General features: G+C 36.3%; 2 protein-coding genes across 2 annotated transcripts; one reads left to right on the top strand and one right to left on the bottom strand.

Annotated features, from left to right (window-relative positions):
- The first annotated feature begins 4457 nt into the window (after positions 1 to 4457).
- On the top strand, positions 4458 to 9220 carry LOC133322411 (juvenile hormone esterase-like). Its single transcript, XM_061531408.1, is given in 11 exon segments — positions 4458 to 4472; positions 5276 to 5424; positions 5426 to 5628; positions 5794 to 5828; positions 5900 to 6125; positions 6230 to 6314; positions 6394 to 6489; positions 7179 to 8134; positions 8197 to 8529; positions 8805 to 8937; positions 8995 to 9220. Coding segments are annotated over 11 exon segments (2457 nt in total).
- A 32943-nt stretch (positions 9221 to 42163) lies between these two features.
- Positions 42164 to 70496, bottom strand: LOC133322410 (juvenile hormone esterase). The gene is made up of 6 exons (XM_061531406.1): positions 70448 to 70496; positions 43794 to 44617; positions 43520 to 43733; positions 42620 to 42943; positions 42432 to 42564; positions 42164 to 42372 (listed from the first exon to the last, which is right to left on the bottom strand). Exons 1-6 carry the CDS (start codon positions 70494 to 70496, stop codon positions 42165 to 42167), a joined length of 1752 nt encoding a protein of 583 aa, XP_061387390.1. The 3' UTR covers position 42164.
- Between the last annotated feature and the right edge of the window lie 1593 nt (positions 70497 to 72089).

Raw genomic sequence — 72089 nt, 5'->3', positions numbered from 1 at the left:
TAAAAAATATACCAACCATCGAGCTGGCAGCACTTACATGACAGCGGAGATCGAGTTATACATCACGCAAAACGCGTGTCAGCCTTAAGCTATTGAGACACCCGTCTCGATCGAATACACATTTTTTTATTGAGTACTTCAAATGCAATGCCTGACTGGCTGGGTGGCTGGTTTAATCTATCTTCTGGGCAATTGTTGTCACCGTCCGTCCTCATCATCCGCTATCTTTGGTTTGATAAGCGTTAAAAAGCCTTTTTGATTATTTATGATTGTTGTTGTTGTTGTTTTCTTTTCCTTCCTTTACAACAACGACAACAAAAAATTCCCGTCACTCCTTTTGTCACTTACTTTAAAATTGTGTGTTCGATCTCTCTCATTGCCTCCCTAATGTAATGATCCCTTGGACTTTCCTACGCAATCAAACTGATTACCGAACATGCGTAGAACATTAGTAATGGTTTCTGGTAGCGTTATCACACTTTTTGTTATTGTTTTAGCTGTCCCGTCTCGTCCTTTTCACAAAGACATTGCAACACAACAGCAATAATACGCTTTACACTTTAAAATGCCAATTACATTTTTTAATATTTCATTTTATTACAAAAACAACAAAAAAAGAAACAAAGAACAACAATCATTGTTTTTGTTGTTCACAAGAAATCTTTTGAAGTTTGCACATTATTTTCTAAATTGTCTAAGGTTTGATAAGGGGAGTTAATATTGTTTGGTTTTTTGCAAGGGGTGATATTGTAGTTTTTGTTGTTGTTGGACAAATGGGTGTGTGTGTCCTTTCACAAACATCAAACTTACATGCCTGTGAACATAAAAAAGTGTCCTTTAGGCACTCCCTTTTTAGCTGTTGTTCTTAATTAAGGTGTGTAATGATCTTTTACCGGTAATTCTTTTTTGTCGTTGTTGTAGTAGTAGATTTTTTTTAAATTCCGCTAATTGTCCTTTATTGCGTGTGTCGAATTTTTTCGAAGGGGAAAGATAAAAAATTGTCTTAGATATGTTTGCTGACAACTTTTTTAAATTTTATTGCTTATAGCGAATTGTTGAGTTATAGTTGTGTGAAATAGAATTTAAAAAATATAGATTTTTTTTAATTTAATTTTATGATTTTCTTTTAATTTAGAAATGAAAAAAGAATAGAAATTAAATTTGGCTATAAACTATAAAAATGTTAAATCTGAAAACCAAAATTATTTTCTTGCGAACAAATTTTGCACTGACAATAAAATGAAATATAAAATACCGACAATTTCACTTAATTCGCAAACATCGATAACTCATGAGAATGCGAATAAGAATTTTTGTGAATTTTAGGGTTTGAGGAAATACTGTTTTAAAGATTCTAAAAACCATCCAGATAGAACACTCAATATAAGAAGTCTAAAATCTTAATATTTCAAATTCTAAAACCATTATCCTCCGAGTTTCATATCCCTTTCACTTTTATACCTTAAAATTATTCCATATAAAAAAATTATGCCACGTTTCGAATTGTTTTGTTTTATACAGAAACCATGTTTCCTCATAAAATTATTCACCTCAAAGACCTACAAAAAGTGTTCTCGAAACCAGGAGTCCAATAAACATCCCCACTTTTAAAAAATTTCTGGGTACCGATTCAATCACACAACATTTTAAGGCTCTGCCTTTGAGGGGATAATAATTTATTCAAGTTCTCAAATTAGGAGTAGGAATTTGATACCTAACCACATATACAAACATGTCTTAGCATGAAGCGAACTGAGTTCGGTTGATTTAGTAATCAGAAATTCAGCTGTAATATGGATTTGTTAAAAAATATTTTTGTGGAGACATCAGTAGGCGTGTTTTTTTTTTAAAATATTTTTGTGCAGTTGTATAATTCGTTAATTCTGCCTTCCCGAAGTTTACCACAGAAGGACTTCCTTTCCCCCTTTGAATGTTCAAGATCGCTCGCTCCAAAAAGTTGATGTAAATTTTAAAGTGGATAACACTGATCATAATTTTATTCATTTAATTTAGGGGAGCATCCCCCCCCCTTCTCGGTTCCCAAACATTTAATTTTGTATTTCGGACCGACACTAATTCAAGAACGTCCTTGTAAAATTTCAAGTGAAAATCTCAAACATTTTTTAAAGATATAGCCGATTTATTGTGTTAGCACCAAGTGACAGCAAGAGGGCTTTTCAAACTTTAAACGCTTTTTTTCCAAACAGCGTTTTTGCGAATGGCGGGCACGATAACTCACAAATTAATAACCCAATCGATTTCAAATTTTGGGACGTTTCTCTGTGAGTGTAAAGCTAACGTATGAACTAGCCAATCGATGATGAACTTCCTTATTTTTTAACTTGGTTTTGGATCAAAAAACTTGCGATTTTCCAAAAATATGTTTTCAAAGGACCGCCATTTTATTAATTTTTGAACGAAGTCCTATATTTTTCCGAATTTTCCACTACATAACGTGTGGTCTTAGTACTGTGTCGACTCTGGAATTGGGCTAAAAAATATGGCTGAAGTCTAGGCAATAATAGCGTGATACCACAATCTTGGTATAATTTAAGGTGAAATGGGTTGACTTTCTTAAATGTATAAATATTTTTTCTTTCTAAAAATCAATAAAAGGAAAAAATATATTTTCCCCAATACATTTATGAAGCAAATGACAACTCATTCAATCAATGGAAAATTCAAGGTTTGTTTGACATTTACGAGTAATAAAATTAAATCATTTTAACTGAACAAGAAAAAATACTGTCAATTAAGTTCGTTCGATAAAACCTTACAATGGCAAAGTTCCAAAGAGGAACAAAAAAGGTTTTCGGAAAAGCCAAGTGTTTAGAACTCTCACACGCAATTTATACCACAAAAACCAGGGAGGAAAAACCCCACAAGCCAAAAGGCAAATGAACCTTAATGTCGGTTCAAAATATAAATAAAACTGAAAATTGTTGCATTCACGCAGATACATACAAAAAAAAATAGTTATGAATATTCTAAACACATTTTGAACATTAATACTTCAATTTATTTATTTTTTTTTTTGATGGAAGTAGAGATGCGTTTCGGGATGCGACAGTGGCCGTGTGTGTGTGCAGCTTAATTGAAATTAATTGAAAAACAACGCTCATCATCAACATCATCGTCGTCACTTTTCAGAAAACAAAACACCGAAGGAAATTATGTTTCATTTGCGGCCTTTCTTTTTTTCAATATTTTTTTGTTTTTGTTAAATTGAAGCTCTAAAACTCCAAAACAATGCCATTCACTTGAATATGAGTTATATTTTTTGTTAATAAGCAAACAAATGTTTATTAGAAATTATTGTGTTAAAAAATGTGAAGAAACGATAGAGTCGGAACCACGCACCCCAAAAAATAACCATAATCCGTAATCTTTAATTAAATTTAATAAAGTAAAAAAAAAATAATAATAAACCTATAAAACAAAGTCATAAACTCACTCACTCATACATACAAATATCTAACAACCACTTCCATGGAGTCTGTAAATTGGTGGCATAGAGAAGAGTTCCGGGGGAGGGATGCGAATGCATAGATCCCAAGTCATTTAATTCGATAAATATGCAGCATGAATTGTGTCTGCAGATGAATTAAGTCAATGATTTTTTTTTTGTTTTTGGGAATAATAGTTTACGCTTATTGTTGGAACAGACTGACGGAATAATGCTCTCCTCCGTCTGGGTGGTTGATGCATGCAAACCACGCACATTCCTATATACGAGTATACATACATAACTATTCATTGGTTTCGGGAGGTAGTTGAAGTTGGTGATGGAGGAAAAGGTCATTGCACTAGTTGTTAGAATTTTTGGTATAGTTTTTTTTCGGTATTTGTAATTGAGCATCGTTTATTTCAATTAGAATGCACCCAAACGAAATGACAATAGGCTCTCCATCCATATTTTGGGAGACTTTATTTTGTCAAATGGGGAAGTTCAAATGAAATGAAGAGATTTTATGATCCATCTAATAAGGTTAGTGTAATTAACACCAATGACATAGTCGGCGGTAAAAAATATATTTATTTAAATTAGTCTATTGTTGGAAAGATTTTGGGTTACTTTTTAGGTACAGTTTTAAAAATGTGGAATCTACAAAAGGCGTGGATTTATTTTAAATCCGATTTTCTTTAGAGCCTTCAATAGGATTTTTGGATTTTTTAGAAAATATTTTATAAAGTCTTCTATAGTCGTGGAGTTTTTAAGTTTTTAAAAATATTTTTGGAGTCCTCAGGAGGTTGGAGTTTTTAAAAAAATATTGTTGGATTCCTCAGTAGACTTGGAGTTTATAAAATATATTTTTGGAGTCCTCAGGAGGAATATTTTTGGAGTCCACAGGAGGAATATATTTAAAAAGTATTTTTATGGTGACCTCAATAGGGGTGGCTTTTTTAAAAATATATTTTTGGAGTCCTCAATAGGCGGGGATTTCTTAAAAATGTGTATGGAGTCCCAAATAGTTGTGGATTTTTCTAAAAGAAAATTTATAGAGGCGTGGATTTAATAAGAAAAATGTTTTTGTGGAGTCCACAACAGGTATGGATTAAAAAATATACATTTTTATGAAGTCCACAACAAGCGTGGATTAAAAAAAAATATTTTTATAAAGCCCATAACCGGCGTGATCTGTAGTAAAATCGAAAAGGTTCCATAGCATGTGTAATATACTTGGGCATAACTCAACTCCTATACTTTTTCGAATTGGAAGAACATTCTGAAGTTTACGAAAGGAAAGGGACTTCCTTTGCTCCTAAAGGATTTTTAAATTTCTCTTTGAATTTCCAGATTGTTCGACTTAACTTTCTTCTGCTTGCAGGATTCTTGGGAATCTTACCTAGGATGACCTTCACAAGGGCAACAGTTGGAGGTTGGAATTCTGTAGCCTTAAATTTGTCTTCTTCTTAGCGATGCTTATGTCCCCTTTCCGAAAACTTTTCGCTGAAGTCCTACCTTCGTGGCTAAATTTAAGAGGGTGAGCATTATCTTTATATTTCCGACCTTCCGAACATTTAACATATGTTGTTTCAGGTTATCTATCTTTAACGTTCATTCACTGTCAGTCAGTAACCGATAAAATTACTGTTCAGGAATGACAACATCGGAACAAAATCTTTACTTCACATGACTCAACCACCAACCACAGTACCCCATGCCATTTTTCAAAAATTTTCAAAAACTCGATTAATCAGACATTTGTATTGTAATCTAGATATTAGATCATGGGACTCTTACTTCTGAGAAACATTTTTTTTGCCTTTGGAGGGTAAGCCGATTTTTGCATATCGTGGTATATGCTATGCCAAAGCACCAGTCAACGAATTAAGATTTAAAGCTCCCGAGCCTGTGGAACCTTGGAACGGTACACTTAAAGCTACTGCAGATAGTTTGGTATGCCCCCATTCCAATTATAGTTGTTGAGAGTGAAGATTGCCTGAAGCTGAATGTGTTCACAATGAATGTAACCGCACGTTTGCCCGTCATGGTCTACATTCACGGTGGTGCCAACTATATGGGTAGTTGTCACAGTTCATATGAAGCGGGACCACAATAATTACTTGATCATGATGTGGTCTTGGTGGCATTTAATTATCGCTTGAGGGCTTTGGGTTTCCCAAGTACTCGGACCCCGGAATATCCTATTGGCTTTGCAATGGGTTCGGGATCATATTGCTACGGATAATATTGCTGAGGGTAACTTTAATAAGGTGCCAATGATTGTGGGTTTTGCTCGCAACGAATTGGACTTTTCCGTGATGATAAGATTTTTTTATTTTTCTTAGGTCAAGAGAACAATACACGCTTATTGTATGATTTGGTAGTCAGTTTTGATAAGCATGCTCCCGAAATATTCCTCTACAAACCAAAATTTCCAATGTAATCCCACAGCAATTGAAAAGTCGCAAAATTTGGAATTTATATATGGGTTCGGAAGCCATGGAACTTAATTCAACAAATCTTCCCAGTTTTGGCAAACTATTTTCTGATGCCATATTGGGGCATGGCATTCATCGTCTGGTAACTCTATCACATAACGATACCCCTGTTTATTATTATCGCAAAGATTATATTGACATTATAAGTTTATATCCGTACAATAATGGATGGTCACAAGGTAAGTACGACTAAAGAGAGCGGAGATATTTACAAATTTTAGTCATAGTTTTGGGTATGAAAAAGCATGAGAATTTTTTTGATTCCAGATGTTGGTCATGCCAGTGATTTACAATATGTCCAAAGATGCTGCTGATATTTTTATGGTAAAACGATTGACACAATTATGGACCACATTTGCCACTACTGGGTATGATTTCCTAATTTATTACACATTCCGAAAAGCCATCTAATTTATTTCTTAATATTTCTTTTTCTCAAATTCCCAGCAAACCCATTGCCGATGATGTCGAGGAATGGTCACCAGTTGGTGTCACAAATTCACCAATACTTTATAATGGCAAAACTGCCGAAATGGGTCCATGGTCATATACCGAATATTATCAACTATGGGATGATATGTTTCCAATTGAAATGAAAAATGTCACGGGTCCCTAACTACCTAATACATGGACAGAGAATAGAATAAATAATAAGTGAATGAGTCATCAATAGGCGTGAATTAAAAAAAAAAAAAAAAACATTTTTATGGAGTCCTCAATAGAATTTTTTTCAGAACGGACAACATCGAAGCGTATTTTTCCTAAGGCGGTGTACCATTCTCCACACAACTGTTACCGATAAATTTTAGTTTGTGGTCTTTATTGGATTTTATTTACTCCTAAGATGTCACTCTCTATGTTCGCTAACCCACCCACTACCCAATACAATTATTCGAAAATTGCAAAAACTCTACTATTCCCCCTATTAACTGTTATCTAAATATTCGAACATTGGACTCTTATTTATGAGATTAATTTTTAACATTAATAACTCTTCCAAAAAACAAAAAACAAAATTAAGAGCCCATTTGTCCGCTAAGAGTGGTTATCGCTCTAACAAACCACTCCGAACTTTGGATATTTTATCAGTCTCAACTCTCATAAAGGTATAGAACAATGCAGTTTGATTAGAAAATAAGTACTTTTAGTATAAATTTCACAATCAACATGAAAGCATTGGGATTGGCCATAATTTTTAATATTTTCTTATTACAAAATATCGTTGAGGTGAGGACAAATGAAGAACCAGATGCAGATGTTCCGATTGTCGAAACATCATTGGGTAAAATCCAAGGCAAACTACTGACAACTTTGGAGGGTAAGCCGATTTTTGCATATCGTGGTATACGCTATGCCAAAGCACCAGTCAACGAATTAAGATTTAAAGCTCCCGTGCCGGTGGAACCTTGGAATGAAACTTTGAAAGCTACCACAGATAGTTTGGTATGTCCCCAACCAGGCGCCTTGCAAATTGTTATGAGTGAAGATTGCCTAAAGGTGAATGTATTCACAAAGAATGTAACCGCACGTTTGCCCGTCATGGTTTACATTCATGGAGGTGCCAATGTTTTGGGTAGTGGTCATAGTTTATATGAAGCGGGACCACAATATTTACTTGATCATGATGTGGTCTTGGTGGCATTCAATTATCGTTTGGGTGCTTTGGGTTTCCTAAGTACTCGGACACCGGAATATCCTGGAAATTATGGTTATCTAGATCAGGTATTGGCCCTACAATGGGTCCACGATCACATTGCTAATTTTGGTGGTGATCCTCAATCGGTAACAATATTTGGTATGAGTGCTGGTTCCATGGCTGTGTCACTGCACATGGCATCACCTTTGTCGAAGGGCCTCTTTCACAAGGCCATACTTATGAGTGGTTCGGCAACAAATCACTATGATATCGATAATCTTTATTGGACAAGGAAATTGGCTAGAGAAGTGTCGTGTCCTCAATACGATCCTGTGGATATGGTGGAATGTCTAAGAGAAATTAGTTGGAAAACAATTGTAAATAAATGTGCCGAATGGGAACCCTACTCGTTTGTCAATATGAAATGGAATTATGAAGTGGATGGTCACTTTTTGCCACAGCATCCGAGTGAAATTTTTGCAGAGGGTAAATTTAATAAGGTGACAATGATTGTGGGTTTTGCTCGCAACGAATTGGATTTTTCGGTGCAGGGTAAGTTTTGCAGAGGTCAAATATTTAGATAATTGAAAAAAACAATCTAATTTTTTTCTTAGTTCATGAGAACAATACCCGCTTATTGCATGATTTGCTTGTCAGTTTTGATCTGTATGCTCCCGAAATATTCCTCTACAAACCGGAATCTTCAGATGTACCTCCGGAGCAATTGAAAAGTCGCCGAATATGGAATTTCTATATGAGCCCAGAAGCCACGGAAATTAATTCAACAAATCTTTTCATTTTTGGCCAAATATTTTCGGATGCCATACTGGGGCATGGCATTCATCGTCTGGTAACTCTCTCCCATAACGATACCCCTGTTTATTATTATCGTACAGATTATATTGGTGGTAGAAGTTTATATCCCGACCATCTTGGACTATCGCAGGGTAAGTACGAAAGAGGGCAGAAATAATTACAAACCATAGTTTATTTTTCTCTTTCGAGTCGAGCTTAATAATCGAAGTTTTGCTTTGAAGAGGAAAGGAAACATTGAATTTATAAGAGAGGATACAAATCTCAGTTAATTAACAATGGTTTTTTGCCCATCAAAAATCCTCACACTTTAACTTCGACGTTATTGTCATAGAAGTAAATTTTGAAATTAACGAATAATTAATCTGAAGATATTATTTTATTTAATAAAAATACTATTTTTTTCCAGGTGTTGGTCATGCCGATGATTTGCAATATGTTATGCCAGGCCTATGGTATGGTACACAAATGGCCACAGATGATGTCGATATTTTTATGGTAAAACGATTGACACAATTATGGACCACATTTGCCACCACTGGGTATGATTCCAAATTCATTACGTAAATTTTTAAAATTAATTCTTCTCAAATTCCCAGCATACCCATTGCCGATGATGTCGAGGAATGGTCACCAGTTGGTGCCACAAATTCACCAATACTTTATAATGGCAAAACTGCCAAAATGGGTCCATGGCCATACAGGGAATACTATCAACTATGGGATGATATGTTTCCAATTGAAATGAAAAATGCCAGTGGTCGGCAGTGGCCCATTATATGGATAATTAACACATTATTGTTAATCATTTGGAATTTAAGTTAATGTCGAGGAAGATAAGATGATTACCTGCGCATGGTGCGTGTATTGGTAAACATTAATTTGCCATTAGGATTAAATAAAATGTCCTTGTGTTGCTTTTCCTTTTTCATTCAATTAATCAACTGTGTTTGTTTTTGTGTGTCTTGTGCTCCCAGATTTTACTGAGTCGCTAAGTAAGCAAATATATATCACATATATAATTGTGCAGTGTGAAAACTGCTAAACTTTATTTGCTCTTTCACATACACCCTACTAAAAAGTGAAGGATATAGTTAGTTTGCTACACAGATATTTATGCCTTGCGTTGCACGCACTATATAATTTTGTGCACAAGTTCAACAATTTTCTTCAGAACTAGAGTTGGGCAATCTAGTTCACTTGGCGGATCGATATTTTTTGTCTTTTTTTTTTTAATTGAACTAGTTCCTCAATATAGTTCCTTTGTTCCATATAGTTCCAAATCGTAGATATTTCCTTTGGATCTCCCTTTCATCGTTCCTTTTTAATTAATTAAACAGCTGGAACTATTTCCGATCGTTCTTTTCTTGGAATAGTTGCAATGATCTAGTTCGGCCCGGAACTACCCAACTCTATACAGAACAGAATAAAGCATTTTTAGCTTCCTGGTTCTGAGTGGATTCCTGTAGAAATTATATGTGAATGAAGTTAGGCACAAGAACGATGTATATATTAAAAATTATTACTTACATGCTGATGAGCTATTTTAATTCTATCGTTCATTGGTACACATCAGTTCTTTCAGTCAATTGTGAAGTTCTTGTTTATTCTTGTTCATTAAAATAAGTAATGGGGAAATATTGAAGTAGTAACTTTTCTATTGCCTGATATTTTAATTCAATGGTGTAAAATCTTTAATTTTGATACTATGGCTGGTGGATGTAAATTAACAAGAGGAAGAACTAGCTGAGCAAAATATTTAAACATAGTACCTACAGCTCCTTTTACAGAATAATTTCTTTGAACTAGTTCCTTACCGGAAAGCCACAACTCCGGGCCGGGCCAAACTATTTATATCCCAAAGTTTTGGTGTGAATTAAAATTTTTCTTTACCATGGACTATATTTTTTCAGAGAACTAAATACAATTTTACCGACATTGTGATGTTCGAACGTATTCTTGTTCACTAAAGTAAACAATGGGAACAGGTTCCTTTTTTAGAATAGTTTTATTGAACTAGTTCGTTACGAAAAGACACAACTTTAACTAAATTAACAAGAGTAAAACTAATCGATTGTAGTAAAGGGTGAACAAAAGATTCACACCTAGTACCAATTATTCATTTTGCAGAGTAGTTTTATGGAACTAGTACGTTAAGGAAAGACACATGTTTAAAAAGTAAAAACACTATTAAGTTCGGACGGCAATTTGCGCATTGCAAATTCTTTCGATGGGACTATTAGTTATAGTACATTTTTTGCAAATTGATATCCAAATATGGACTTCCATTGAAAATGTTCTGGGAAAATGTGGCATCTTTATTTGGGGGGTATTTCAGAACATGGACTCATCTCGAAATGTGTATATAATATTATTGTTCAAATTACAACCGTTTCGATCCAATCGTTAACCGAACCAAACGAAGTGTATAAATGAACGATTGAACTAAAGGATCTATGATACTAAATGCATGGCCTAGTTTAAAAAGAGGTATCCCGCAAAAAAAAAAAAACGATCGATAGTAGGTGCGATTCTTTCCCTCAAATAGTTCCATTTGCTGTCGTTCACCTAATTCGTTTTGTTTTAATCGTTGACCGAATTAACTGAAGTGTACAAGTGAAACATTGAACTAAAAGGAACTACGGAACTAAATATATGACCTACATAGTTCCTGTTGAGGAGGGAACTAAATAAAAAGCAACCGCTTCAGGAAATCGATTATTCAACTCAATTCAAAATACCGAAAATGAGGTAAAATCGTTATACCAAAACGTGAACCCATTTTCAACAGTAATCCTAGTAGTTGAATGAGCTATCAAAAAATTGCGAGCCTAACCGACTTTGAATTTTAAAAACAACCACTTACAATGGGGGTTCTATAAACATAGACATGTAGTTCATGGGTCTTCCGCCGTATAAACCTGACTTGGCACCGAATGACTTATTTTTATTCCTCTACATCAAAAACAAATTCGTAATACTCGCTTTTGGTAGTAATATATATGCGGATAGACTCTAAAACCGATTTGGTTTACACTCATACAACCGATATCGTTTATAACGGCGGTCAAGAGATCGCTGACATTGGTTGATATTAGCGGTAATCATTAAAACGATGCCAAATAAAAGGACGATTTTAATCGGAACTTTTGAATACCATTTATACCGATATGTCGTTAAAAGTCATGCCTTTATAAACGAATTCGACATTATATCTGTCCTTTCCGAATGCAGTGCAGTCCCAAGAGTTTGTAACGCAGCGAAATATTGGTCCCAGACCCACCTTTATGTATACCTATCTGGATACATATCTCGACTAGCTGGGCCGATCTAGACATGTGTGTCCGTCCGTTTTGCAGGTAGGATGGATTCTGGCAAAAGAGGACACCTATTGTCTTTGGTAAAGATCCGTTAATATTTAAGAGATGAAATGGACCAAGAACTTTAGTTTTGTCTGTTTCTCAGGTCGGTCTAGAGTCCACAATTATGACCCGAACATCACGAAATTTTACACCAGGAAGTGAATCTGGCCAAAGAATAAGCATAACTGTTTTGATGAAGATCGGTCAATATTTAGCGGATCAAATGGACCCAGCCTTTTGTGTGAAAGATAACAAAATGTTTATTCTGGGGCGTACATAATGACTCCTGAAGAACCTAGACCCTAGAAATTTATTGCATATCCAAGAGGGGTGGTTTATCTTTAAATTGTATTGTTGCATATATTGTCGGGTGTAGGAGTTATACGTAAATATCTAATGGTGTCTATGTGCTCTGATATTGCTTAGTATTACTATTACACTGCTAGAGGGCGGAAATGAAGTGTTGATCGCTTTGAAATAATTATCGGTCAATATTTTGAGGGCCAAATCAATTAAAAACTAAAGTGATTACATTTTTTTTAACGCGTTATATTCACCTCGGGAAAACAAGATTTGAAAAATATACTAGAATTAGAAAGAGGAGCTGTTGACCTCTAATTGGACAAGAGGGTGCAAATATTACAAAAAATTGCCGAGGCTCGGCTCACTGGTTAGACTCTTGCCTTATCGAATTTTTAAATTAAAATGTTGCTTAGTTAGCTCCACATGCACTATCAATGAACTTAAGATATTTCATCACTCCAAATGAAGTGTGCTTCAAATTCGTTCATTCCTCATTGTCTCTTCTTTTGAGAACGTGTGTTTATTTACGGTAATTAGTCTTAAAGGACTTAGCCGAAATCTCAGTGCCTTCAAAAGAAAGTGAGCCTCTGCGTGTGTGAGACGGCGAGTGCTGTGTGTATGAGTGTTTAATTTTTCACTTCTAAGGATAATGCGAGCATGTTTGACATGTGACTATGTCCTTGCAAGGGGATTTTGTGTGTGAGGGATAATTCTCATTCTTATTTACAAAGCTATTTGTTTATGTGTAATTACTTCCTTAATTGCCTTTGTTTGTGTGCTCAATGGCTTTGTCTTTCGACGATTAAGTTTGACTCTGAGTGTGTATATATATATATATGTGTGCGAGTGCCAGTGGAGTGGCAACGGAGGGGAAATCTTCAATGGTTGTTTATTTGGTTGATGATGAAGTGGTTGGTATTGACATTTAAGATTACATCGTTGTATGTGTTCATTGCATAAACACTTTATAAAAGGATTATTTAGACATTGTGCTCACCCCCACGCACACACAACACCTTGTGACCTCTAATGTTTCCCCCAAGCCATACAATGAATCTCAGTTTATCAGCAATAAAGGTAATTTACAATGAATGGACGAATTTTAGAGGGTTTGAGATAAAGGTCCATTGCCCCCCTCCCCTCATATATAAGAGGCCAGGAGTGTAATCATAAAGTTTAGCATTCTGTTGAATGGAAGTTGTTCATTTGTCCTTTGACTTTCAATGATGCCCTGGCAGAAATTAATTCATTTTTTTGTCTCCTCTGTTGTGTGATATGTGAACAGCATATTTGGTCTAGAATCGAGTTGTTTGCCTCTCTGTGTCTGTGTGTGCGTTTGTGCCTATTTGTATTTGAATGTTTAATTTAACAAAACGATGATGATTATCCTTTGTTTTAGCTCCTCTCCTTCTTTATCTTCTGTTGGTGTGTGTTACGGCTGTGTTTGTTGTTATCCTCACAAAAATGTGTGTTGAAACAAAAGAGTTCCTTATCATTTGCTCAGACTCTCCTCTCAGTCTCTCCTTGTCACACACAGTCAGTCATCCAGTCGTTGCCTCATATGTTTGCTGTGAGCCTATCTCACAAGCAACACTTTGAAGTTAGTTGTTGATATTCTGGAATAATGGGCTTGCCATTGTTCCCAGAGAGATTTGTTTTTGTTGTGTGTTAATTTTTTTTGTAAAAAAAAAGCCTGAGATAAATTCCAAATGTTCATTAATATTTGTCGGTTTTTCGGAGATTAAATTTAAGCGATAAAATTCGAAGTACAGATAAATTTGTCAGTTGCAGGTTTTTCCTACGACGACTTTTTGATTGGTAACTAATTAATCATTTGGAAAGTGATTGTTCGTTATGGAAGTCAGCTTAGAATGTGGAAGGGATAATTCCGAATTTTATGTGATTATTTTCTTTTTCCATTCTAGGAAATTTGGAAATAGAAGTCTGAATTAAGTATTGATAATGGTTTTGGTAAAAGGAAACATTTAAAGTAGTCAGAGGTTGGCCGAACGATCAATTGGATCAATATAGGCTCATTGGGTGGTAAATATCCCTACCAATAATTATAAATATCAGTACCCATTATAAGCCATATCCCTTTAATAGTTATTTTGAAGATCCTAGGTACAATTTGATATATCGGGACCTTTGGACATCTTCGCGGAACATTTTGAATATTAACATGTACTTGGTCCTTTTCGTTCTAGGTACAAGGTCCTAGTCTAATTTTCCAAACTTAGTGTCATTTGGTATTTCGATTTCTCCTGACAGCAATTTACCCGATCCGGTCTTTAGGTATTTGAAATGTTCAATTTATGTTGGAGTGTATAACAATTTTGGTACGGTCGAGCATAACGACGTTATGTGTGGTATGATATTGCTTTGTAAATCAAAGTTTAACAATTAGTTACTAAAGTTCGCACAATGTTCTATTTTGTTACAAATCAAACAAATGTCAATAACATTCCAATACCCAACCCATTTCAAACGCTCTCTCTGACTTTCTCTCCCCATTCTCCTACCCTTGGGACGTTGTTCATCATTTCAATTTTACTTGTTTTATCTATTTGTCTGTTTGCTTTGAAAATTAACAAAAGCCTTAAAACCCATTTCACACAAAATGTATAAAGGGATTCCCAAACAGTTTTGTCCTTTGTTTTGTAAACTTTTTGTGACGTTTTGTCTCTTTGGCCTTCTATCTGCTGTGTTTCTGTAACGTTTTAAACAAACAAAAAACTCCAATGCATTGTATTTCATTTTATCATTTAACATCCCCTTTGCTGTGGCAGTTCAACTACTGTGGTAATAGATACTGTAATGATGATTGTTGATGACTTTGACTCACACCCCTTGCTACCAGCCCCCTTTTATTATCCTCTTGACATGAAGCATACGTTTTGTTCTGTTCCTACTTTTTTATTTTCGTTTCTGTTGTTGTTGTTTCCTGCACTTCAGTGTGACGTTATTAAAAGTCCATTATTAATCTAATGTGACAACTGCGGAAGCGGAGATTGTTGCGATTTTTTTTAATTTCCACCACCAACACAACCACCCAGAAAAAAATCAAAATCCCAACACCAACTACAACCACCATATCATGCTTTTATGAGAGCGTGTAGCATCCTGTAAAATTGTTGCGATTTATCGAATCCTGTTTTACTGGTTGATTGTCATTAATAGTGCAAAATATTTCCGATATGGGAGGAAAAAACAACAACAACGCTTGACTGACTGCTTTTTGTGTGAAAATCTCATGAAAAGTCATCAAGATTTTCAAGTGGCAGGACATGTTGCTCTATTGCTACTGCCTGTCTGTGTTATTGAATGTTTAGTGGTTTATTAGAGCAAAAAAAAAAACAAACATGAAGGACCCCATACTAGGAAGGAGGTTGTTTTGTGGGTTAGATCATAGGTCATTGGTAAGGCGGATTTAATATCGCCAGGTGACAATGGAAAATTTGTTTTCTGGATAAAACAAAGAGTGCGCAATTATTAAAAAATGGGTTTGGAAAAATAAAGGAAGAATTTTAGGATTCAATTTTCCATTTCTAACTGGTCCGAAAATACACATTTTTAGGTTCACACAATTCAGGGAAGATATTTTATTATAGAATCATATTTTTTAACGACTGTAAACAGAGGTAACTGCGGTTTGTATATGCATTCTAAATCCGCATAATCGACAAAAAGAAGAAGTTCAGAAGTAAATAGGGATTACGCACCCAAGGATAGTGCCTGACACTTCTAGGGTAGTAAGTAAATAACTTGGATTTAAGGCGAAAAATTTTTAGGAGGCTTCTGGGAATAAAAAAACAATGGGGATTTATTAAAAGTTCAAAGATAATTCAAAGATGAAAATTCGGAATAGAGAAGTATCTCAAGAAAGGCAATGATAGTTATTTTAAAAATAGCTCGAAAGAAAAATACGGTGGATTTTTCCCAATAATTTAAGGATTATTATAAGTAATTTTAACACAGATCCGAATAAGAGCTCACACGCGGAATTTTATAGAGTGGAATTTTTACAGAGATATATAAAATATTTTTGGTAAGACTCAAAATCGGGATATGACACCCTACACAACTACCACTGAACGCTTGACGATAGCCACCCACATCGTTCCTGAAGCCTGGACATTGGTAAGGGTGGTCCCGCTACTGAAACCAGGCAAGAATGCCAGCAAATGTGAATCTTACAGTAGCGAAGACTCTTAAGGCATTACTTCTTCCTAACATTAGGGAAAGGTATGCAGGTATGCGCGAGGAATATGAAAATATCCGCCAAGAAGTCGTCGGTCACATTATTCACGACATGAACTGCGGACAATGCCATTGAATGTGTAGGTCGAGGGGCCCACAATTCCGACCACCACAATTCTTGCGCGTTGATACAATGCAGGAATGCCGAACGCAGACATGGCTCAGAACGGATAAGGCTGTCGAATGCGGTTTTAAAGTCGACGAATAGGTGTAATGTGTCAATAAGTTATTCGTTGGTCTTTTCCATGATTTCGTGCAATGTGAAAATCTGGTCAATGGTGGATTTGCCAGGCCTGAAGCCACAATAATGCCATTGACCGTTGGCTTCAGTCGTTCACACAGTACGCTGGACAGCACTTTATATGCAAAGGGAAGGAGAGTTATTCCTCTCTTGTTTAATTTTTTGTGCACGGGACACAGGATGCTGAGATTTCAAACATTGGGCATGCATTCCTCTAGCCATCTGACCACCGGTCTTGAATAGTTCGGCTGGTAATCCATTGGTACCTGATGTTTTATTATTCTTCAGCCGATTAATTGATACTCTGACCTCATATTGGCTAGGTGGTATACAATTTATATCGTCATCTCTCATTGGTTATGGGGTATCTTTTTCACCGCTGGTATTTGGCACTATAAACCTTGCAAAATGCTCTAGACCTTCAACACGTTATCTGTTACCAGGTTTCCATCTTCATCTCTACAGAAGGGTGTGAAGGCTTTGGTTTAGCTTCAGTTTTGTGTTTTACTCGTTAGTAAAATTTCTGACTGCATTTTGACTATTGTGCATCTCGATTTGCCCCCGCTCCCGCTCACGTTTTTTCTGAAATTACGTGTTTCCACTGTCTGCAGGGTTGCCCTATACGCTGCGTTTTTCTTCATGGTGGTCTTTGGTACCCAAGTTTTGCTTTTGTTGCAGTTTGTAGGGAGTGGGTAATTCTTTGCCATAGTCCAATACTATTATTGTCGGGACAAGGGGTGCTTTGGTCTTGCAGGTGGGTAAGTTGAGCGGAGTAAGATGAGAGTGTTTGCAGCTATTCGACGTCGAGTTTCCCTGTTACATTAGATCGCACCTTTGCTGCTACATTAAGATGAGTGCGAAACTTGGCTGCTACAAGGTAGTGATCCGAATCGATATTTGCTCCTCTGATGGATCGATTGAAGGTCTAACACATTGGATGAATACCTTCCGTCGAACACAATCCGGGAGAAATCCATATGGCCTTGTGAATATCCAGATGCTTGAATCTGGTGCTAATTACCACGTTTTTGTCCTGCCCCGAAGTCAATCAACCTCATGCCGTTGTCGGATGTTTTTTCGAAATATTTTCCCTTCCGATTTTTACATTAAAATATCCTAGCAGAATTTTAATGTCAAGTCTTTGTCTTCCGTCGGAGCACGGGCACTTTTAAAACTGATGTAGAAGAATTTCGTTTTTATACGAGGTATTTTATTCACCTGTTAACCATAACTCCGCAGCCAATTTCATGTCTCGTTTCATGCAGCTGGGAGTCGTCAACATTAGGGGGGGTTTGGTTTTTTTTCTTTGCTTTTTCATAGTAGAAGGGGTTTGCCGAGTGTGGGTAATCAGCAGCAATCCGACGCCTTAACCCATTTTATATAGTTCTTATGGGTGAACTCGCGGCACATATAAGCTCAATATTTCAACGGGAAATGAAAGTAGCTACCCCAAGTGACATCGCGGGGAGGTCAGTGTCCACAATTGAGATAAAAGAGGGACCAAGATAAGCCTGGATTTTGTTATGTTAAAGCCAATCAAAGCCGTTGCTAGGAATCTGATAGTCCTCCAAAAATTCGCTTACATGTTCCCTGAAAACAATATTTGTAAAAAATCCACGCTCTGAAAATATTTTTAAAAAGTCCATGCTCCGAAAATATATTTAAAAATGCCAGACTTCGGATAGTCTGAAAGTCTTTAAACAAATTTAACAAAAAACTATATAAAAAGAAATGTTCAATTCTTTGTTCCATAAAAATAAATTAAAAACAAACTTTTTTATCTACAAGTCTCCCGAAAATTTGGCAGATGTACAAATAACCACAAAACACTTATGAATGTTGCAACACGTGTTGGGCATTACAACTAAATAAAAAACAAACTAGAAAAAAAAAAAAAACAGAACGGAACAAAACTTCCACACCAAGGAGTTAAATAAACACCTTTACAAATGAGCCTGAGAATTTCAGCCCTGCTACGTGCTTAGATCTTTTAATTAGCCTCCCTGTTTTTTGCTCCTTAGCCTTTTTTGTTTTGGTTTTTGTTGTCGATGAAAATAGTGGCGTTTCCTTTTACAAAGAAAATAAAGACGAACACATGTTTTCTTTTTTCAAGAAAGCGTAACAAAATGTGAGATCACCTTCCGGCTGAAAGCGGGAAATTTAGTTCATCTTCCGAGTAACAACAACAAAAAAAACGAACATAAATGGGTAAAATGGCAACAGCCAAGTAGAGTAGTATCACGAATAGAAATAATCAAATAAATAAAAAACTTAAATATTTACTTACCACAAACTATGAAATAATGTTGTAAACTCCATATAAGGGAGACATCAGCAACAACTTACTTTTGCTACACCATCAACCTCTGGCGGGATGGATGGATAGATGGAGGGCTCAATGGCTGACTGGTTGGCTGAGCGCTTAGCTGGATGTTTTTTTCTTTTGGTCTGTTGAGTACATTGTGTCGTGGGAATTTCTCTAGAGTGGCATGCGGGTGTGGAGTTGCTTGGTTTCAATCATTTTTCTCCTCTAACTTTTTGCTGTGCTCTGAAACAATTAATGAAAATGAGGTTGAGGTTAGTTTTTTTTTCTGTGAGAGTATGAGTGTGTGTCACAAGTTTTTTGAATAATTGTTACTTAAAAACAAATAATAAAACAATTTTCTTTAAACACAAATGGAAAAAACATCAGAAGTTCCTATAACCTGGGAATATTTTTGTTCCGCACCGTTTTCATAGGCATCTCCATAGAATCTCTGTTCACAACAAATTGATTGATTGATGAATTGTTGCCAGACCAAAACAGTAGTCAACATTTTCAATTAGTTACAGTTCAGCCCCCTCTAAACAACACCTTAGGGCCCCCAATTTTTGGGTCTGCACTTGTTTTGTGGCATGCTTGTGAAGAATGCCACAGTCAAATTAATGGAGTTTCAAACAGGTAATCAATTAATTTGGCGTCTAAGTCTTCCATTCCCCATCGCAGAGATAATGTGTTGAAGTAAGAATTAGAGACGCCAAATTAATAGAAATGGCGCCTTGTTAGGAACGCATTTAAAATTTCTGAATGAACGACAAGTTGAAAACATCATTTTTCAAAAGACATATTTTAATTGTTGTTGCCGCAGGCAATATTTTGAATTTTTCTAGACTACTGTTTTGGCGTTTTTTATCAATGAATTTTGAAACTAAGATCATCTAAAAATTTGGAATGAATGTTTTGAATGAGTCAGAAACTTGAATAATATCCTAAAGGCAAGAAATTTAAACACTGTAATTGTACAACTGGATATTAATTTACTTTGTTATATTTTAATTCAATTCTTAGAATTTATCAACGGAGTTTTAAGGTTTGTGTAGTACATTTTTAATACAAAAAAAAAACTTAATACAAAAATTATCTAAAATAGTCACCGAAAATATTTCTTAAAAATTCATGCTTCAAATAGTCTCTGAAAATTTAAAAAACTACGGCCTTTAAAAAAATATGTTTTTGTGAAAAAGCTCCTGAGATTCTCTAAAAAAAACATTTTTAAACCAGTGAGCGTAGCAGTATTGTCGGACGGGGCCGTCCATACGATGCCCTACACAACTACCACGGAACTGTAACTTTCTGCGGAGGTTTATTCCAACCCTGAGCAATATTTCATGATATCTACACCCTGTTGCCCGATTAGAGGTAAACAGCATCTCTTCCTTACACTGACATATTTTTCGAATATTACTCATATTCAGTACAGCCTTATAATTACTTGTTCAGATTCCCTTCACCGTGGGTTGTGTTGTGATGTTCGGCTTTCAATAGATCGACTCGAAAAAAAACACAAAAAATAAGTTTTCGGTGCACTTTATCCCAAAATTATTATCTGATCATCGCCGAAAATTACAGGTGTTGTCCTTGGCCATAACTGGAACCTCATGGAACATTTCGAAGCGATCATCGCTATATTTCCGTCTACAAGTGTGGTAATGGGTTATTAAATAATATATGAATACGTAAGCACCTGTAAATATTTAAGTGGCTATACTATCAACTGCTCGGGTCTATGTGTTTCAGGAGTAATTATATACGCCATAGAATACAAATTTTGTAACTTTTCACACAAAAGTCAAGGTCCATTTGACCCGCTACATATTGACCAATCTTTATCAAAACAGCCATGCGTATTCTTTGGTCCGATTCCTTCTCCATGTAAAAATTTGCGATGTTTGAGCCATAATTGTGACCAGAAAATCAGACAAAAATTAAGTATTTGGTCCATCTCATCCCCTAAAATTAACCGATCTTTACCAAAAACAATAGGGGTCTTCATTGGCCAGAACAAATCCTACATGCAAAATTTCGTGAAGATTGGTTCATAACTGTGGCCTGTATCGTGTTTACAAATAATAATGGACAGACGGACACACACATGTCTACACAATGCTATAATACCCTGACAACGTATGAAAAACAATATTTAAAAAAAAATCAAGCTACCGAGAGTTTCTAAATACAATATTTAAAAAAAAAATCCACGATTCTGATAGCCTCGGAAAAACATTTTTTTTTTTCAAAATTCAAGCTTTCGAAAACGTATTTTTATAAAATCCACGCTTCCGGTAGTCTCTGAAAACAAAAAAATATATATTTTCAACCTCTTCTATTTTTGGGAGTTCCACCTCATGTCCAACATGCCGGCAAATTAATATTAAAAAATTATGATGGCAATCCATTTTGTTTTCTAATGAAAACATAAAATTATAACTCCCTTTAACACAATTGGAGTTTCAAATCCATTCCATTAACAAATGTTCTTCTATTTTTATAATTATTATCCAACTAGAGTGGCTCTATTTGGTGATGACCTCTCCTTTTTGGGCTACTTTTTTTTATTTTTCCAATTAAATTTTCATTTTTCGGATGATATATAATGTGCGATAAAACAATTAACACCAATCAGCTATACAGATCGGACACCACACACACACGCATACATATGGTAATAAGATGCGTAGTGTGGTTGATGGCCACCACTTAAGGCCAACAATAGTATCGATGATAATACACCACAATGATAATGATAATTACCACAAGTTGACACCCCAACCCAACGTGGTTCCATGCAGCAGACATTACTCCACTTCAGACAACTTCCAAATTCAAATTTCATTCAAATGAAATTGTTTTTCTTTCTTTCAAGTCATTAACAATTTTTCCTAATAGGAATTGCCTTTGCGTGTGCAGTCAAATTGGATTTTTTTTTTTTTTGCTGGCTGACCTCTTCCTGCCGCTGCTGTCATAACTAACCCCCGCGACAAAATACAATAATAAATAACTTATGGTAATATGAGTAACACAAGGTATCATCTTCAGTCAGGGGATCCTCATGCGTGGCACGCGACATTCGTGTATCTCCATGCGTTTGCTTCAACGTTTCCATTCATCATCACAGCGTCACATTGCAACATCACTATCATCGTGATCATCCTCATCATCGTCATCGCCATCACTAATGTCATCCTCTAATCATTTGCACGTTTTTTGTTGTTTGCCTTTTGTTCTCCCGTTTGGTGTTAACGCTTTAAGTTTCATCTGTTTATACACAGAGTCAAATTTGTATCCATTTTCACTGTCAAGAGGAAGAGGAGAGGTGTGCCTTTAATGGACAGACGACTAGATAGATGGGATGCTATTGACACACAACATAACAGATCATATTACATGTCATAGTTTTGTATTTTAATATTTTGTTTTTGATAAAGATGACCATGTTTGTGTTGCTGTTATCGATGGTGATGAGGATTATGAATTAGTGTTTTTGGTGTTGCTGTTTCAGATATGAATCTATAGGTAAAAATATTAAATTTGAAGTCAGTTATAAATTGATAGATATGAACCAATTCATCCCTAAAATTAAGCAAAAAACTACAAATTGATCTTTGAAGTTAAAAAGTAAAATTTCGAATGCTATCAAGGACCGTTGGCTTAAATTTAGGATATTCCCTGATAATACTCCATCTGTTTAAACCGTCTCAAGTTGTAGAACTCCAATATAACTAAACGATTTTTGAATTTGAATTTTTCAACAGGTTTTGCTGTAATTTGCCACCAATGGGTAAAATACCTCCTCAAAATATTATAATTTTTTTCATAACTGTTTTTTTTAATTTTAATTTATTTTAACGAATATTTAAAAATATTGTCCGTGGATATATAAAGCGGGATTTTCTTACATTTTTTAAGGACTATAAAAGGTTTGCATTTTTTGTTTTTTTTAAGTGTATAGATTGAAAGATATTTATTTGGTCGCTCCGGAGGCCGCAATTATGGCCACACATCGCGATTTTTTTATATGGAGAAGGATGCAAGCTTACTTTTGTGTGAACATATACAAAATTTGTATTCTGTAGCGTATATATTTACCTCTTAAGGACATAGACTCAATATGTTTATAGTATATCCAAGAAGATTGGTTGGCCTTTAAATCGATACCATTTATATTGTCGTATGTGTTCGGATGTCAACGTATGGAGGGCGGAAATATAGCCTGTTTTTGGGTGTGTGAAAAATTACAATTAATTTTTGTTCTATGGTTCTTTTTTCTTTTCCTTTTTTCCTCCTTCTTTTTTTCTGCGTATATTATTTATGCCTATATGAAGGACCTGGACCCAAAGGTAGAAGTTGATAGTATATCCAAGAGGAAGAGAGAGATTTAAAGGAACTGTGTATTATTTACAAACCCATTATCACACTAGAGGGCGGAAATATCGCTTTGAAATTTTCCATGAGGATCCAGCTATGGTCAAGGACGATGCCTATAATTTTTTATGATTACCAGATAATAATTTTGGGATGAAATGGATCGACAATTTATTTTTGTGTGTGTTTTTTCCATTCCATCTATAGGCTACAATTGTAAGCCGAACATCACAACAGAACCCACGTTGAAGGGAATATGTACAAGTAATTAGAACAGCCCGAATATTGGTAATATTCGAAAAATATGTCAGTGTAAAGAAGAGGTGCTGTTGACCTCTAATCGGTCAAGAGGGTGCAACTATCACGAAATATTAACCAGGCTCGGAATAAAAATCCGCAGAAAGATAGAGTTCTGTGGTAGTTGTGTAGGGTATCGTGTGGTCGGCCGCGTCCGACTATACTGCTCCGCTCACTGGATTTTTTAAAAAAAATATTTTGAAGGTTACAAATTGAAGCGTGGAGTTTTTAAAGAAGGTTTTTAAGCGTACGGACAGGAGCGTGGAATTTTTAAAACATATTTATTTTAGAACCATAGATTTAAAAAGTAATATTTCAGAGCCCTAGATTTTTAAAAATATTTATTTTAGAGCCCTGTGATCTATTCTGTAAATTCTGAACAACATATGAATAGACTTTACCTTTCATTATTTTTTAAGGTTTTTCTTCTCCCCATATGCTTCCCCTCTCCTCCCGTAATGCCCAAGTCTCAAAAATCCATATTAATAGTAATTTCTCCATCCTTTCATAATAATAGTAATTTTTCGATGGTGATAATGGAAAATTGTCTTCCTCCAAAACAAAAAAAAAAGTTGGAACGTGCCATGTAGAAACAACAAATTGAGGGGTAAGGGGCTCGTGTGTTTATATTCACTTTTTGGTTCATCTATTTGTGTGCGTACTCTGTTATCTAGTATGCAAATTTGAAAAACTCCTTTTTTAACATTGTTGGTTTTATGGGCTAAAACCTACCTTTACTACTTACTGACAACAACGACGACGACGATGATGATAATATTCTAATTATAGGTTTTAACGCTCAAACATAGACGCCATAGACTTGTGGTTTTCGTATTTGTTGTTGATATGGACTACATTTTAAAAACTAAAAACGAACTAAATATGCAATGGATACGGGCAGAGCAAACGAACAGTTTGCCTATATAGCACGAGCTAAAAACTGATAAATTACTTCATATGTGTGTTCGAATGTTTGTTTTTTGCTGCTGCTCTTCATAACAGCTTAGCTTAAAAAAATAAACAACCAACCACACTGTTCTCTGCAATCAACGACAAAAACATTGATGATGATCACTAGTGGCGGGACCTGGCTCACAAATGTGTGATACGATGTTTTTCTAAGTTGGGTTAATTTGTTTGTGCATCGAGGTTTATCCCACACTTATGCTAGATATTTCACACTTTCAATAGCCACTTCACATAAACACAGGCACACACACAGACACAAATTCAAGACACCACACATTAATGTGTTTCGGTTTTTATTACCTGGTGAAATTTTGCGGTAAAATACTTCGCACCACGTTCGTGTTTTTCAGTTTTTGAAAATACCACAAATGTTAAATGAAAGAAAGCCGCAGAAAATTTCCCTACGCATAGATTAGGCTACTGTAACGAAGGCGAAGATGATGATGAAGAAGAAAAAAAAAACAAAACGGAAATGGGATTATCGATTTATTACCATAACAAAAGGATTACAATAAGGATGTGGCCTAATAAGTTTATGGTTTTATTTGTGTTATTCCTTATTTTTTTTTTTTTTTTGAAATCCAATAGGTATTTGGAAATATTTGGGAATTTCTTAACGCATGTGTGGGTGTGTTTCCATACATGATAGGGTTAAGAGTTTATTTTCTTATAGCAAAAATTAGAATATCATATATATACAGAAGTTGTTTGCATCTTGGAATATTGGTCTAAGAGGAAAATTTGTTCACTCTTTAACACATTTCTGCACAATTCTAAATAAATCAATTTAAAAAATTTAAGAATAAAATTGAAAATACGAAGAAAAGAATATTTTTTTAGAATTTTGATGGGTGAAGAACATTGATTGAAGATGTGAGATTGAATCGTGTATGGCGAGATTCAAGCAATAAATCTCCTAAACTCATGGAACTCTAGTAAGGTATCTGAGCTTTTTAAAGGACCCAATTTGATTGAATGACCGATTAGCTGATTTAGTGATTCTTCAACACCCAGACGAAACGGCTGAAGCTTGAAATTTGAAATGTTAGTTCACTCTTGGCCCGAAGATGTCAGATAAGGCTGGCTTTTGGAAATTCGTACTAGAACGGCACGAAAAGTATTTGGCGCACCGATGGATCAATACATTTAAATTTGAACTGAAAGTTGGAAAAATGTACCAAAGAAACTCGAACTATACGTATCCGAAAAGCACTGAAATGAAATTTTGAATGCGAATTAAGGTTGAGCGGTAGGGTTTATATAAGGATGTGGTTTTTGGAAGCATATACTCGTGTATACGAAAAGTACTAAACAGTACTAAATTTGATACCATTTTAATTTGGAGAAACGGATAGAGCTGGAAGCCTGAGATTTGATATTAGCATTACCGTCGGAGTGTTGGGTTCGGATATGTAGTTAGTTTTGGAAATTTGTAGTTATGTGTACGAAAAAGTACTAAAGTGTACTATATTTGATACAATGTGAGTTTTGGATGAACCAATAGAGCTGAACACGGAAATTTGGAAATAAATGTACTAGTGTGTATTTACTTGTGGTAGGGTTAGTTTTAGGAATTCGTACCTATGTGTACAAAATGGTACTAAATTTGGATTAATCGACGGAGTTGAAATCCTGAAATTTGGAGTTAGGTTCACTGTTGGGGTGTAGAATTGGGGCATCCGATAGAGCCGAAATTCGGATTTAAGATGACTATTGGAGTGTAGGATTGAGGTATGGAAGTAGGATTGAAAATTTAGAGAAGAATGGGGGTCTGTAGGAAGTTTTGTATATTTGTACCCCTGAGTACAAAATGTGATGCAATTTGGATTTGGGTGACCGATCGAATTGGAATTTTGAAATTGGAAAATATGATTTCTGCGGAATTGTTGAGGTATGTAGTTATGGAAATTTATATTATTAATGCGTACTAAATGGTATTAGATTCGATACAATTAGGATTTAGGTGAACCGATAAAGCTGAAATCCTGAAATTTGGAATTAAGATAACTGTTGGAATGTGGAACTGTAGGTAGTTTTGGAAATCTCGGGTGAAGCAGCAATAGAGCTGGAATCCTGAAATTTGGAGTTGGGGTGTAGGATTGGGGCATGTAGTATGTTTTGAATATTCGTACTAATGTGTAAAAAATGCTACTTAATTTCAGATTTAGATTATCCGATAGAGCTGAAATTTAGAATTAAGATTACTGTTGGATTATAGTATTGTGATATGGATGTAGGTTTGGAAATTTGTACTTATGGGTACTAAAATGAACCAATAGATCTGGAATTCTAAAATTTGGAATTAAGATTACTGTAGGAGTGCAGGATTGGGGTATGTAGAAAATTGTGAAAATTTGTACTTATGTGTACTAAATGGTACTAAATATGGTAAAAATTGGATTTGTGTAAACCGATAAAGCTGAAATCTTGAAATTTGGAATTAAATTACTCTTGGTATGGTTGTAAGTAGTTATGCAAATTTATACTTATGTGTATGATACAGAATTTGATACAATTTGGATTGTTCGGGCTGGAATCCAGAAATTGGGAAATATATGAGTTCCCACCCCAACAATTAAAATGTACAAAATTTATTAAAATTTGAATTTCGGTGAACCTATAGAGCTAAAATTATGAAATTTTCCCTTGGCCGGCTTAACCTAAGGTTGGTATTTTTATGGGAATATATTTTTTTCATGGGGGACTTACCCGGTTATTTGAGCCGGAAGTCCGGGTACCGATACCTGCTTATACCCGGTTCTACTTAAACGTGTGTGTTAATATGAGGGAGTATCTCAAACCGCTTTGGAGATACAGTAAAAAACTGGGTTTTGGAGCACGTTTTTTTTAAGAACTCCCTAAAAGTCGAACTTGGGTCCATTATGTCCATCCTGACTCAAATGATAGACCACAATTTGCCCTTTCCAAAATGGTGCAATATGTGGCTGTGTCTGTTGTAGATCAAAAGATAAGGGCCTTTTATAAGCTTTAAAATGATACCCATTTTATATTAACCAGATTGGTAGAACCGCAAAACGTATTTGTTATAAGATTAATTACAGACGTATGTTTGGGAATTATAAATATATGGGATCTAAACAAGAAATCGATTTCATCCTTAGACTAATGATTATAATACAATTTTTTTATGCTTAAAAAATTCCATACTTACAATATTTTATTTAGTTTTATTATTGGTTACAGCCCTAATGTTGCCTCTTTTATAATATTTTAATGTAAATAAAATTTATGAAATTTTAAAATTTTATATTATTTATAATATTATTAAATTTTATATTAGTTATTTTTTTATATTTCATATATTTACACTTTTAAAATATACACTCTTTCTTATTGAATTTAAAAAATGCTCACATTATAACGCTAAAAAAGGCCTCTCAAACTCTCCAATCTCCGAGACAACCTCTCTCACGCATTACACTCTCAAACAAAAACAACACACAGTGGAGAACAGTAAAAAAACGTAAACAAACAAAACAAACTCGCCATCAACACGAAGAAGAAGAAGAAGTGGGAGACCAAAAATGCAATTTCTTAACCAGGCAAACAAATGCCAATTTACAATTGAATATTTTCACAAAAATTAATAATTTTTTGCACAAATTTTAATATATTTTATATCACTACTTTGAATAACACTAGCGCAAACAATAAAACAACACGAAAATAGTTAATTAAATCGGAAAATGTTTTTTTTTACTTTGGGGACCGACACAATGCACAACTGAATGCAAGAAATAAATGCGCGAACTGATAATTGACAAATAAATGTCAATTGAGAAAAATGACAAGTGTCATACACCAATCAATAGTGTTGCCATTGGCAAATGAAGATGGAAGTGGGGAAGTGATGATAGCAAAAATCATGTAGCCTAACCTAAAATGACTTTTCGGTTTTTATCAACCGTTTAAACTTGAAACTTAAAACTATTGTTTGTTTCACGAAATTGAAAAGCCTAAACTATGGCAATTTTTCCTTCTGGATTCTTAATATACTCGCCAAAGGCTTTCATCACAGAGTGTAATGAGCGTATTTATAAATTTCCATCCAGCTATGATCGAATATAATCTGAAATTTTCCAGTGGTCTTCATAACATACGATTTTTTTCACATATACACATTTTTGTCGATTTTTATTTGAATCAAAAAGATTAGAATTTTACGGCTTAGGGGTATCAAATCCCTTTCACCTAGTACCTTATATATATCCAAGATTGATAACGGAAAATGTGTTTGGGAATATTTGAATATTAAATATATTTTTCAAATAACCAAATTGATGTCGATTTTTATATGTATCAGAGAGATTAGTTTTGACGGCTTATATATCCAAAAGTGGCACCGGAAAATGTGTTTTGGGAATTATGTAAAATAAATCAAAACATACGAAATAAACCATGATTTTGGCAAAAGTCCGAGGCTTAGGACTATCAAACCTCCGTTTCATATGGTACTTAATAAGAATATTAAATTTACCTGAACCACACACATATATAGATTATGCAGGATCATTGTAACCCTTTCAATTGGAATTTTCAATCCTTTCCCACAGATTACAGCGAAGTCAAGCCACATTAAAGGAAAAGTCAATCCCCCTAGAGGATTAAATACATATTTTCATATACATATACAAACATATGTTTCCTATAAGAATGTCTATCGCAATGCTCATGCCCACACTCATACAAAACGACTAATCTTATCTAAGTTACAACCCACAAGAATGCAAAATTCTTATCGCAAAAATTTGTTGTTTGTTGGTTTTTCTTGGGCTGACAACAAACAAATGGGTGAGGACAAAGGATATTTAAACCCTTTCACCTTTGACTAACATATGTGAGAGCATGATATTAATTTTCTGACCTTTTGTTTATAAGTTTTGTATATTATTTTTTTTTCTGGCAAAGTCATGTCAACAGCGCGTAACGCGTCACAACCACAAAGCCTCCATTCATATCTCGCCACACATAACACAAATGTCGTAATGTCATCCACATCCACATCCACATCGTCCTCATCATCATCATCCGAAATGTCAAAAACAAAGAAAATCAAATTAACTTGTTGTTAAACAACAAAAGGAAGTCCTTCTGTTCTGCGCCATTCACATTCGGGACAGTAGCCTAATGTCAGATGGAAGTGAGGGAATTTTGCCATTAAAATAAAATTAGGAAGTAAGAAAAAGGTGTGTCCTGGTGAAACTGAAGAACAGAAAAAAATCTGCGGAAAACTAACTCGTACCACGCATTCATGTATGTGTTTGTTTTTGCGTATTGGGGGTTCCATCACATTCAAGAGTTGTATGATATTACCATCGGATTTTCTGAGTGGCTTAGTGACATGCTAGGCCATGCATAAGAAAGGGGTTAACAGCAACAAACCCACAAATGTTTATCATCATTCGGAAACAAGGGATTATGGTTTAGTGGTTGCGACCGAAATGAATCCTTTTTTCTTGCGAAAATGTGGGAATTTTCATAAATTTGATACTTTAATTTTCGGAGACTGGTAGGCTGTGCAGATTTTTGACACACGTACCCTATAAGATTGATGGGCTTAAGCCTTTGCACCTTTTCCCCTTTCCCTTTTGGCATTTGTAATGCATTGGGTGCATTCAATTGATTGGATTGTCGGATCCATTGTCTTCTAAAGTATTTTATTGAATACTCATCATCCGGCATTGGTGTGTTCAAATGAAGTGGTTACTCAATTATTTTGCTATTATTCTCCTCCTCCCTCTCCCTGTAAGTCTATTAACACTTCATTCATTTGCTTAAATGGATAAATGATGGGTTTACTTGGATCGATGTTTGATTGGTACGAGTACCCCTTGCTTCCTCAAAAGACGGAAGAAACCCAAGCCAGGGCAACACCACCACAACAAAAACCCAAAACAAAACGAAAATGTGAAAAGAACATCAGGAATCCAAGCACGAGCCTTTTGACTTTGAATCATCATCAGCGTCGTTGTTGTCTGTCTGTCCTTCTATCTGTTTGTGGAGGCCTTTTCAGTCGTATGTATGTCTGTCTGTCCGTCTTGTATTTGCAAGGTGTTGTTGTACGAGACCTGAATACGTATGTACGGACGAATGGATGGCATGAGCAGCAAACAACATTTCTAGGATTGTGCAGGAGTGAGTTGAACATTGCTTTGACAGTTACAGCTGCTTCTTGACATAGAACACAATTGCCGGGCTTATTGTTTATCCTGTTTTAGTTTTTTTTTGTACTCTTGTCTTGCTTTTATTGTGTTCATTTCATGGCTAAACGTTTGTTCGTTCGTTCCACCATCATCATCGTCGTCATCATAATATCAGCGGCAGCATCAACCAACCTCATCATCGATATCAATACTTTTCTCATTATACAACCTTGCCCTAATCGCCACAGCCAACCACTTTGATTCCATTCGCCTGCTCCGGTGAATTCGATTCGATTTGCTTTGGTTTTGATTACTATTTGGGTTCCCGTTTGGCCTTTCTTAGGAAAAATAAATCTGCTCGGGTTTATGACGAATCGATGTTGATGACGACGATGATATTACACAACGCAGATGAAATTTTCAAGAGGCCCACAAAGAAAAAAAACAGAGAGAAAAAAGGAGTAAAAATCCAAGAATCCTATTTAACGAAACTCCTTGTTGGAATTTTTGTGTGTTTTGTTTTATTGGATTATTAAAGGATACATAAACACACTTAGGCACACACACACACATTCTTTACAAAATAGTACAAACAAGAACAACAACAACATTGAAGATCGATTTTCATACCAAAAATGATCTGATGGACGTTATGTTTCCCAGCTTGTATTTGGTGGCTGGTTATTGAGTTAGGACCTTAATGGAATGGATGGCTCGATGGAAGGCTGTTTCATCAATATTTCGTAAACATATCAAATTTCAATGGCACACCACCACACACTCCAAAAACAAAAATTTATGCGTCGTCTGGATTTCCAGGCATTTGGTCGCAATGCCCGGCCACTCGTTCACCCGCTCCCTGGCAGATACTAATGACAATACAAATTGATGCATTTTGTTGTCCTTTTGTGTTCTACATATTTAACTGAGACACACAAACACACAGTTTTGATTTCATTTTCTTGGGAAACGCATACAGAAAATATTCTCCCTCTTCATTTTCAATATTTGTTTAATAACTTAAAAGATTTGACATAACTTAAATTCGAACATCGACAAAATACAAACAATCGATATACAAATAAGTGTAGGATAATATGAGTGAATAAGGGATAAACCTATTAATATTTGGAATAGGAATTCCACACGGAATTCTGTGGAAATTAATGTATTTATTACTAAAAAATCGATGGAAAATATCTACGAAGTTCTTTGGGACCACATATAAAATTTGAGGTCTAAGACATAGAAAGAAAATGCGTGAAGAAAAATTTAAGCTATAAGAGCTGTTTTGGTACTTTCAAAACCAATCGATATTGCAGTTCTTACTTAGCTGACTTGTGAAAAAATTTCTCTTAAAAATTTTTCTCTTAAACACCCCAAGAGCTGCCACATCTGCTTGCGTAAGTATCCATGCTTCAGATTCATATAACAGCACGGGTAGTATCAGCGTCTTATAGAGTGTGAGTTTTGTCTGGCGGTAGGTGGACTTGTTTCTAAACTACTTACTGAAACCATAGTAGCATCTGTTGGCCAACACTATTTTTTCCGAAATTCAAAACTGATGTATTTTTATGGCGGTACCAAGATATATAAAATATTTGACTAACTTGAAGCTGTAGTTCTTAAGTTCTACAGTTGGTCCGAGCCTACTGAACGTCTTACGCCTTAATACCTTCAGCTTGGGCTTCTCGTCGTTTACTGCCAGACCCACTTTGGCAGGCTGTATCTCAATTTGATGGCTGTTACGGCTTTCAATGTTTGACCCATTATGTCGATGTCATCGGCGCAGGCGAGTAACATTTGCTGTTTGGTCTACAGAGTGCCATTTCTCTTCACCTTGCCTCTCGTATGACCTTTTCCAGCAGGATGTTAAAAAGGTCACACGACAAACTGTCATCTTATCAGAATCCTCTGAGAAGTCCTTTCCAACTTTCACTGCTGACCTTTTGCCACACAAAGTTATTCTGCGAAGTCGTATTAATTTTGCAGGAATGCCAAGCCCAGACAGTCGACGAATAGGTGGAATGTGTCAAAGTGTTTTTCGTGGGTCTTTTCCAAGCCCAGACAGTCGACGAATCGTGGGTCTTTTCCAGGATTAGGCGCAGAGTGAAAATCTGGTTAATGGTGGATTTGCCAGGTCTGAAGCCGCATTTGTATGCTACAACAATGTCATTGGCCATTGGTTTCAGTCGTTCACACAGAACGCTGGGTAGCACTTGATATGCGATGGGAAGGAGACTTATTCCTCTATAGATGACACACATCGTCTTGTCTCCTTTTTTGTGCACGGGACACAGGATGCTGAGGTTCCAATCATTGGGCATGCAATCCTCTAGCCAAATTGTACTAATCAGCTGGTGCATGCTTCTGACCATCAGTGTTGATTAGTTCGGCTGGTAACCCATCGGCATCTGCTGCATTATTATTCCTCAGCCGATTGACCTGACCTCATCTTGGCTAGGTGGTATGCATTCTATACCGTCATCTCTTATTGGTTCTGGGGTATTTTCTTCACCGCCACTATTTGAAGCTTTTCAAATGATCCTTCGGATCCTCAACACGCTGCCTGTATCTGTGGATGTGCCTGCACCAAAGACTTCGGGTTGGTGTTTTACCCGTTGGTAAAATGTCTGGACTTCGTTCTGAAAATACGTTTCTCGTCTCTCCTTTTCTCCCGATAATTCTCCATCATATTACGTGTTGCTACTGTCTACAGGGTTGCTTTATACGCTGCGTTGCTGATGTGCAACATTAGCATTACGACACTCCTGATCGTACCACGGGTTTCTTGATGGTGGTCTTTGGTACCCAAGTGTTACTTTTGCTGTAGTTTGTAGGGAGTGGGCGATTCTTTAGCATTGTGATTCTATACAATTATCGGGACAAGAGGTACTTTCGTCAAGCAGGTGGGTAAGTTGAGTGTTGCTTTTTCATAGTATAATTTTTGTTCAGAGTGTGGGCAACTAACCCGACGCCCTAACCCATTTCTTTATAGTTCTTATGGGTGAACTCGGCACATAACAGCTCACAAGTTCAACGGGTGATGAAAGTAGTTACCCTAGGTTGCACCGTGGGAGGTCAGGGTCCACAATTGATTAGTCAGGATCCACAATTGTGATTAGATGAAAGAGGGACTAAGATAAGCCTGGGCTTCGTCATGTTAAAGCCACCCATATTTTTTATCCACTTTAATATCTGTTTTTTCAAAATTAGCCATATATTCTCAAAAATTTGTTTATTTAAAAATTTGTTGATTAGCAACCACTTTATCGCTGTAACTCACCCTCCCTCCCCCACCCACAAGTCCTTCCATTAAAATGTCATCAATTATGAAATAAATTATTTGTTAATCGTATGTTTTTGTATTTTTTGTGGCGTTTTTTATTATTGCGGTGGTGGAAAATTGCCTCTTTCACTATCATCATCACTGCTATTTGTTTCGGTTATGCTCTGAATTTTATTGCTTTCGTTTTGTAGGTTGTTTATGACGAACCCAACCGGCCAAAACAATGAATAAATTAACAAATAAATAGAAAACAAAACGTGGAATGAAAACGAGAAAATGCAATTGGAAATTGCCGCGTCACCAAAAACAAAAAATAAAACGCTTAGTGTCATCACGAACCAGACCAATTGGCATAGGCACTCAACCAGCTAAAGTTAGACCGACAGTCAGTCAAGTCAGATATTGCGCACGCATAGGCATATGGATGGTTCAAAACACTTTAGAGAAGAACACATGTTGGAAGTGGGATTAAAAATACACTGGAAAAAATTAATGATTGTTAATAGGGTATAATATGAAATGGTTTTTAATTAGGGTTTACACCCATACCATAAGAAACACGATTTTGTCTTGAAAAAATATTTTAAAAAATTACACTTATTAGTCCTGAAAAATTCTAGACTTTCGGTTTTTAAATTCGATTATAGGTCTTGAAATTTCAAATTCACGCTTATGGATCTTGAAAAAGCTTTTTAATTCAAAACACTTTAGAGAAGAACACATGTTGGAAGTGGGATTAAAAATACACTGGAAAAATTAATGAGTGCTAATAGGGTATAATATGAAATGTTTTTCAATTAGGGTCTACACCCATACCATAAGAAACACGATTTTGTCTTGAAAAAATATTTTAAAAAATTACACTTATTAGTCCTGAAAAATTCTAGACTTTGGGTTTTTAATTTTTTTAAATTCGATTATAGGTCTTGAAATTACAAATTCACGCTTATAGATCATGAAAAAGCTTATTAATTAATTTTGAATTTTTTTTTTTTTAATAAATTGGCTTTTGAAAAAAATTTCAAAACACGTTTCTGAGCATTGGGAAAATCGTAAAAAAACATACATAAAAAATTTTAAAAATTTTATGGATCAAAAAATTAAAGCCTATTAAAAAACCTCTCCTTTTAAAGCCTTTGAATCCACGCCTTATATAGGCCTTAGAAAAATTATTTAAAAAATCCACGCCTTATATAGGCCTTAGAAAAAAATTATTTAAAAAATCTACGCCTTAGCTAGGCCTTAGAAAAAAATTATTTAAAAAATCTACGCCTTAGCTAGGCCTTAGAAAAAAATTATTTAAAAAATCCACGCCTTAGAAAAAAATTATTTAAAAAATTCACGCCTTATATAGGCCTTAGAAAAAAATTATTTAAAAAATCCACGCATTATATAGGCCTTAGAAAAAAATTATTTAAAAAATCCACGCCTTATATAGGCCTTAGAAAAAAATTATTTAAAAGATCCACGCCTTATATAGGTCTTAGAAAAAAATTATTTAAAAAATCCACGCCTTATGTAGGCCTTAGGAAAAAATTATTTAAAAAATCCACGTCTTATATAGGCCTTAGAAAAAAATTATTTAAAAAATCCACGCCTTATATAGGCCTTAGAAAAAATTATTTAAAAAATCCACGCCTTATATAGGCCTTTTCTAAGGCCTTATATAGGCCTTAGAAAAAAATTATTTAAAAAATCCACTCCTTATATAGGCCTTAGAAAAAAATGATTTAAAAAGTCCACGCCTATTTGTAGTCCCAGAAAAAAATTATTTAAAAAGTCCACGGCTTATATAGGCCTTAGACAATTTATTTTTAAAAATCCACATCTTTTATAGGCCATAGAAAGAAATAATTTATTTAAAAAATTTATTTCTAGCCTTATATAGGCCTTTTAGAAAAAATTATTAAAAAATCTAGGCCTTAGAAAAAATTATTTAAAAAATCCACGCCTTATATAGGCCTACTTTATAGGCCTTAGAAAAAAATTCTCTCAGTGTATGTAGTAACCCATCCTTTTACGATCACAGATGTTCTCTACAAATTATGAACTTCAAAGTAGAATCTATTAACGCTACTGTTTTCGACAGTCCTAAATGGGTGGCTGGCTTCCTGGCTATCTTTATGGCCAAGGGTTGTTGTAATGTAAATTGGAATTCATTCCATCACCCATTCATTCCATAACACATTTGTTGTTGTTGAAATAACTACAACAATTGTTTGTAATTTTCTTATCGGACTAAAGTCACGCATCACCGGCCATGCCATCATCATTGATGACGATGATGATAGTTTTATTTCAGTGGAGGTGGTAACAGTAGCTTACAGCAAAGGAGGAGGAATAAAATTCCTGTATACCACTTATTACCAACACTTTTGATGGTCGCCCTAGCACACTGATGCTATTCCACCCAATTCCAATTGGCATGTGTTACTGTTTTCGTTTCGAAAACAAAAAATGCAATTTTGGAATAAATTAATTTTTTTTGAGTTGCATCCATCCACATAAAGGATAGCCAGTCAGTGAGTGACTCATCCACCATAGCAAGGACATGTCGATTTGTGTGAGGGTGGCTAGTTGTTTTTGGGTGATGATGGTCTGTGGGTGGGGGTATAATTTACATTGTTTTCGGGGGTTTTCTAATTTATGCAAATAAATGTAAATGTTTTTTGAGTGCATGTGGTTTAGTTTTGTTCATTTTTATCGTTTCCACTTAATTTTAATTGTTTGGTGTCACATGCCATGGCAGGCAACCAACCAGCCAGACGAGGTAAACTAATTTGTTTAGCTCGTGCGATAAGTGTTGTGGCATAATTGCAGAGTTTTTTTCTTCAATGCTTTGCATTCCATTTAATGATCTGTTGTTGACCATATGGTGGCAGCCAATGTCAATGCAAATAATAAAAATGGACCAGACCATGATCAGCAGCAGCCACACCAAAGCGAAAAAAATTTAACAAAAAATTATCCTGACATGCAAACAGCGAAAAATATTTCTGTTTTTTGTTAGCAATTCAAAGTATTTGTCGAAAAGATGTGTTATGACGATTGCCCACAAACGCTCAACGACAACCAAAAAACACACATTTGGCAATTGAAAGCAGAAAAAAAAACATTGCCAGAATGCCATAAAATGAGAACATTATTTTTTGCGGTTTCAAATGTTTGGATTTGGTGGTCATTGTCTTTCTTGGTTGTTGGTTTGATGGCTCAATTTTCCAATGAATTTCCCATTTCATTGATTTCCCAAGAAAACTTCTATCAAAAGTGGCAATAGTTTGGGGCACCAAAAAAGACAACAAAAGCAACAATTTTTTTTTATATCGAATATCCGCCTATTGAATATTAGGATGGGCCTCAGATTGGTCTGATAAACAATAAATATAATTTATACCCTTGGTATACAGGTCGACCAAATTCTGTTCAGTTAAAAAAAAAAAAAACTCTCTCAGCACGACTACCAACAACGCTGAGTCTTTAATAATTGGACCCTTGAAAGGAATGAAATTGATTCCATCGAAAATGCGTAATTTCATCGAAACCTCTGTGCCTACATAAACAAACCCAATTTTTGCATTAGTCCTTAAATCTTCGAAAACGAGGTTATGGTGAATGGATTGAGATATTGGAAGATGATTAATGATTATTTATTGTGGTCGGATTTGGATGTTATTGACGTTTAATTTCCACAAGATAGTTATTCCACGGAAAAAAATTTCCAGACCATTTCGAAGAGTTGATCACAATAGCCCAGTGTCGATTCAAGTCTCCAAAATACATACACAGGAAAAATGAATAAATATCTCCATAAGTTCGATCATTGTTTACTTTTTCCTACCACGTACCACGCTTAGAATACAGGCTGAAATTTTTATAATCATTAAAAATGTAAACATTTCATTAGTAACAAAATTATTTTCCTATTTTGCTCTACTTTTGCGCTCATTCGTTCCTCTCTCCCTCTCTCTTGAAAAAAAAACAAATGTATTCCTCCCAAGAAAAAACATCAACAACACCACTCATTGTTGGGTTGTGTGTTTGGTATCGATCTCCCTTCTCTTGTTGGTTGTTAATTTTGCACCCGTTTGACTGTATTAGTGTTACAAAATTCGCATATGCATTTTCCAAATTATTTTGATATAAATGCTAAATACAATATCCGCTTATTGATAATTTTTAAGATTTAGTATCCCCACATTTTCAAATATTTCATCATGAACTACAAATTTAAGCTTCAGCTAAATGAGTTTCTTGACCATCCCGATGGAAGATATACGGCTCTTTTTATTTTCAAAATAATTTCCAAAGTGCAGATTCTAGCTCCATCGGCTGAAGAATAATAAAGCAGCAGGTGCCGTTGTGTTACCAGACGAACTATTCAAGACCATTTGTCAGATGCTGCTCAGGAGCTGATTGGAATAATTTGTCTAGAGGGATGCATGTCCAATGATTAGAACCTCAGCATGCTATGTTTCGTGCACAAAAAAGGAGACTAGGCGACATGTACCAACTATAGAGGCACATATCGCATATAAAGTGCTATCCACCGTACTACGTAAACGATTGAAGCCAATGATCAATGACATAATTGGAACATACCAATGCGGCAAATCAACCATATGCCAGATTTCCACACTCCGCCAAATCCTGGAAAAGATCCACGAAAACCACATCAACACATTCCACCTATTCGTCGACTATAAAGCCGCATTTGACATCCCTATTTGTTCAGAGGTGTTTAAAGACATATCTGCGTTCGGCATTCCTGCAAAATTAATACGGCTATGCATGATAACTTTAAGTGGCACAAGGTCAGCATTTAAAGTCGGAAAGGACCTATCGGAGCGAGGATTCAGATAAGGTGGGAGCCACTCGTTGTCCTTTATAACATACTGCTGGAAAAGACGAGAGGCAAATGTGAACACAAATGACACTCTGTAAACCAAACTGCATATGTTACTCATCTATGTCGATAACATCGACATAATGGGTCGAACATTGCGAACTATAACATCCACCATTGACCAATGAAATAGAGCGTGTCAGAGTGGGTCCGGCAGTAAATGGCGAGAAGGCCAAACAGATGACATCAACGCACAAGACGTCCAGTAGACTCGGACCAAATGTGGAACTTGAAAATATTCTATATACCTCGGTACCGCCATAAATAAAATTAAGGACATCAGTATTGAAATTCGGAGAAGAATAAGGTTGGCCAACAGTTGCAAATATGGTCTAAGTAAGCAGTTAAGAAACAAGGCCACCTCTCGCCAGACCAAACTTACACTATACAAGACGCTGTTACTACTCGTGTTTGTGTATGGATCAGAAGCATTGGTACTTGCGCAAGCAGATGATACAGTTCTTGGAGAGTTTGAGAGAAAAATTCTTTACAGAGTGTCATTTGTGTTTTCACATTTGCCTCTCGTATTTTCCAGCTGAATGTTATAAAGGTCACAGGAGTGACTGCCACCTTATCTGAATCCTCGCACGGTATTGAAGAGCTCCGATAGGTCCTTTCCGACTTTAACTGCTGACCTTGTGCCACTTTAAGTTATCCTGCATAGCCGCAGGAATGCCGAACGCAGACATGACTGTAAACACCTCTGAAGGAATAGGACTGTCGAATGCGACTTTATAGTCAAGGAATAGGTAAACATGTCGATGTGTTTTTTTTTTTTTTTTTGTTTTGGGTCTTTACCAGTATTTGGCGCAGAGTGGAAATCTTCTTGCGCAAGCGGATGATACAGTTCTTGGAGAGTTTGAATTCTTCTTCGAGAGTTTGAATTCTTCGAAAGATCTGCGTTGACGGTGAATATCGGCGTCAAATGGACCATGAGTTATAGCATATATTCTCGGAAATACACAGTCTGTCGTATTGAGCTGTAGCGACTATGGTGCTGTGCAAATGGATGACGATGTGCCAACTCAAAGGCATATCAAAACTAGCCTACGGATGGATGGTTCACGAAGAAGGGGAAGTACACGAATTCGATGGAAAGATCAAATGGATGATGGTACATCAGAGCATGGTATATCAAATTGGAAAAATTGTGCACAAGATCGACGAACCTGGATATTTTTTAAGTTCGGTTTATGGAGCAAATGTTCTGTTTCGAGCCAGCTAAATAAGTAAGACTATAATGGGATTAGGTATTCCAAGGAGTCAGGTAAACTTATAGTTATGTTGTCACCAACAAAGTAGTTCCACAATTGTCATGATATACTCGAAGCTCTGCGATTACTTTGGTTGGTGCGACATTTCATAAAAAAAACATTCTCCCAGGACACCCCAATACTAAATACAATACACTAAATGTATGCGTATAAGTTCACATGTGCGCAAACCAACCAGGGAATATATGTGGCAAATTGACATGTGGCACCTATTGGGTCATCATGGGTTTGGACTAAGTCAAACAAGAACAACAACAGCAACAATAACTAACGCAGTAACGTAACAATGATATTAAATAGAGTTGTTGCTGTGTTTTTCCGTTTGTCTATTCAACAGCTCACAGTGCACTGAGAGAGTTACAGCATCCAACCAAGTAAAAATCAGCGATAGATCCAAAACAAAAAAAATGAAGTTGTGAACTGTTGTGGTGTTGACTTTTTTGCATTTTTGATATTGGGCAACGTGTTTGGCATTTTTCACAAAATTTATTTGAGAGTCGTGCTTAAAACTGAAAATTTCACGCTGTTCCTGGTGCGCGATGGTTTTTTGTTTTTGTTGTTATTGTGCGATTGAAATCACCAATTCAGATGAACATTTGTACTGTAAACACTGGTCATCGTAGTCGTAGAGACATTGTCTTCGATGTTCTTCAAATCAATTGCCTCAATAGGCGAACAAGAGAAACAACCGAAACTACAACGAAAACAACAACAGCAACACCTCACATTTGAAGAAGCTACAACAAACTAAAATCCAATAAATTCAATTTGTTTGTGGGATATTTGAAAGCAGAAGGAAATTGAAGAAAGAGAAGAGCTTGTCAAATGGTTCAGAAGAAGAAAAAAATCCAAAATAAAACAAAAAACTTTGGAAAAACTGACTCCATACGGTCTGGCAAAGTTTGCCACAAAACTGTTCGCCTTTTCTTTCTGCAGCATAATGGACTTCAATCTTGATACACTTGTGACATGCGGAAGGCTATGATTGAATTTCTGCTGCATGGGTCCCATGCAACCAAGAGGGCAATATAGGAAAGGAGCGGGGAGTATCCAAATTGCTCTTTTGTTTTTATTGAGAAATAAGATATTCGGTGGTCGTTTTAAGTCTATACATCTGACGACTATCAGACATCTTGTTCTGCTGTTGCAGTATGGCATGTGTTTGAGGTTCTCTCGTTGGATTTTGACGAAGATTTTTATTTTTTACTTCATTCACCATTGAGTCGTGGTTTCTTTTAATTTTTTCGGTTGTTATTGTTGTTGTTTATTTTCCGAACAATTGAATTGCAAGTTGTATAGCTCTTGGTGTCATTGCAAATGTCAACAGAGATGATCGTTGAGACAATGTTACAACAACTCAATTGATTACTCTTTGGCGTAAGTCATTCGCCAGGGCTTGTGGTATCGTGTAAAAAGGATTGTGTGTGAATATTTGGAAATTGAAGAAGAGTGTTTTGAAATTTAAATTAAAATATTTCAAAATATCGTATATTGAAGCCCGATCAGGATGTCATATTCCAAAGTTGACCTATCTACGAGGGCAGTTCGGCAAAAAAAGCGCGACAGAAAAAGTTAAGTGTTTTGGAAACTTCCATCTCTGTTATGAACACATGTTAAATTTTGTTTCGTTCTGGCAACTCCTTCATATAGAAACAGGTGTTTAAAAAAGACGCATCCGCAATTTTTTACAATGGGAAAATTAGCAATGAGTGCTTTCATTGTAAAAAATTGCGGATGCATCTTTTTTGAACACCTGTTTCTATATGAAGGAGTTGCCAGATCGAAACAAAATTTAACATATGCTCGTAACAGAGATGGAAGTTTCCAAAACACTTAATTTTTTTCTGTTTATACCGGGCTTTTTGTGCTAGGCTAAGAACTTTCCGAACTGCCCTCGTAATATTTATGAAATTTGGAGAAAATTATTTGGAGAATATTGAATACGAAAGGTTTATCGGATATTCAATCATTATTTTATTGAATTTTCTTGAGTTTCTTATAAGTAAAATTTATCATTTTCCCCCTTCACTCATAGTCGACATCATTGACTCCATGTTTGCTTTGGCGTCTCCAGTTCAAAGGAAACAAACGTTTCCACAATTCATAACGTTGGGTATTCAGGCCACCACGCATAACTAACTCGTCACCAATATCCAAATAGTATTGTTTTTTATAGCTGAATGGACGCCAGCGGATGTCCCGTAAATATTTGTCACTAGGCTTATTGGGATCTCTAATAGAAAAATTTAAAATAATAAAGATTTAAAATTTTATTTTTATTTCAATCCTTACCCCTTATAGGCAAAAGCACTCAGCATCCGGGTAAATATATTCACCATACCCGACTCGTCATCATCTTCGTTGAACATACGGCTTACCGAGGGTTCCACAAATAAATACATCAAATCGTCATGATGAACCACACCTAAAAAATATTTCCTATAATTCCTATTCCAAAAAAATTATATACCCTATCTTACCATATGGCCCATTTTCCGGATAATATATGTGACTTCGCTGGCCCTGATAACTAAATTTGTAATAATAGACCTTTGTCGATCTGGCAGCCAAGTGGACAAAACGATGTACGGAAAATCCAGTCAAGGCATCCGAATACAGTTGAGTCAAATTCTCCAAGGAGTCAGGTAAACTCAAAGTTATATTATCACCAAAATAGTAGTTCCACAATTCTCGTGATATACTCGAAGCTCTGGGATTACTTTGATTGTACATAAAGCAGATGGGGGCAACCAGTTCAAAATTCTCCACGAAGTAGTTTAGCCAGCGGTCATTCTCCAAGAGGGCTAAAAAATTATTCGAATGAAAGAAAATATTAAAATATAAAGGGATCTCTTCATAAGAGATGGAATGAACTTAGGGTCATAATCACAAAAGAGGGAGATGAAGGGCGATTTTTAGGCGCAAGAACCTGAAGATAAAAGTTGGGGATTATTTTCAAACGAGAAAGTCTCTATATTAGAGCTGAACACAAGGAATCTCTGTAGATGAGATATATTCTTCAAACGAATAGAAGCCAGAACCTTTGTATAAGAATTGAAGGCAGGGAATCTCTAAAGGCAATTTGAGGGCAGCAAATATCTCTAGATGATCGGAAGGCAGGAATTCTTCATATACCTGCTGAATTGTCTGTTGTAAACTAGGTGAAGGGAGTCCCTATAGAGCGGAAGGGAGGCTCTATAGACTATGGAAGAACTAAAGGGAGTTTTTGTAGACCAGCTGAAGCTAAAGGGAGTTTTGTAGACCGATGGACTGATAGAAATCTAGAACATAATGAGTGGAAAGGTAATCCTTATAGACGGGAGGATCTGTAAGGACATTTTTTTACTAAAATCGGAAATACTGAAGGAGTTTCCACTTACACAAAGCAGGTCCGACAAATTCATCCTTGGTCATGCCAGTGATGATCGGTATTTTCATGTAATCACCATTTTGATAGGAACGCACCGGATCCTCTGTGAGAAAACGTTCTTGGCCAAAATCACGTTCCACAACGGGTTTCCATAAAATTAAAGGATTCTGGCGGCCAAATTCGAACATATTTCTCAAGGTGTTGGCATACTCCAAATAGTGTTTCTATATGAGGAACATATTAAATTTTAAACAGAGCATTTTCCAAAAAGCGTACTCACTTACCCTCTTTAGGCAATCCATCATTTCCGTAATATTCTGTAGTGGACACTTTAGCAGTAACGCCTGGCGTTGAGCCACATACAACTGTTCCTCGGGTAATTCCCATTGGCCCGTTGCCGAACCACTCATAATAATCGCTTTGTGGAACAAATTCTTCGACATTGGCGAAACCATGTGGAGAGTTACACTCATAGCTCCGGCACCATATCCCAGTAATGTTATAGAATTCGGATCACCACCAAATCTTGCAATAAGCAACTTGACCCAACGCAATAGGGCAACCTGATCCTTCAAACCCAAATTGCCAGGGGCTTCCTTCGTCCCGGTACTCAAAAAACCCAACGACCCCAAACGATAATTAAATGTCACCAACACAACACTACGATCCATAAAATATTGAGGACCGGCGAAATTTTTACTCTGTCCCGAGAGGGAATAAAATCCACCAGGATGTATGAAGACAATAACAGGTTTCTTAATATTCGGATTTTTCTCTGAAGGCAATTCTCTTGTGTAGATATTTAAACGTAGACAATCCTCGGAGACATCTTTACTACTGAGGCCAGGTTGAGGACACATGGGACCATCAAAGGTGGCATCGAATATATCAAACCATTGATCCACTGGCTCGGGAGGTTTGAAGCGCAACTCACCCACCGGTGGCTTAGCATAGCGTATACCACGAAAAGCATAGAAATTCCGTCCTCTTTGTGATGTCAATAGGGTTCCACGTATTTTCCCCAGTGCTGTGGTGATTACCATATCGGAAAGTTCTTTGTCATTGCCCTTTGGCGAAGAATCATCATCATCTTCTTCATCATGATCTTCTATGGCATTTACACACAAAATTATCGAAAGGAAAAGAAGAACAACCACGAACGACGCGCGCTTGAACATTATCGACGGTGTTAAAAATGCAACTGATTTTGTGGCCAAGTCTTGGAGGAGCTTTTATACCCGGTCGCCTTTTTGGAAACAACATCAATGTTATGGTCAAGCGTCAGTAAGGAATGCATATTAAAATGCAATATTAATGAATTTCGCCCTGACATCTAGACATCTTGATGTGCCTTATAAATGAGCCTATTGTTAAGCAAGCAATGGCATTCCTTGATTCCCTCTAATGCAACTCCCACATTGCTTCTTATCCCAATACTGTTCTTTTGCCTTTTTACACCCTACACCATGGATATGTGGAAAATTTGTTTGTCAGACATAAATGATCTGAAGGGTGTCTAAAAATAATGCAGGAATTCTCTATAGTCAAACTTAAAACGACCTGAAGGCAGTCGATAAAGACAATCTGAAAGTCTGTAAACGATCTCAAGGAAGTCTACTTAGACGACCTAATGGATTCTCTATAGAAGACCTGAATGGAGCCTCTATTGGCGACCTGAAGAGAGTCGAGCTGCATGAATTCTCTGTAGACAACCTGATGGGAGACATTCTAGACGCAGTAATGAGTTCCCTATAGAAAAGCCTTTACAGACGAACTGAATGGAGTTCTTAAAGACGAACTGAAGGGAGTATTTATAGAAGACCTAAATGGAATCTTTATAAACGAACTGAAGGGAGTCTCTATAGACAGCTGAAGGCAGTCTCTATGGACGAGCTGAAGGGAGTCTATATAAATATATAGACGATCTGAAAGGAGTATCTGTAGACGATATGAAGGTAGTCTCTGTAGCCGACCTAATAAACACTGTTCAGAAGACTTGAATAGAGTTTCTATAGATGAGCTGCAGGGATTCGATATAAACGATATGATGGGTGTCTATGTAGATGATCTGAAGGTAGTCTCTGCAGACGACCTAATGAAGTCTCTATAGGCGATATGCAGGGATTTCTCTTTAGACGACCTGAAGCTCTATAGACGACCTGATGGGGGACTCTATATACGACCTGAATTATAGAAGAGATGAGCTGTGTACCTACAGTCGAAAAGAAGGGAAGTATTATCTAAAGACTAGTCTCTACAGACGACCTCATTCTCAGTTTTTTTTTTTTATTAGCGACTTAAAAAATAATATTTTTGAGCAAATTGAAGCAGGGAACCTCTAAAAATAAATTCAATGTAGAAGTCGAATAGAGCATTCTACTCCCAAAGATTGCAACGACTTTCTTCTTAATAGTGTAGGCTCCTACATTGTCTACCCCGCCATATATTCACTTTTTTCCCAGGAAGAATTGAAATTGCATCATAAATTCTAAAGCCAAAACACGTTGGGATAAAGCGTAACTAACCTTTCAGAATGGCATGGCATTCAACTGCAAAAACAAACTTCAAATCTTCCCACACACACCCATACCAGGCCAAGGCGCAAAAGGTGTTAAAGCCATACACCTCCTTCACCTCTACCCCCACCGCCACGAAGAACCACAACTTAAAGATAAATTAATTACTCTACATTTCCCACGTGATCAGGCTTTGCGTGTTCGATGCCAATAAGAAAGGAAATATGTTATTGTTAAATAAGCATAAAAAAGGAAACCTAAATACCCTCTAATAGCTGTGAATGAAAGGCCGAATAAAAACAACAACAACACCAGAAACATAACACAATTTAAGGCAGCCAGTTAAAAGGTACATACACTCCTTAAGAAGATAACCAACCATGAATGGCTGGCTGGCTAACCCTGGCAAAGTTTTGTATTTTGGGAATTCCTCAGACAATAACAACAACAATTCACTGAATTATAACCAATTGGTTTTGGGAACAAAACTGTTAACACTTCACTCACCCTTAAAACGAAACCGAACTTCACTTCTTGTTATACGCGTGAGCTGGCAAGCTTCTGGTCGAGTGGTTGATTGTCTAGATATATTTGCCTTTTCTTGTGGGTCATTAATTGACACTGTCCATTCCACAATTCTGGCCTGCCAAATGATGATGACCATATAGAAGAACAAGAATTTGGTTTAATTTTTTTCTGGTTTTTTTATGGCACCATTAAAAGGCGCTTAATATGGGTAATTTGTAAGTTGTTGTTGTTTCACTGTTCACTGGGGAAGACTTCGTTTAGTCGCGATCTGTTGATGATTTAAGGATCAGCAAACAAAATGCTTTAATATACACCCTTAATATGTTGAGAGTTACGTAAATGGTCGTAATCACACTTATCACCTTCGAAATGGAAGATTACATGAATTTAACACGTTTTCGAACGAATTAAAGGTTGACCAGACCATAAGGATATGAGAGCCATAAGTCAGGAAAGGATGTCCGTTTTTTAGCGTGAGAATTTTCTGACCATAACTTTGTCTATTATGTGCTAATTATAAAATTACTGAAAGGATGATGAGAATCTGTGTAGGAAAGACGAAGAGGGTCTCGAAGAAAGTCTTCGGAATAATCCAGACCTTATAGGTGAGGAGCTTTATAAACGAACTGAAGAAAGTCTTTTAGAGACGAGCTGAATGAAGTCTTTCATAGATGAGCTGAAGGGAGTCTTTATAGCCGAGCTGGAGGGAGTCTTTATAGCCGAGCTGGAGGGAGTCTTTATAGCCGAGCTGAAGGGAGTCTTTATAGACGAACTGAAGGGGGTCTTTATAACCAAACTGAGGGGAGTTTTTATAGACAAACTGGAGGTGATCTTTATAGACGAGCTGAATGTAGTCTTTTCTCAAGCTGAAGGGAGTCTTTCATAGACGAGCTGAAGGGAAGCTTTTTGGCGACGGACTGAAGGGGGTCTCTATAGACTGGTTGAAGGTAGTCTCTATAGACGAGCGGAGGGGAGTATTTCATATACGAACTGAAGGACATCCCTAAAGACGAGCTTAAGGAGTCTCTACATACGAGTTGAAGAGAGTCTCTATAGACGAGCTGATTGGAGTCTTTATAGACGAACTGGAGGAAGTTTCTCTATCTGAAAGGGGTCTTAATAGACAGACAGAAGGCAGTCTTTATAGACGAGTTGAATGAAGTTTTTGGCGACGGGCTGAAGGGAGTCTCTATAAACTGGCTGAAGGCGGTCTCTATAGACGGACTGGATGAAGTCTCGATAGTCGACCTGAAGCTAGTTTTTATAGGTGGCCTAAAGGGAGTCTCTATAGATGGTCTGAAGAGAATCTCTGTAGAAGATCTGAAGGGAGTCTCTATTGACGACCTGACGGCAGTCGACCTGCAAGGATTCTCAGTAGATGACATGAAAGGAGATTCTGTAGACGGCCTAATGGGTTATCTATATGTGATCTGAAGGGGGTCTTTATATATGTGTTGAAGGGGATCTGGAGGGAGTCTTTATAGAAGAAGTGAAGGGAGTCTCTATAGATGACCTGATAGGTGTCTGAAGGAGTATTTATAGACGAGCTGAAAGGAGTCTTAATAGAGGAGCTGAAGGGAGACTCTATAGACGAGCTGATTTGAGTCTTTATAGGCGAGATGAAGGGAGTCCTAAAAACGAGCTGAAGGCAGACTTTTTAGATGAGCTAAAAGGAATTATTTGTATAGGAGCTGAAAAATTGAGTTTTTATATATGAACAGAAGAAATAAGTCCTTATAAATGCGCTGAAGGTATGTAGGTGTACGACCGGAATGGATTCATTATGGAATGGGAGGGATTCTTTGTTGCCGAGCTGGTCAACTTTTATAGAGCGAGAGGAAGTGTTTTTGACAAGCTGAGCAGACCTTTATATACGAGATGGAAGAAGTCTTAATAAAAGGGATCTGAATGGACATTCATTGCCGATATGGGCCTTTCATGTCAAGAGAAGTGGGTAGACGACATGGAGTGAATATTTATAAATGGTCTGGAGGGATTCTTTATATACGAACGAAAGTCAGCCTTTATACACGAGATGAATGGAGCCTTATAGATGATGTGAATTTTCATAGAAATTATAAAAAAGGGGTCTGGTTTATGTGGGTGATATGGATTTCTTTATCAGACCATCTAAATAATTTGAAGATTTTTGACTCAATATCCTTTTAATTAAAAACCCGGAATATCCCCTACTTCTCATTGATCTACCAACATTTAACTGACCCCTTGAATTTATGCAAAATTCGAAAAACAAAAACTCCCACGGAATGACATTTCTCACTCCGTTTTTGCAAATTGACAGGACCTTGAGCATGCCCACTCATCTTTCAATTAAGTGATGGATTAGTGTCCAAAAACAAAAAAGATGTTTACAGGGATTTAAACAATTTAAAGAAGGATATGACACACAGGGATGAACGCTGCAGCCGTCAATTGGGCACTCAACGAGGAAGGCGAACAGGGAATTGTCTCTTGACATTGTCACTGCTGATGATGGATTGAGGCAGAGAATGGTTGTTGATAAGCAGATTGTCTCTTTGTTGAAATCATCTTCAGGATGTTTGTATGATTATGTGAGTGTGTGCGTGTGTGTGTGAATATTTAGCATAGCATAATCAAATCCATTGACGATCTGCAAATGTGATTATTATTACAGTTATGCTCGAGAGTTATGGTAATTAATATTCGATTGTCGAATGTAGGCGAGGTAAGTATGGAAGTCAACGTGCACTGCAAAAGGACCATAGCGGAACTGGCAGCTGGCCTGGTCGTCGTTGTCCACCGGGCCAGCCATCCAGGCCAATAAGTGTACGTACGTGCCTACGTTACTATTTAGAAATTCATTAAAGGTATTTGCCTCTGCCGGTGGCTACTTCCACCTTTATTGCCACGTTCGTTGACAATTCTTGGTTAAATGCTGTTTTGTTGTAAATTTTTTTCTGTAGCTTAGAGCCATCATCGTCATCATCATAAACGTCAACTTAATATGCCACAGACTGTACACGGCAATACAGAAATCGATGGTGACGTTGATGTCTTGGTTTTTGGCCACAAAACTATTTTATGATGGTAGCGATGAGGCTGAGTGCACCGAAAAATAACAAAAAATAATATTGACGACATCAACAACGACGTTAGTCTTGCGGTTGGTTGCCAAGGGCCCCATCAAGCAGCAGACGCCAAGAACACTCTGTCAGAGAGTTAACACTCTTGAAGACGTTTGGCAGCGTTTTACAACATTAGCTCTGCTCTGACTTCACGCCTTCTTGGTATCCAGCATTTCAACGCACTTTGCTTAACAGTTTGTTTTTGTTTTTTGTATGGAACAAATGGCACGAGTTTAAAGGAGCCTATAACGGCAGGTGGCATACGTCTTTGTTTTGCGTAAGACAAACAATCTTACGTGAGAGGGATCGTGAAGGATTGAAAAAAATAGGTAGTAGAATACCAAGGATGGGAGATACGATTTTTGGGAAGATTACATAAAAAATCTGCTAAAATGAGTCTCGCAAGACGAGGCGAAGAGGGTCTTTATCGATTAACTTAAAGGAGTCTCCGAAGGCGAACTGAAGGTAGCTTTTTTCGATGTACTGAAGAAAGTTTGCAGAGAGTCGACTTGAGTCGACCTTCAGCTCGTCTATGAAAGATTCCCTGAAGTCTAAAGTCTTTCATAGACGAGCTGAAGTGAGTCTTTCATAGACGAGCTGAAGTGAGTCTTTCATGAAGTGAGTCTTTCATAGACGAGCTGAAGGGAGTCTTTCATAGACGAGCTGAAGGGATCTGAAGGGAGTCTTTCATAGACGAGCTGAAGGAAGTCTTTCATAGACGTGTCAAAGAAAGTCTTCCATAGACGAGCTGAAGGTAGTCTTTCATAGACGACCTAGAGGGAGTCTTTTCATAGACGAGCTAAAGGAGTCTTTCATAGACGAGCTAAAGGGAGTCTTTTATAAAGGAGCTGAAGGGAGTCTTTCATAGACGAGCTGAAGGAGTCTTTCATAAATGAGCTGAAGGGAGTCTTTCACAGACGAACTGAAGGGAGTCTTTCATAGACGTGCTGAAGGTTTGATAAAGATAAGAGCTGAAGGGAGTCTTTCATAGACGAGCTGATATTGAATTTAAAAAATATTTGAAATTTTGACGAGCTGAAGGGGGAGGTCCATAGCACGAGCTGAAGGGAGTCTTTCATAGATATAGCTGAAGGTAATAAAATTGTGCAAAGTTTCGAGCTGAAGGATATTCCATTCGAGCTGAAGGATTTTAAAAGACGAGCTGAAGGGAGTATTTCGTAGGCGAGCTGAGGGGTCTTTCATAGGCGAGCTGAAGGGAGTTTCATAGTCAAGCTGAAGGGAGTCTTTCACAGACGAGCTGAAGGGAGTATTTCAAAGACGAGCTGAATGGAGTCTTTCACAGGCGAGCTTAGGGGTCTTTCATAGATGATAGCTTCAAAAATTGATTCAAATCGCCAGTTATTGGATTTAAAACAAATATTGGAAATTTTGACCAGATGAGGGGAGTCTCTAGAGGCGAGCTGAAGGGAGTCTCTAGAGGCGAGCTGAAGGGTGTCTCTAGAGGCGAGCTGACTTCAGCTCTTCTGTCTCTATAGACGAGATACTCCCTTCATCACAAGGTGTCCTAGGGGTGAGATCAAGGAAGTCTCTAGAGACTAGTTGAAGGGAGTCTCAAGGGTGTCCTAGGGATAAGATGAAGGGAGTCTCTAGAGGCTAGCTGAAGGGAATATTTCATAGACATGCTGAAGGGGTTTTTATAGACGAATTGAAGGGAGTCCTTAGAGGTGCGTAGAAGGGTGTCTTCCATATACGAGCTGACGGAGCCTTTATAGGCGAGTTGAAGGCAGTCTTATAGACGAACAGAAGGTAGTTTTTCATAGACGAGCTGATGGGAGTCTTTATAGAAGAAACTTTATGAAAGAAAAATTTCTGAATTACAAATCAATAGTTCTGTATGATCCATCCCTGGCCAACATCAAGTAGAAGTAATACTCTGAACAACAACCATAACAATGAGTTAGCACGAGATCAATATTGTGTGATTTATTTTTGTTGTTGTTGTTTTCCTTCATGTTTGTTATACCCAAACTAGAACCTGGGCTACACCGCAGGATGTTGTCTGGCCAAGTTAGTTACAACGTCACTGCTGCTATTGTGCCTGTGTCTATTAGACTAAAGCAGAAGTGCGAATTATTATGTTGTTACTTTGTTTTACCTCAAGATCGTTTTATGAACAACAACAACGACAACAACAATTGCAATTGTTGTCCTTTTTTTTGGTTATGAGAGGCAAGAAGGTAATAAACAAAGGAAATTGTTGTTATTAGAAAAGTTAGACCTGATATACATGAAATTACCACAAGATGTGATGAAGTTGGCACACTCAGCCAGACAGCAGCTGAGGTTCCCTAAGGTGTTATTGTCGTCTTGTCTGGCGTTTGCCAAGTCATTGTGGCCTTCAATGTTTCCTTTTTATTTCTATTGCCAAGCGGGTGATGGCGATGTTTAGACTTAATTTTGCCACATTTAATTACGTTCATGTTGACATATTACCCGGCCTTAAAGGTGACCCCTAGGTGGCGGAGGAGGTTTGACAGCCAACAGAGGTGCCAAGGTAAGAAAAAATATGTGGGTGAGAAAAAATTAAAAAAAGTGTGTAATGTCTGTGTGTGTGGCCAAGTTTGAGAAACGATATTTTAATTAAAATACCAAGAAAGAATAGATGGAGAGTCAAGGATGATAAGATTTATTTTCTGGAGAAAATAGATTCTAATTGATAGAGGGTTTATGATCAATAACTGGGTGTTCCGTTCAAGGATAACATTTACAAAGGAGATTATTATTAATAAGACCTCTCTACAATAAAATTGTGAATTTATTTATTTGTAATTTTTAATATAGTTGAAACATTTCATAAAAAAATTATACGCGTTCTAAGTATTAATTCCATCTGCTTAGACATGAAATCTGTAATAAAAAATAGACAATAAATCTGTAATAAAATGTTCTGAAATTTAGAAGATTCCATTGCTTACTGAACCAAGTGCTTGCATTCAACTTGAAAAAAATTATTTTTTATTGGTCTCGTAATGTTCCTGGTTCCTGGCTATAACATTACCCCCCTATTCACAATTTTTACATATTTTTTAATGCAAATCGATTTTCTAATTTCGTAAATTCATTATACGTACGAAGATTGGTTTCTCATTTGTATTTAGTCTCCATTAAAAATAATATCATTTCTTGTAAATTTTTTTCTTCTCAAAATTTCCTTTAAATGAGAATAATTTACTGATTACTTTCTTGTACTAATCATCATTAAATTCTATAATAAAAAGCACTCACCAAAATTCCTCAGTGAAGAAAAAAAAAAATACGAAACATAATATTGATTTCCCCCATTAACACCTTGGCTCCCAATATAGTATAATGGCTCTAAATAAAGTGCGAACAACACATGTTGCTGCCGAACAACAAATTTATGATAATGATAATCGAAGGAACATCAATATTTTTGACACTTTTGCTAGTGATCGACGACAACGTCGATCATTTAAATAAATTGCAAATAATTTATTATATTATATATGAACTACAGGAAAACGACATGGACCCTTCCAATCTTTATTAACTGACACTAAGTGACTGAAAAAGACAGGAGACATCGAGTGAAGATGGCAAGTTCAATGTCTGAAGAAAAGTGAGGAAGAAATTAAGTGAACTATTATGCTGTAACAGGGGCTCGCTCGGTAGCCCTTCGGAATAATTTATGAGAAAAAATAAAGTAAAATAAAACAGAAGATTTATAACTCATTTTTTGCAATGTCGCTACATTTAGTTGGTGGGTAGTATTGGCAGAGGATAACAAATGACTTGGTGTTGCTTAAAACGTTCATCTGCATATTTTAATCTGTAATGTTCATACAGTCCAACCGGACCTCAATATGTACTAATCTACAATTATCACTTTTGGTATATTTGGCCCTCTAAATATAACCCTGTGAAAAGTCCGCAGATTTATCATAATTGTGATCCGCAGAACATTTAGTTAGTATGTCTTAACGGTAAACCACGGAGTGACTAAAAATATGGACAAAAGAAAAAGGGATGATCCATTTGATTCCTCAGTTATTATCCGACCATAACCAAAGACTTGACAAAACCTAAAATCCATTCTCTTTATCGTCGGGTGGATAGAACTTGAATCACATCACTTTCGCTAGTCGGGATAAACTTTCAGCCTGCCCGACTCCAGGTCGTCTACAAAGACATTCTGCCCTCAATATATCCTCCTTTATAAAGACTTCCCTCATCTTAATGAAAAATTATGTAGAGTAAGGACTTGCCAAAATAGTTGTACAAATGTAATTGGTGCCTTGAGAGCAAACTTAATTTTATTTATCGTCGGGTTAATCGAATGTGAATTACAACACTGTTGCTGATCGGGTTAAATTTTCTTATTACAAAGTCTCATTTTTTAAAATCCAGGAGACCCTGCCTTCAGACTCTAGGTCGTATATGAATATATTCAGCCACAATACCTCAAAAAAATCCTCCTTTATAAGGGCGTCCTTCATTTGGTCAATAAATACTGTCTTTAATTTCTTCTTCACCAATGTCAATGGTAAATGATGCAGGGCAAGACTTGGCAAAAAGTGTCCTAAATTTTTATACAAATGCAATAGGTGCCTTAGGGGCAAACCATGAGGACAAAATGATATTCCATTCTGTTTATCCTCAGGTTGATCGAGTTTTGAATCGCAACAAGACTCCCTGACTGCATCCCGTCTATAAAGATATCTTGCCCTCAGTACATTAAAAAGTCCTCCTTTATAAGTATTTCATTCATATCGTCTATAAATACTGCCTTCACATCGTCTTTAAGTTCGTTCCTAAAGTCCTAGCCCAGCTCTTATATAAAGACTCCCTTCAGCTCATCGATAAGACCCTTCAGCTCCTCTATAAAAACTCCCTTTAGCTCGTCTATAAAAACTCTTTTCAGCTCGTCTATGAGAGACTCCCTTCAGCTCATCTATCAAGACGCACTCCTGTTCGTCTATTAAGACTCCCTTCAGTTTGTCTACCAAGGACCCCTACCAGCTCGCCAATAAAGACTTCCTTCAGCTGTCCTATAACAACTTTCTTTAGCTCTCTATAAAGACTCCCTCCAGCTCATTTATAAAGACTTCCTCCCCCTTCATCCCGTCTATAAAGATTCCCTCCAGCTCATCTGTAAGACTACCTTCAGATTGTCTATAATGAGTCCCTTCAGCTCCTCTATAAAATGTCCTTTCCTTTCAATAACAAGTCCCTTCAGCTCGTCTATAAATTTTTCCTTTCATCTCGTCTATAAGGTTCCATTCAGCTCGCCTATAAATACTCCCTTCAGTTCGCCTATAAATGATAATAACTACCAGCAGTAGCAGTTGCTCTGGCGCCATTCAGCTCGCTTATCAAGGCTAGCTTCAGCTCATCAATAAAGACTCCATTTAACTCGTCTATTAAGACTCCCTCCAGATCGCCCATCAGTTTATTTATAAATATTTCCTTCAGCTTGTCTATGAAAGACTCCATTCAGCTCACCTATGAAAGACTTCCTTCACAGATCATCTATAAAGGACTCCGTTTAGTTCGTCTGAAGACTCCCTTCAGCTCGTCTATAAAGACTCCTTTCCCATCGTCTATAAATACTCCTCCGCTCGTCAATACCGGTTCTTTGCCTCAGCTCTCTATAAACTTCATATTTTAGGATTTCAGCTGACTTTCCACCTTCCGATTCGGGAATTTCTGGAGACAAAAATGTATTTAGAGGTCTTCTACTTACAAATGGATCTTGAATTCCTGCTAGATATCGCAACTGGTTTTTAATTTTGAAAATATTCATTAGATGCTTAGAGACCGTTCAAAGGTCTTCATTATATGGATATATTTTCAGATGTCCGCCACAACAAGTATTGGGCGAAATGGAAATGCTGATGAGGTCTTTTATCAATAGAGAGCCTTGCAGATAACTTCTATAGACAGTAGACCCTTTAGAATAGCCTCAGTTTAACGTCTATTGTTATGTGTTCCGAAGTCGTCATTGTCCTATTCCCTTTCCCCTTTATGAATATTCATTTCCAATGAAATGCAAAACCTAATCGAAATACTGCAAATTCAAACGAATTCACAAATTGCATCATTCATTTAGGCCATCGAGCGAGCATGCGTTAATAATGTTCTTTGGACAAATTGCTAATTTTCTCAAATGCATCAAACACCAAATAATCGTTCAGCCACTCGAGTCAATAGCTGGGAAATACATGAAGGGCAAGTCCAAATTGTATTGGTGGAAAAAAAATAATAATGGACCGACACATCGTATACAAACAGTACGGCAGTGAAGTGGCCTGGAGCTATTTGCCAAAAAAGCGGAGGCTTTCGCTGCACATACATATAAATGGATGTATGTGTTTCATAAAACATCCACGCGTCCACGTTCCCATTATGATCATCACATGGCCTGGTCGATGGAATTGCAGCTCATTTCGCTGATGGGTAAGCAGCAAGCCACAACCCAATATTTAGTTTTCTTTGAACCTACAACTTACACATCATCTGTTGTTTGGAGGGATGGGGGGCGAGGCAAGGAAAGTCAAGCCGAAAAAAGTCCTGGTTTTTTTCTTCGTCGACAGGAGCAGCCACATCGTTTGTCCGTGAGCATCATTAATGCGAGCAAACGTGATCCACCAAATCGATTTTTGTCGCCATTGGTGACAATAATAACAGAGTAGCGGACCAAAGCGAATGCTTGTTTGAACAACACTTTAATGGCCCCGGGCCAGTGTAGTGGTCCACCAAGAAACGCTGCCAAATCTAAATGAGCAAAAAATACAAATCAAAATATTTGGCCAACAAATAATATGCCCCGAAAACGTGTTTGGAATGTCCAGGCACGTTGGCAGCCATCGAGGCACCCAAGTGGATAGGAGAGAGGGTGTGTAAGGGGATTCTACTGTTTGATAATATTGGCCATTAAAAACGGACAACTGATGATGATTCAGTTGGAGGCTAACGGACACCTTTTTGCCAGCCTACCCTTTTGGGCTGGGGTCCCCAAAAGACCAGAAGACGCAGAGGAAGCAGCAGCAGCAACAAATGATGATAGTAGGTTCGGTGGCCACAAACCGATATCAAATAGGCGTTACTGGCCTGTCAATGTTGAGTTACTGTCAAACAAATTTATGAGATGCAGTTAAGAGCCTGGGGCCCCATTTTCGCATTGCTGTCAAAAGCAAATCATCATCGAAGTCATTTTTAATCAAATAGAAGGTGATGAACTTTTTAAAGAATGTTCTGCGGCCATGGAAGAAAATTCATCTGAAGAATCGCCTGTAGATAAGCCCGGCGCTGTCGATGGCTAGCCCTAAAGGAGGCAAGCAGTTAAATGCGATCAGTTAAAATTTCAATTTCATTGTGGGTTTTTTTCTTTTGTAATCTCTCCTGGGAATAATCAAAATGTAATAAAATTGATCATTTCATGTGACCACAAGTCAGTCATTAAAGCTCAGCCATATTTCGATGTTTAGCTTGTGGCAGGTTGTGCAAAAAAAAAAATACAAAGAAGATGTTGGTTTGTCCGTCTGTCATCACCACCATAAATAAACATAGTAAAAGATGATTAGACCTAGAAGAACTTGACTTGTCAATATGATAATGACTACCAGCAGTAGCAGTTGCTCTGTGGCCATAACTGGAATCGGTAGCGATGCATTTAAGGGCAATTGGCCACCCGGTGTAACACCAGGTGCCACCAAAAGTTCTTGCATCTTGCAGAGGAAAACGCTTTTATTTTTCTCCTTCTCTTCTATTTTTTGACAACTATGATGACCATTAAGCCGCCGGTGGCACTTTACCACTTAACGTGTTTTGGAAATACAAAAAAAATTGAACTTAATTGAAACCACCTCTCCACCCATACCCCTTATTTTTATGGCGATAAAAACCATTCCTATGGCACATATAATAATTAAGACCCCAGGTATTGGAGAGTGGTCCCTTAAATGCAAGTGTCGTCATGTGCTAATGCCATGATTCACGGCAATCAAGTTCTATTTTTAAAGAAGAAGAAAAAAAATCACAAAGTGCCTTTATGATGGTGCTCTGCTCTGGATCTATCAGGGCATGTGGCAAGGCCATCTATTCTATTGGGAATCATGCCATCACAAACAGGGATTGCTATCATGAATTGGTCTTGTTCTAAATACAGGCCACGAACAGGTGGTAAACTTGGTCATGCCTACCTCCCTCTCCTCCTTGCCCACCTCGCCTTCTCATATTTCCCAGAGGTGACCAGACGACAATTAATTTACGACAAGCCATAAAATCCATTCAACATGTCAACAGCGTTGAAACGAACATCAAAAGCAGGGACGAACATCAACAGCAGCAGATGCATATGAGTCGATTGATTGGATAAGCTCTGGTCAAACACAACAGCCGCCACCACCAGCCATCATGCTAATAATCACAATCATGGTTACAACAACTCGTTGAAAGACAAACATTACAGGACACAAGAAAACTGATTCTATTTTTTTCTTGTTTGCTTTTCTACCCTACACGCCTAGGCTGTGATGTGCCCATAACGTGTTTGGCATAGTTTCTTACTTAGACCAGAGATCGGTCGGTCGATGGCAAATTACACACTTCAACAGCAATAACTTCTAGTGGCTGCGTTTAGAAGTCCCCAAGGATGTAGCACGTGCTTTGAATTAATAAAAAGATGAAAATGAAAGTGGTGGCTGGTTTCTTCAAACACCTTGCAGTGATCTACCAAGAATAGATAGCTAGCTGGACAACAAAACCGGAAGAAGTTGTTTGCGGAGCAACTGATAGCAATTGCCGTTGAAGATTGTTCTAATTTTGTATCTAATTTTAAATGTGCTATTTCTCCACTCGTTGTTTTTTATTGGGAACTGGTAATGATTAAGAAATCTGGTTCTGATTGACCAGGTGGAAAATGGGGCTACTGGGTGAATAATAAGTTAATTTTTTTTCTTCTGAACTAAAACTAGAATTTGGAAACACGTTTTTTTTTTCAAGGACCAACCAGGCGCGGATTTGTTAAGAATTTTTTTCAAGGACTCAAAAGACGTCGACTTGTTACATTTTTTCAAGCTCTACAATAGGCGTGGATTTTTTAAAGAATATTTTTTCCAAGGCCTATATATTTTTTCATGGACCTATATAAGGCGTGGATTTTTTAAACCATATTTTCTCAAGGCGTGGATTTTTTAAACCATATTTTCTCAAGGCGTGGATCTTTTAAACCATATTTTCTCAAGGCGTGGATTTTTTAACGAATATTTTCTCAAGGCGTGGATTTTTTTAAAGAATATTTTTTAAGGCCTATATAAGGCGTGGATTTTTTTAAAGAATATTTTTTAAGGCCTATATAAGGCGTGGATTTTTTAAAGAATATTTTTCCAAGGGCCTATATAAGGCGTGGATTTTTAAAAGAATATTTTTCCAAGGACCTATATAAGGTTGTTTTGGTTGTTTTGAAGAATATTTTTTCAAAGCCTATATAAGGCGTGGTTGTTTTGAAGAATATTTTTTCTAAGGGTTATATAAGGCGCGGATTTTTTAAAGAATATTTTTTTCAAGGCCTATATAAGGCCTGGATTTTTTAAAGAATTTTTTTTTCAAGGCCTGTATTTTTTAAAGAATTTTTTTTCAAGGCCTGGATTTTTTAAAGAATATTTTTTCCAAGGCCTGTATAAGGCGTGGATTTTTTAAAGAATATTTTTTCCAAGGCCTGGATTTTTTAAAGAATATTTTTTCCAATGCCTTGATTTTTTAAAGAATAATTTTTCCAAGGGCCTATATAAGGCGTGGATTTTTTAAAGAATATTTTTCCAAGGGCCTATATAAAGCGTGGATTTTTTAAAGAATATTTTTTCAAGGCCCTATATAAGGCGTGGATTTTTTAAAGAATATTTTTCCAAGGGCCTATATAAAGCGTGGATTTTTTAAAGAATATTTTTTCAAGGGCCTATATAAGGCGTGGATTTTTTAAAGAATATTTTTTGCAAGGCCTGCATTTTTTAAAGAATATGTTTTCCAAGGCCCATATAAAGCATGGATTTTTTAAAGAATATTTTTTCCAAGGCTTGGATTTTTTAAAGAATATTTTTTCCAAGGCCTAGATTTTTTAAAGAATATTTTTTCCAAGCGTGGATTTTTTAAAGAATATTTTTTCCAAGGCCTATATAAGGCGTGGATTTTTTAAATAATGTTTTTTCCAAGGCCTAGATTTTTTAAAGAATGTGTTTTCCTTTTTTTTTATTACAATTACAATTCTGCAAGTCGAAAAATAAAGCTAAAATTGAAAAAAAAGAAAAATCGTACAAGCCAATGACATATATACCAGGATTTTCCGAGAGATTGAGCAATTCAAATATCTATGACAAAACCAATTATCAACTAGCCCTAAAATCTAAAAATAATATCAATAGCCTATTTAGCAAGACAAATGTAGTATATAAGATAAAATGTAACGGGGACAAAACCAACTTATGCCAAAAGGTATATGTTGGTACAACAAAAACCAAGCTAAAGACAAGACTTTCTGGTCATAAGTCAGATCAAAATACAGACAAGCCATTAGAACAAAAGACGGCTCTTGCAGCACATTGCACAATCACGGGGCATACACCAAATTTCAAAGACGTTGATATTTTGACACAAGAAAACAATTACAAACGACGATTTACTTTAGAAATGCTTAATATAATAAATGTACCACAAGAGAAGAGAATGAATTACAAGACTGACACGGACCACTGTGCACATATGTATAGAAATTTAGTTCATAAGCACAGACGAATTAGAGTTTAGTTTAGCATAGACGGTGTAACAAACCTGTAGCTTCTCTCAAAACGTAATATTTGTGTTATATTATTCTGTGAAAACCTTATTAAATAATTGTATCTTTTAGTATTTCCCTGAAGATGACTGTCGAAGACAGTCGAAATATTGGAAAATAAAAATAAAAAATCAGAAATCATAATACAGCATTTTATTTAACCTTGAGCCGAACTAAATCCAAACAAGAAAAATAATACATCACAGGTTAACAAAAACAACAAAACAATGAATATTTTTTCCAATAAAAATATGTTCTACCAGGACTTAATTCTTAATTTATTTACCATCCAATACTCAATGTTTAGCTTCCATAAATCATAAATCTGGAACAAAAACACAAATGACCACGTGCCTCCATATATGTAACACCAACAAACTGTGTGGTTTCCAATAGCCCACTAAAATTCCTTGACATTTAATGACCTTACCCCCACTTCAAATATTTGGATACGATGCCCTTATAATCTAGAAATCCAAATAAAACAAAAACACAAAGAAACTGACCCACAGCGGATGTTTACAACCACATACTAATAAAATTAGCATACATGTCCTTTTCGATTGCAATACCATTTCCAACAAAAGCGGAATGAAAAGCAAGCGACCACCTTTATTACTTTCCAATGATGACGATGATGATCGCCGTGTCTTTTGTCACTGTTCCATTATGGTTTACCACCCCAACGAATTGTCCGATTGTCTTTGTGCCATTGTCTGTTAAGTGTCCGAAAAACTCATAAATTACTCAACTTATGTGATCCTTAACGACCTTGTTTGCCGTATTGTAAATGATCACGATTGTCATAGTCGGCAGAGAGGCACGGTGTGCCAGCCGCCACCAATGCACATCCACTAGGTGAGGTTTATGGCAAATTCCTAATCAATTTGCAATGCTAACCGGTGATTTCAATAGGTGTGAGGATATGTTTTTTTCTGCCGATTTCTAAAATTTTTTTGGAGTGTTTTATGCGGCTTCATGTTCATTAGTCAATGTTTTTGTTTAGTTGTGTGTGTTTTTTTTTTGCTGTTTGGGTTTAGGTAATGGTGGCTGGCCGTGTAGGTCCTTTTGTCCTTTTTTTGGTTGGTGGTGTATACATTTTGGGGGAAGGTGTGCGTTTTTTGGCAACAAAACAATTTGCTTGGGTGTTTAATATTTATTTTGATTTTTGTTGTTGTTGTTGCAACTATCTGTTTGTTAATGATTGCAATTATTTGGGTGTGTAAGCAAACACAGCAACACTGAATCTCTGTATAAATGTGTGTGTCTGTTTGTTTGCGTTGTAGGGATTGTAATTTGTATTGAGTTCGTTATGAACATTGTTGTGTTGTTTCCTTTTGTCATTGTTGTTGTAGTTGTTGGTATTATTGATAGTCATAGATGTTTTTGTAATAATAGAATGCTAATTTTTGGCTGTTATTGATCGTCAATCAATATTTACGTTCGAAAGAAATAACAAGAACGTTGAAGTGTTTAGCCAAAATATTAGATTTATTTGACAATAGATTGTAATTTCTATGCACAGTGTAGCGCGCTTCCGAATTCAGTGGAATTTGTAAACTGTATTTTGTATAACTTTGCTAATTGCAAAGATCAGCCACCGTTTGTGGGAAGTGATAGTGAAGTGTTTTTTTTTCTACCTACAATATTAAATGGAATCATGAAAAGCGAGCTTACTTCCCTAAACAATTTGACACGAATCGGTTTGGTTATTTTTTCTCGGAACTTAAAGGACTCAGATGGAGAGAGTTCTTAAAATTGTATTCAAATAATGCCAGAACTTATATTTTTTCCTCTAACAGCAAGGGATTAAAAGAATATTTTTTTTCGTAACAACAGAGAATTTTTGGTAAAAAATATATTAAATTTTGTAAACATATTTTCAGAGTTCAGAGAAGTGTGAATTTCTTAAAGTATATTTTTTCTCGATATGTCAAAATGTGTATTTTTAAAGAATTTTTATACCCTACACAACTATGTTGTCAGGGTATTATAGCTTTGTGCAGTCCCAAAAGTTTGTAACACCGCGAAATATTGGTCCTAGACCCACCTTTAAGTATACCGATTGTCATATTTCGACTAGCTGAGTCGATCTAGACATGTGTGTCCGTCCGTCCGTCTGTCCATTATATTTTGTAAACACGATACAGGCCACAGTTATGGACCAATCTTCACGAAATTTTGCATGTAGGGTGGGTTCTGACCAATGAAGACCCCTATTGTTTTTGGGAAAGATCGGTTAATATTCAGAGGATGAAATGGACCAAATACTTAATTTTTGTCGGTTTTTCTGGTCGCCCCAGAGGCCGCAATAATGGCCCGAACATCGTGAAATTTTGCATGGAGAAGGGGATCGGGCCAAAGAATAAGCATGCCTGTTTTGAAAAAGATTGGTCAATATTTAGCGGTTCAAATGGACCCTGACTTTTGTGTGGAAAATTACAAAATTTGTATTCTATAGCGTATATATTTACCCATGAGTGACATAGACCCGAGAAGTTGATATTATATCCAAGAGGAATGGTTGACCTTTAAATTAATACCAATTATATTGTTGTATGTGCTCGGATGTGGAAGTTACACCTAAATATTTACAGGTATCTCCGTATTCAGGGACGTACGCAGGGGGGGGGGGGCGGGCCCCCCGGAAATGAGGTTTTTTCACAGTAAATTTATGTTTGCAACAGCGATTTTTTCATTTTGTGTTATTTTCGAGTCGATATATAGACCACAAATGAACGTCGAACATCACAACACAACACACGGTGAAGGGAATCTGGACAATAGCTGTACCGAATACTCGTAATATTCGAAGAATATGTCAGTGTGAGCAAGGGGTGCTGTTTACCTCTAATCGGGCAAGAGGATGCAAATATCACGAAATATTGCCCAGGCTCGGAATAAACATCCGCAGAAAATTTGAGTTCCGTGGTAGTTGTGTAGGGTATCGTATGTTCGGCCCCGTCCGACTGTACTGATCCGCTCACTGTTTTTTTTTTTCAAAATCTATCACTTTGGGGATTTTAAGGAACGTTTTTATAAAAATCAGGAGAACGTGGTTAAAAAAATATTTTTTGATCAGCAGTAAAGTGTGGATTTTCTCAAGGAATTTTTTAACGATCTATAAAACTTGGACTTCTTAAAGAATATTATATTCATAGACCCTTAAACCAAGGATTTTATATCGTATGATTTAGAGAATATTTTTCGAAGAATCAACAAGGCGAGGATTTTTTAAAAAATATTTTTTCAAGAACTCAGAATTCGTGGATTTAAAGAAGGAATATTTTTTTTCCAAAGAAAAAAAGTCATTGATTTTTTAACTAATATTTTATACAAGGACCAATAAGACGAGGATTTTTAACGAATATTTTTTCCAAGGATTAAGAAGGCCTTAATTCTTCAAAGCATATATTTCCAAGGATTTTTTTAAGAATATTTTTTCCAAGGACCAACATGACGTAAATTTTTTTAAAAGATTTTTTAAAGAATATTTTCGTGGGCCTATATAAGGTGTGGATTCTTTAAATAATATTTTAAGGGGCCTATATAAGGCGTGGTGGTCCCATCTTCCTACTTAACCAAGGCTACGTAAAGATAATAGGTTGTACAAAGTTCCGTTTAAATCGGAAAGTCCGTTTGCATGTTAATATAAAACTAATTTTTAGCACAAGTTTGACCATTTTGTGGGAGGTACCCATGTGTCCTATATTCAAACGTGATCTAGGCTTGGTAAAGGTAACAGGTTGTGCAATGTTTGGTTCAAATCGGATATTCCATTAGCCTAATATTGGATTTGTAAATATTGAAAATTTTGACCTCTTTGGGGGAGGTACCATAACGAGTGGACCAATGGGTCCCTACTTCCTACTAGATTTAGGTTTGGTAAAGATAATAGGTTGTACCAATATTCGTTTAAATCGTAAAATCAGTTTGTATTTTAATATAAAATAAATTTTTTAGCAAAATTTTGACCATTTTGTGGGGGAGTTACGAGAAGGAGTGGAACAATATTCCCCACCTTCGGACATAAACTAAGTTTGGAAGAAATACTAACATGTGCAATGTTTGGATGAAATTGATCAATCCCTTCGAGAGTTATCGTGCGCACCAGCCAGCCAGACAGACGGACAACGCACGGACGAACATGTGTAGTAAATCGACTCCAAATTTTCTGAAACGGATTTGGTCCAAAGAAACATGGGTCTCAAACCAATATTTCGATGAGGCACATTTTCATCGTAGGGTATACAAAAATTATGATAAATATTTTTTATGAATAAATAGGCCCGCATTTTAAATCCTGCTTATTGGAATGGGTAGATTTTTTTTTCGATATGAGGAATAACTGCATATTAAGATCCCGCTGCAGGGTTTTATCCTACTTTTCCTACCAAAGATAATGTAATTTAGTTCCTAATAATTAAAAATACTTCTTCGCAAAAATGTTTTCAACATAGGTCCATGTTTTTACATATCCTAATTTCGGTAAGTAAAATTTCCTAACTCATTCCGCAATCAGCTTGTGTTACAATATAGGTATATTTTGTAAATAGGGGTATATAAGTAATTTTAATGCGCACCTCATGGTGAAAGGTATACACATTTCGGTCGGTTCTTAATTTTTAAAATACTCCTTACTTTTTTTAATGACAAACAGGGCTTCGAATTTTCTAAAAATTTATATTTTCCAATTTTTTACATTTTTTAAAGATTTTATATTTTATTCAAATATTTTTTTAAATCTCATATTATTTCCAAAACTTCATTTTGACTAAATGTGTGCATAAACTTCAAAACACATTTGTCCGCTTTGTGCCACTGTGTTTGCCTATTGATTGGTGGTGGTAAATATTGCATAGGCAAAAATACACGCTAATGATTAAAGGCTAATAAATTAACGATTTTGACACTTTTTTTGATGGGGCCCTAAATGAATATTCGATTGCGATAAAAATGCAAAAAAAAAAAATAGAGGCATGGCATGCAGATTGGCTAACATACATGCATGGCAAATAACACACACATTTACTCTCAACAAAATATATCGACATTACTCAGTTTCGAATCCACTCTGACTGACTGGATGTCACTTCAACAATTTCAAATCATCAATAAATAGCAAAAAAAGCAAAAATATTTCTGACTACTTTTTTTGCTGCTGCTGCTTTGAATTTACAACTAGTAATGATGTCGATTAGTTGTTGGCGAAAAATAAACAGCAACAACAACCACAACTTATTGCTAGTGTTGTGTCGGTCGGCACTTTATAAACCATTAATATCGATTAATTGAATGGATGCGCGCTGTAATGTGATGTGTATTTTGCTTTGCTTCAACACCTTTTGCATATAAATGTTCCATCATTTTGTTGGATCATTTTTAATAGCGAAAATCAAGCAAAAAGAAATGCAAAAAAATAAATATCATTAATTTTCGTCGTTGTGTTCGATTTTTACAGGGGGCGTAGGAACAGTAATAAATGGCCGTGGGAGTTTTTATGGGAGATCCGGGAAATTTGTCATTCAGTGTTACCTTCAGAACTTATTTATATGGAGATTATAAGAAAAAATGGGAATCTTAGGTGTTTTCAAGGGACAAAGAACAACTTGAGGAGCTGCATTAACTTCATCTATGAATTCATTGAATATGGTGAAAATTTCATTTTTAAGACCCACTGAAATATCGAGCTACTGAAATATCGAGCTCTACAATTAGTATATAAGCAATTTATAAGTGAAGGAGCCTTTTCAAAATAGCCTCACAAATTGCCTTCAATATGTTTGTCGGCATTTCTTCTCATCTCTCATTTTATTTATCACATTTGTTATTTTGCCGCCACCTTGTAACCCGGAAGCTGTACAGATATTTACCGAACAATGTTGCCCGGACATCAATTAAATTGCAATATGCGACGACTACCTCATTTTGCCTCTAAACAAAAACTACTTTCTTTGCCAAATATTAACACCTTGTTTGTTAACACAAAACAATACCTGGAGCTGGCAACAATTGTTGCCAAAAAAAAGTCGAAATTAACATGACCGCCGTTATCATCTCGATGAAGAAGTAGAAGGCTTGCCCACACATTTGTATGGCCTACCTTCTGATTGGTGACCACCACCAGCTAACCATTTGCATAATTCATTTGAAGAGTTTTGAGTATTGTATTTGAAATGTGTTTTTTCCATTACATTTCAATAATTTGCATTACCTTGAGGCCGACCGGTAGTTTCTTTAAATGATGATCACATTGTCCTCCCCATAATTTGTTTTAATTAAGTCCAATTTAAATTCGATGAAAGCGCTCTCTCTAACAACAAACGGTGTTCCATGTAATGCAATGCAATGGTGAAAACAACATTGTTTTCTGTGTAAGATGCAAATGCTACCAGAAAAAAACAAGCAACGACAAACTTTCCACCTGATCAACCCGCATCCAAAAGGGAATACATGTGAAGAGTTGTGTCGTTGTTCCGATACTTTGTCGGCCTGAATGTAAATGTGAGTACACATGTCAACGCACTACTTCCACTAAATGGGTTTAATGTACCAATAATAGTACACGGAAAGAAAATTTTTAATTTACTTAGTACCCAAAGGGTATCCAACAATTACCCAAATGAAGTCTAAATGAAGTTTCCTAGACTCAACTCAATCAATCTATATCAAAATAGTATTTAGAGGGGACAGATAAAGAGAGTTAAAGAATCAGATCATAATATTAAATCGATTACAAAATTTTTCATTCAAGGACATGTTACGTATGAGAAGAAAGAATTAAATCAGTCTTTAAATTTGTCGGGCTGAATATGACGCACAATATAATATGAACGAAAAAAAGTAAGTATTTTTCTATCCATTGTTCTTCTAAATTATATTAAACTGACTTACCTGAATTACAAACATAGATCTGAAAAATAAAAAAATATGTATTAAAAATGATTCCAAACACATTTTTAAAAAAATGTAAATACTATTGGAGTTCTGACATTATTTTAAACGGTTCCGATTTTAACCATTTCTATATTCAAACTTTTTATTAGTCAATAACAAAGATAGCTTAACTAATCCTACTAATACTAATTTTAGACCAAGTCCATTTCAAACAATCGTCGATTCAAGAATATGGGGCAGACTGCCTGGTTTGCTTGTGCGATCGATAATTATCGAAAGCCGTAACCGATTTGATTCTAACTTTCACCAAACCTAAATAAGATTCGAAGATATAATCCACTTATAACCAAGAGACTATAACAATTGTTTAAAAAGTCCACGCCTTAGGGCCTACAAAGAGGCTATAAAATTTTTTTATATAGTCCACGCATTAGGGCCTACCACGAGGCTATAAAAATTGTTTAAAAAGTCCACGACTTGGGGCCCACCAAGAGGCTATACAAATTGTTGTTAACAATTTTGAAATATGTCAACATTTGAAAAATTGGTAAATCTCATATGAAGCAGATTGAGAATCCGACACAAATATTGCACATCGTAACAAAAAGGAGACAAGGCGATATGTGCAACTATAGATAAATTAGTCTCCTCGCATATAAAGTGCTGCCCAGTGCACAGTGTGAACGAGTGAAGGCAATGGTCAATGATATTATTGGACTTATTGGACCAGATTTTCCCTCTGCGCCAACTCCTGGAGAAGACCCACGAAAAACACATCGTTACATTCCACCTATTTGGCGTTCCGTTCAGAGATGTTTAAAGCCATGTTCTGCAAAATCAATAGGGTTAAGCAGGATAAGTTTAACTGGCACAAGGTCAGCAGATAAAGTCGGAGAAGACCAAGAGCTTCTATACCGAACGAGGATTCAGACAAGGTGACCTTTTTAACATATTGCTGAAATGTACACCAAACAGCATGTACTCGCCTGCATCGGCATAATGGGCATAATGGGAAATAAGTAAGTGAACGAATTAAGAAGGAGTCGGCCAAAGTGGGACACGCAGTAAATGGCGAGGAGACCAAGATGATGGTATCACCTCGCAAGACGTTCAGTAGACTCGAACCAATTGTGGAACTTGAAAACCACAGCTTGGAGGCAGTCAAAGATTTTATATACCTTGGTACCACCATAAATAAAACTAATGACAGCTTTGAAATTAGGAGAATAATAGTGTTGGTCAACAGATGCTACTATGGTCTGAGTAAACATTTTAAGAACAATGCCACCTCTCGCCAGGCCAAACTCCCACCCTACAATACGCTGATACTAACCTTGCTGGTGTATAGTTCTGAAGCAGCTGATGGTTTATGCAGAAGACAAAGGCCACGAATTCGATGGAAAGATCATGTTAAAGACAACATTTCGGAACAGGGTCTTTAAAATTGGAAAAGCTGCGCATCGGCGCTTCTGGAATTGTTTTTAAGCTCGGTTTATGGAACAAATGTTCTGTCACAAGCCAGCTAGCTAAATAAGTAAATGAGACTGTGCCTCGGCAACTGCATTAAAGATACTCGGACCTTTTCGATACGCATCTAGATCTAAAGGCTCTCTTTTATAACGTTGGACTCCTATTTCTACAACATGCTGACCATCAACAAAGTTTTCATTACCTGCGTCCCAATTACTGCTGGCAAGCGACTTGAGGGCCTTTTTCCCAATCTTCAACTTATTGCATATAACGATTTGAACATGCTTTCGAATGTGGCCACGAAAATGTGGTTGCAGATTCAAAATTACATAATCAATGTCATTTTAATCTCCGCTGTCAATGAGGTAAACAATTTGTGGTGAACGATGCTGTGACAAACCGGGCAGAACCGCGGTCCGGGGTTTGTTCGATCCCTTCACGAACTAAAAGAATATGTAGCAAACATGCCCGACCATGGAGTCTCTTGCAGAATTCTAAGAGATTTGACTCCCTTTGAGTAGATAGTATTATGTATATTAAAATGTTGCTAAATTATATATTTTTCTAAGTGTACCACTATCTATGTAAATTTCAAATTTAGTACTTTAAAATTGTTTAAGCCGTTATTACCGAGAAGTCAATGTGTTTTTGTAATACCACTCTCAAAAAAGTGAAGGAAACGACAAAGAGCTACCAACAACCAATTGGAACTTGGTGAACTTAGAAATGAAATTTGTTGAACGCAAATGTGATGAGAAGATGGTTTAATGTGGTCATACGCATTCATAGTTCAGCATATTAGGAAGACTTCTATGATGACAATATACCATGTACTACCTTTCCTGTAAATATGAATGCTTGTCTCCGGATGGCTGGCTGGCTGACTGGATGTACGCATGACTGGTTAATGAAACCATGGTGTTTAACCAAAAAAGCAAAAATGAACTAACCGTAAAATGTCTAAGTCTGCCTTTGTGTGTGTTCTACGCCATCATAATATGCGGGGCTTTAACACTCTTTCTCTCTAAGCGCAACACTAATTAAGATGGCCACAAAACTAGGGAAAATTTTTGACTTAACATCGAACAAGTTGCTTGACTGTCATTGGTTATTCAAGTGTATTTATGAGATGACAGGAAGCACGCCAAACTGAACGCTTACATTTTTATGTGGTACTTGACAATTGTTTTTGTTTAACGCGACCCTAATCGCCGTCAAATAGCTTTAATTATCCAGAAGTAACGTATTTTTTTGTTAGGTTTAATGGTTTGACTATCATCATAAAGGCTCATAGAGCCAAACGGCTGCTAATTCAATTCTTCGGCTAACAATTTTTCCCTTTGGAAAAAAGGAAAGGAACCTATGATCAAATGTGTATTTTTTCTGCTTGACAAGGACCAGTAAGGATTTCCACATTTATACGGGTTGCATGAACACACACTCACACACAGGGAAAATTATCTTTCATTCCACACACGCACGTGTTATATGTAGAGGAAAAACTAAATGTAATGAAAATGAAAAACTGCAAGTTTTTAATCACTGATAAACATCATCGACCCCGCCGCACCACACCACACCGCATCGTTATAAATTGATTGGCAACTTACCTTTGTTTTTACGTTCGGATTGGGTTTGGGTCGGCAGCTGCTGCCTCATAACTCTCAACTATTGCAAATCGTTGTCCACACTTTCATTGTATCTTCTTCTGAGATACAATTCGATTTTTAATGGTTTCTCCAAAAAGTTATAACTGTTTCGAGCACAATGTGTGGCCGAGATATTTTAGTTTTGCTTTTTTGGAAGTTCATAAGATTTTTTTCCTATTCTAAAAATGAATTGGATAACTACAATTGTGGAGATGGCATTTTGGGTTCACATAAATTATTAATAAATCCACGCCGCCGATAGCCCATCAAAAAACATTTTTAAAAAAATCACGCCGCCGATAGTCCCTCAAAAAAATATTTTTAAAAAATCCAGGCCGCCGATAGTCCATCAACAAATATTTTTAAAAAATCCACGCCCCCGATAGTCCATCAAAAAATATTTTTAAAAAATCCACCTCGCCGATAGTCCATCAAAAAATATTTTTAAAAATCCACGCCTCGTATAGTCCAATTAAAAGAGCTTACTAAACCTTGATCAATATCAAGATCACGTTTAAAGAGGTTTAACCAAGGCGTGGATTTTTTTAAAGAATATTATTCAAGGGTTAACCAATGCGTGGATTTTTTTAAAGAATATTTTTCAAGGCTTAACCAAGGCGTGGATTTTTTTTAAAGAATATTTTTCAGGGGTTAACCAAGGCGTGGATTTTTTTAAAGAATATTTTTCAAGGCTTAACCAAGGCGTGGATTTTTTGAAAGAATATTTTTCAAGGCTTAACCAAGGCGTGGATTTTTTGAAAGAATATTTTTCAAGGCTTAACCAAGGCGTGGATTTTTTTAAAGAATATTTTTCAGGGGTTAACCAAGGTGTGGATTTTTTTAAAGAATATTTTTCAAGGCTTAACCAAGGCGTGGATTTTTTTAAAGAATATTTTTCAAGGCTTAACCAAGGCGTGGATTTTTTGAAATAATATTTTTCAAGGCTTAACCAAGGCGTGGATTTTTTGAAAGAATATTTTTCAAGGCTTAACCAAGGCGTGGATTTTTTGAAAAATATTTTTCAAGGCTCAACCAAGGCGTGGATTTTTTGAAAAATATTTTTCAAGGCTTAACCAAGGCGTGTATTTTTTGAAAGAATATTTTTCAAGGCTTAACCAAGGAGTGGATTTTTTGAAAGAATATTTTTCAAGGCTTAACCAAGGCGTGGATTTTTTGAAAGAATATTTTTCAGGAGTTAACCAAGGCGTGGATTTTTTTAAAGAATATTTATCAAGGGTTAACCAAGGCGTGGATTTTTTTAAAGAATATTTATCAAGGGTTAACCAAGGCATGGATTTTTTGAAAAAATATATATGAAAGAAAGGTAAACTCGTTTAAAAGTCATATCTAACACCTGGTCTAACTACACCTAATGTAGCGATAAAAAAGAGAAACAACAAATAATCTCCATAAACTATTTAGCATGTGTGATGACTAATAGCTGTCAATGTTACAGACGCCACAAATTAATCAAAAAAAAAATCCAACTACACTGGAAATCGCGCATCATTTCGATTTCCAACCTAGAAAACAGCAACAAAAAACGACCAAAAAATCTCAAACTGATTTTTTGGGGTAAAATATTATTATCATCATTATTTTG

This window comes from Musca vetustissima, unplaced genomic scaffold (assembly GCF_032173495.1).
Source record: "Musca vetustissima isolate MV318-11 ecotype Yass unplaced genomic scaffold, APGP_CSIRO_Mvet_v1 utg4886, whole genome shotgun sequence".
Taxonomy (NCBI): Eukaryota; Metazoa; Arthropoda; class Insecta; order Diptera; family Muscidae; genus Musca; species Musca vetustissima.
This window is presented reverse-complemented; position numbering and strand designations above follow the sequence as displayed.

What these genes read in the sequence shown, in the direction of transcription:
- LOC133322410 (XM_061531406.1), bottom strand. Translation starts at nt 70,496, where the DNA reads ATGAGGCAGCAGCTGCCGACCCAAACCCAATCCGAACGTAAAAACAAA. An exon ending in ATCCGAACGTAAAAACAAAG is followed by an intron (nt 44,618 to 70,447) that starts GTAAGTTGCCAA and finishes TAAATGCCATAG; the next exon opens with AAGATCATGATGAAGAAGAT. An exon ending in TCCGGAAAATGGGCCATATG is followed by an intron (nt 42,565 to 42,619) that starts GTAAGATAGGGT and finishes AATATTTTTTAG; the next exon opens with GTGTGGTTCATCATGACGAT.